General features: G+C 33.2%; 2 protein-coding genes and 1 long non-coding RNA gene across 3 annotated transcripts; 1 reads left to right on the top strand and 2 right to left on the bottom strand.

Annotated features, from left to right (window-relative positions):
* Positions 1-50,418: 50,418 nt before the first annotated feature.
* LOC126884977 (uncharacterized) lies at positions 50,419-58,241 on the bottom strand. Its single transcript, XM_050651361.1, has 2 exons — positions 58,050-58,241; positions 50,419-50,724 (listed from the first exon to the last, which is right to left on the bottom strand). Exons 1-2 carry the CDS (start codon positions 58,150-58,152, stop codon positions 50,507-50,509), a joined length of 321 nt encoding a protein of 106 aa, XP_050507318.1. The 5' UTR covers positions 58,153-58,241; the 3' UTR covers positions 50,419-50,506.
* On the top strand, positions 50,731-54,169 carry LOC126884978 (uncharacterized). The gene is made up of 2 exons (XR_007698218.1): positions 50,731-51,299; positions 52,237-54,169. It is a non-coding gene; the product is annotated as an uncharacterized LOC126884978 (long non-coding RNA).
* A 7,197-nt stretch (positions 58,242-65,438) lies between the features above and the next one.
* Positions 65,439-68,695, bottom strand: LOC126884972 (uncharacterized). Its single transcript, XM_050651357.1, has 2 exons — positions 68,400-68,695; positions 65,439-65,759 (listed from the first exon to the last, which is right to left on the bottom strand). The coding sequence occupies exons 1-2, from the start codon at positions 68,515-68,517 to the stop codon at positions 65,551-65,553; spliced, it is 327 nt and encodes a 108-aa protein (XP_050507314.1). The 5' UTR covers positions 68,518-68,695; the 3' UTR covers positions 65,439-65,550.
* Positions 68,696-72,089: the final 3,394 nt, after the last annotated feature.

Below are 72,089 nucleotides of genomic sequence, written 5' to 3'. Positions count from 1 at the left end.
GTAACGGTGGGATTCAGTCGAGATTTTAAATTTATACTAATATTGACCCTCCCTAAAGATTAGAAAAATAAAATTTGGTGCAGCTCCTAATGCAAGGTTAGGCCTGTTATTCGACTGGATTAAAATAAAATATAATATTTTTAACTTGTTAAACTAGATTACTGTCTTAACTGTCTTAAAATAGTTATTTATGTACCAAGAGCATGAAGTAGATGATTATGCCTGACGGCGATTATTTTACAAAACACCCTAATGGTGGTAATTGGATGGTATACACTATACACAATACACATCTATTAGGTAATGCCCGTTCCCACAGTGTCTACAAACGTTTATGCCAAACTAGTTTGTTATCGTATTCATAATATAAATTGATATTTTAAAAAAATCAAAATTTATCATAGTAATGTAGGCAGTGTCGTCGTTAAGTTAATGTCAAAGTTTTGAAATTCCCGATGAAAGCGCAAATTTAGAAGCGCCTGTCTTGTAGACTGGTGAGAGAGGTCACACAAGATTGAAAAACCTTCTTTCTCCATCAAACTACTGAACCATAAGTAACTGTCGGTGGTATCACTGATGTGCATCAGCAACAGATTGCTTTTGATTTCAATCCCCAGGTTTTAGCTACAACTTGTCTACAGTTGCAGGACAGCCGCTTAGCCTTATTTGCTATATTGTCAATGAGTGTTCCAATTGAGTTTATAATCCAGGTTTACCCTTATATATTTGACCTCGTTCGTTCTTTCCAGTACCTGTCCAAATAATCTCAGTTCACTTAGTCCAGAAAGCTTCCCCTTATTCCTCAATGCTGCCGATCTAGTGTTGGAAGATTTCACGGAGAGGTTCTCTTTTAGACACCAGTTCTCTATATAATGAAGGGAATATCGCATTTGATCCGCCACAGTGCTGGGAAAATTTCCCCTAGTCACCATTACAATATCGTCTGCGAAACCTTAGACCCAGATTGTATTGGGGGAGAGTTTGTAACTGTGACAGTAGTAAAGGGGTGCCCTCAAAGGGAGCACTATCGCCCCTGCTGTGGTCTCTAGTCGTGGATGACCTTCTTAGTAAGTTGCATGATTCTCGTTTTACAACTCAAGGTAACGCAGATGACCTAGTTGTTACAATTAGGGGCAAGCATGACCAGACAATATCTAGTCTCATGCAAACTGCTCTAAACGAAATCAAAAACTGGTGTTCGAAGGAGAGCTTAAATGTAAATACTAGCAAAACGACCCTGATACCGTTCACAAGGAGACGTACATACAATTTACCGGCTCCAATTATGAATGACATCACATTAGACTATTCCAGAGAAGTAAAATATCTGGGGGAAACCCTAGATCAAAAACTCACCTGGAATAGTCATATTGAAAAAATCTTATCCATATCCCTGAAAGACTTGGAGCCTAAAAGCGAAAATTACTCTCTGGATACATAAAACGATTATTAGGCCGATGGTCACATACACATCACTCGTATAGTGACCAAAAATACAACACACAACATCTAACGCCAAGCTGCAAAAAGTGCAGCGTCTAGCTTGTCTGGAAATCACAGGGGCAATGTCAACATACCCCACGGCAGCAATAGAGGCGATGCCGAACATTTCTCCCCTGCAATTCTGCATAAGGAGGGAGGCAGTAACCACCGCCTACCGCCTTAAAGCTGCGACAGACACAAATAATGAAACCTGGCGATCTAGTGGGCCATCATAAAATCTTGGAAGAAATTTCTTTGAATTCTAAGGATAAGCCGACAGGCGTCATGCCAGTCAAATTCGACTTCGAAACTACTATCTAAACAATAAACTACAACCATACTGGTCTAACACACCAGGACAAAGGTAAGCAAAAAGGCTCATAAAAGTGTGGCCTACTGCAACAAATTGCCTCCACTGGCCTTCTCACTGGTCACTTCCCTCACTGTCGTTTCTGTGACCACGAAAAAGAAACAGCAGAACACATACTATGCAATTGCGTAGCACTGTTTTGCAAACGACTAAAATTCCTAAAAGAGGTTACCACAACGCCCTCTGACATAGGAAACAAGTCACCTAGGGCGCTAGTCAATTTCATCAGAAGTATTGGCATCCTAGAGTTTAACTAGATTAAGGTATACACAAAAGATCTTTTTAGGTCGAAATGCGGAGAGGCTACACAGCCTTAACAACTTCACATAATATAACCTAATCTAATCCAGACGCAGATTTTTTGGGCGCTTTGTCACAGAATCAGGTCACTAACAACTATATTTCATCATGACTGTGAAAACATACCTCCTTGAGGGCGCCACTTAGTTGCCCTCAGATTTATTCCAGTGGGAGAATTTAACTTCTTTTGAAACGCATTAGTTACATAATCGCTTTAATGCTTTTAATACTCTGTTTTCTCCTGCCTTAACTGTCTCAATAACGATTTGGTCATCACCAACGGCTTTATTTCAAAGGAATGGTCAGTGAAAATGAACCTCTTGGTCTATCATCAAGAAAGACAGCCCTTTAAATCAGATATTATTGCTTAAAACTTAATGTTTTGAAGGGCAGTTGTGTGTAGTGTAGCCTGAGATGGGCAGCATCTACATAAACAGTTGTAAATTACATAGTATAAACTTAATGGATAAAATGATCTAAAGGTTTCGTCAACTAAATATTTGGTCACATTTTCAACTATTAGGCAACGTTGTAACCTTGTGTGTTGGCGAAAACAGATTTGAATAGATAATCTATAATGAAAATCGGATTTAGTAGTAAAAATTCGCTCCCTCGCGGCTGTCACAAATTCCAAGCTTGCTCCCTAACCAAAACTGAGACACGTTTCCGTAACTTTGCCAGGCACACTGAGTTCTTACTTCCCATTTAAAAGTTCGTTGCGGGTCGTCTCAGGTTCCTTATATGCAGAAACCTAATTTTTCCCTTCCTAGTTTTATTCCTAGTTAAATATACACAGTTTTTAATTGTAACAGAAGATTCGGTCTCTTTATTGTTGGCCGTCGAAGCTAACAGACCTCTCTCACTAATAACCACCAGCTAACACGAAAAAAGTACCGCAAATCTCCCTATAAAATCAACAGGCGTGCAAATATCTCTCTCTCCTTCTGTTTTGCATCTTGGTAAATGGAATCTCTGCTTTCTCCGCAAGGTGGCAATAGACTTGGTTAAAAGTACAACGAACTTCTCTCTGGGTTCACCTGTCGCTTAATAAACTCTTTTTTTAGTTCTGAACTAATTTAAAACTCAAAAATTAACACGTACACATGTATGCGCGAAAGAAGAGACAGTTCATTTCGGTTTTATCTGCAATCAACCACTTCGAATGAAGACTTGCTACGTGATAACCGAAACCTACTTATCAGATGACAGCGAATGTATGTGACAGTGATTTTGTTAAGATTTTGTGTAAATGTAAATATCCAATGCCATGAAGGGCACTAAGGATTATGAGAAAGAAGAAGAATAAATTATTGTAAATAAAAATTGTATATATAACATAATCACTTCTCTTAGTTCCTTTGAACCACATCCTATAATACGGTCCTAAAACTCTGAAATTATTTTAATAATTTCGCATAATACGTACATACAGTGATGAACGCGCTCATAACCGGTAGAATAACGCAAAAGATGGAAAACATATTTAGTTAAGAGATAAATAGGAATGAAACTAGTAGATGTGGGAAATTTAGCGATAAAAACCTATAAATTTATATTTTAGTTATTGTTTCCCACCTTTAGACGTATCGTACGTACTAGACGTATCAAAGCTCATAAATGAGGAAAACATTGGAATACTGGTCAACATTTTCAATGATGTTAATTCGTCTGGTGATATCCCTGAAAATTGGTTAAAGCCCGAATTCATAACTCTATCAAAAAAATAACGTCCAAAAAACTGTAGCGATTATAGAATGATAAGCCTTATAAGCCACACTTTGAAAACATTTCTACATATCATTCACAGTAAAATCAGAGATAAATGTGAAGAAGACCAGGATGAAGCACAACTTGGCATCAGAAATGGACATGGAACCCGGGACGCACTCTTTGCACTAAATGTATTATTGCAGAAATGCCGAGATCAAAGGAAATGCGTCTTTGCTGTAGTTATTGACTATGAAAAGGTCTTTGATCGTGTACAGCGTCACAAATTAATTAAATTATTAAAGGATAAAGGTGCTGATGATCAAGACGTACGAATCGTAGAAAAATTATACTGGCGTCAAACAGCGACAGCTTGCATAAATGGAAAATCAACAGAAATATGTAAAATTCAAAGATATGTCAGACAGGGTTGTTTACTGTCCCCACTGTTATTCAATTTATATCCAGATAGAATCCGCGAGCTGCTTGATAATATCAAATGTAGAAAGATGGCCTATTTTGGACACGTAGTAAGGGGAGAACTATATAATATTCTTCAACTCATTATGATGGATAAAATCGAAGGACGCAGAGGAATTGGTAGAAAGCAGGCCTCTTGGTTGAAGAATGTCAGGGAGTTGACAGGAATAAAGAAAGCAGAACAACTATTTAGAATAGCTCGAGTCAGAAACAGTTTCGCCATGTTAATCGCCAACGTCAAGGGGACTTGATAGGACACGTTAAGAAGAAGACGAGTTTGGCAACTGCCACTGTGACAGTGACATTTTTTCTCGCTAAACTTCCCACCTCCACTAGTTTCATTTATTTTTATCTCTCAACTTAATATGTTTTCCATCTTTTGCGTAATTCTGCCGGTTATTAGCGCGGTCATCACTCTATATGCCTTCTATTCATTATATACAGGGTGTTTCATTAATAATTGTCCATATAGAAACTGGAGAAACCTTAGCACAAAATACGAATATTTAACCTAAAGCACTTAAATAAAATGTGGTTCCTTACTGAGTTAAAGGGTGTTTTACCTAAATTTTTTTTTCTTAACATCCCATTTATTTAAAATCTGTAATAACGATTACAATAAGTAAATTGTTTAACAATTAAAAGAGACTTGCAGGAGACTGTCCAGTGACAATACAAAATCATAATTTTAGTACTTAACAAAATTATTTGTGACTAATAAATAAAACCCTATAAATAAAACTCTATAATAAATAAAATATTTTTGAAAATTTAAAATTTAAAATTTAAAATCTTGTTCGTAGATCGCTTGGAGTGTGGCGCTTTAGCCTTCTGTTTGCCTGGGGTCTCATTAGGTTCTTCGCTAGCCTGTTGGGGTGGTTTTGTAGTCGGATGTCGTATTTTTGGGCGTAACTGTCAATTTCTTCTTTGACAGTCTTCATTTGGAGATCACGATCACGAATATGTTTTCCATCTTTTGCGTAATTCTGCCGGTTATTAGCGCGGTCATCACTCTATATGCCTTCTATTAATTATATACAGGGTGTTTCATTAATAATTGTCCATATAGAAACTGGAGAAACCTTAGCACAAAATACGAATATTTAACCTAAAGCACTTAAATAAAATGTGGTTCCTTACTTAGTCCTGTCGCCAGGGGGGGTACAACGGCCTTCTTAATTCAGATGGACTTACCCAAGTTTTTTTTATGAATTTTGACCCGTAGAACACGAATTTTTTGGGTAACAGTTGATCCGGATGTCGATAAGATTGTTATAAACAAAGAAGTTGAGGAATTACATAACAGCGATTTCTCGCAAAACAAAACATTTTTTTGTATTTTTTGGGTCATTCAAAAATGTTCCTACAAGTTTTTTCGTAGGATGCATAGTTTTCGAGATAAACGCAGTTGAACTTTCAAAAAATGGAAAAATTGCAATTTTTGAACCCGAATAACGTTTGAATAAAAAATAAGATAGCAATTCTGCTTACCGCCTTTAAAAGTTTAAGTCAAATTATATCTGTTTTGAGTATTTGTATTGCTACAAATTTATTTTTTGATTGTTAAAAAAGCTATAAACACATACTGTTTCCCGTGCCTAATACATGCGTTTTATTGCATGCTACTTAGAAATAGCCCCGCTTACACTTTTACCTCCTCTACGTACTCGTTCGATTTTAAATGAGAAATCATTGAAACATCACTCAAGCACTAGGTGTTTATAGCTTTGTTTTAACAATAAAATAATACATTTTTGGCAATACAAATAATTAAAACCGATATAATTTGACTTGAACTTTCAAATGCGGTAAGCAGAATGGCTATTTTATTTTTTAATCAAAAGTTTTTCGGGTTCAAAAATTCCAATTTTTCGATTTTTTGAAAGTTCAACCTCGTTTATCTCGAAAACTATGCATCCTACGAAAAAATTTGTAGGAACATTTTTTGGTTAAAATGGCCCAAAAAATACAAAAAAATATTTTGTTTTGCGAGAAATCGCTGTTATGTGATTCCTCAACTTCTTGGTTTATAACAACCTTATCGACATCCGGATCAACTGTTACCCAAAAAATTCGTGTTCTACAGGTCAAAATACATAAAAAAAACTTGGGTAAGTCCATCTGAATACAGGAGGCCTTTGTACCCCCCCTGGCGACAGGACGAGTTAAAGTGTGTTTTACCTAAAAATTGAAAAACTATTTTTGTTCAGCATTTTAAAACTATTCGACATATCCTTTTCATACTTGGGAGAAAGTGCGAATACTATACACCCTACTAAATTATGATAAACAAACGTTTCTAGCTATTACCAGAGGCGTACGACTGGGGATAGTGAATGGTTGACCCTTCTCAAATTCTACGCCACTGGAGGAAATACTATTTTAGTGCCATTTTTAGATTCGCCAATACTTTCTACGTAAATAACATACTTCTCATTGGTAACGATAAAGTCATTAGTTTTCGAGATATTTGAAGTTAAATATGAAACGGCACAGTTATTTTGATTCATTTATGATATGATTATGATTAATATGATTAAAATTTAAAAATTATTTGTACCCAGTACTTTAAAACTATTTGGCGTATTCTTACCATACTTGGCAGAAAGTGTAGGTACTGTACACCCTAATAAATTAAGATAAATAAACATTTCTAACTACTACCAGAGGAGTACGTCAGGGGATAGTGTCTGGCTGATCCTTCCCAAATTCTACGCCACTGACAAAATTGCTATTTTAGTGTAATTTTTTAATTTTTCAATACTTTTTATGTAAATAATATACTCTATATTCATAACGATAAAATGATTAGTTTTCAAGATATTTGAAATTAAAAATGACGCGACACAATACATTAATAAAAATAATAACCGTGTCGTTTCATTTTTAACTTCAAAGATCCCGAAAACTAATGATTTTATCGTTACGAATGAAGAGTATATTATTTTCATATAAAGTATTGGAGAATCCTAAAATTGAACTAGAATAGCAATTCCGCCAATGGCGTAGAATTCGGAAATGGTCAACCATTCACTTTCCCCCGTCGTACGCCTCTGGTAATAGACAGAAACAATTGTTTAAGCTAATTTAGTAGTATGTACATTACCTATACTTCCTGCCAAGCATGAAAATGATACGTCGAATAGTTTTAAAACGCTGAGCAAAAATAATTATTAAATTTTTAGTTAAAACACCCTGTAACTCAGTAAGGAACCACATTATATTTAAGTGTTTTAGGCTAAATCTTCGTAATTTTTGCTAAGATGTCTCCAGTTACTGTATGGACAATTATTAATGAAACACCCTGTATATCAGCAATTATAAAAATTTGCAACAGAAAACATTATAAGTACTTTGTTACCTCGTATAAATTCAAATAGACAAATTGATCTTCGGGATTCGTCATTTAAATATTACTTTTTGCAATGATTAGGCAACGTTGTAAACTTGTGTGATCGCGAAAACAAATTTGAATAGATAATCTATTACGAAAATCGGATTTAGTAGTAAAAATCCGCTCCCTCGTGGCTGCCACAAATTCCGAGCCTGCTCCCTAACCAAAACCGAGACACTTTTCCGTAAATTTCCCAGGCACACTGAGTTCTTACTTCCCTAGTTTGAAATAATTTCGACCCATTTACAAGTTCGCTGCGGCTCGTGTCTCAGGGGCCTTATGTGCAGGGACATACTTTCCAAGAGTGACGATTTTTATCCGACTCTTATGGGTGCCAAGTCGAATAAATTAATTTTTCACGGGAAAATATGGAAATGTGAAAAGTGAGCGGGATATTTCGGACCGAAAATTTTTATGAATAGTGCCCCTGGTACATTTTAAGGAATCTCGTCTTGGTATTTACGCGGAATTTAATAAATGATCTTGACAGATGAAGCCAGTTATTGACGGTAAAAGACGAGTAGTTATGGAAAGGTGGCATAGAAAAATATGGCATAAGTATACAGGGTGTCCAGAAACTCTACCGACAAACGAAGACAGAAGATTCCTCAGATAATTTTAAGACAATTTAACCCAATTCACCTAGTCCGAAAATGCTTCCTAAGGGAGCTAGAGCTCTTTGAAGATGGCGCCATGAAATTAGTTTTTCTTAAATACCTCCAGAACGCTTCTATTTAGAAAAACGAAAAATGGTATGCATATTTACTTTTCAGAGATAAATCGACTCCATCTATTGCAAATTTCTATTACCGGTCATAGGCGTGCGTTTTGGGTAGAGCAACGGGTATTTTATCGCATAACTTTTTTCTCCTTAACTTTTATGCATTTTTGACACAGGATTATTAAATTGTGAGGTATTCTAGTACTAAAAGATGCTCTTGATTTAAGTCGGTAGGACACACCATTTTCTAGAAAAATCGATTTGAAAGTTTTTCGTTTTTGGAATTTGAAAAAAAATTGAAAGAACTTTTCAACAAAAAACGAAGTATTTTACCAACATAAAGTAAGAGTAACTTTTAGTACTCAAATACCTCTTAATTTAATAATCTAGTGTCAAAAATGCTCAAAAATTCAAGACAAAAAAGTTATGCTATAAAATAACTGTTGACCTACCCAAAACGGACGCCTATGACCAGCACTAGAAATTCGCAATTAATGAAATCGATTTATCTCTGGAATATAAATAAATGCACCAGTTTTCGTCTTTCTAAATAGTTTTTTTTTGAAATTTTTTTTTAATTCAAAAAGCGAAAAGTTTTCAAATCGATTTTTCTAGAAAACGGTGTATCCTACCGATTTAAAACAAGAGTACCTTTTAGTACTAAAATACTTTCCAATTTAATAATCCAGTATCAGAAATGCATAAAAGTTAAAGATAAAAAAGTTATGCGATAAAATAACTGTTGCCCTACCCAAAACGGACGCCTATGATCGGTACTAGAAATTTGCAATAAATGGATTAGATTTATACCTTGAAGATAAATACGGTTACCAATTTTTGTTCTTCTAAATAGAAGCGTTCTGGAGATATTTAAGAAAAACTAATTACAAGACGCCATCTTCAAAGAGCTCTAGCTCCCTTAGGAAGCATTTTCGGACTAAGTGAATTGGGTTAAATTATCTGAAGAATCTCCTGTCTTCGTTTGTCGGTAGAGTTTCTGGACACACTGTATAAACTCCTTTCAAAATTACCTATTTGAGAACTACCATAACGGACGAACTAGATCCAGACATATTATGAATAATTCAGGATAGCAATGACTAAAACTACTTTGACGAACATGAAGATATCTCTATACAAGAAAGATTGACAATTAACTCCATACACTAAGGGCCGGTTGTTCGAACGCTAATCAACAATGATCACTATGATTTAATTACTGTCACCAAAACTGTCAATGTCAACTTTTATTGGGTTGCTGAAAACATAATTGATTAAAATTATGAGATTAGTTAATCAATTAACATAACAATTATTAACATAATTGATTTAGTAATTTCATATTATGTTTTCAGCAACCCAAACAAAGTTGACATTGACAGTTGGGGACAGTAATTAAATATTTGATAATGATCATTGTTGATTAGCTTTCGAACAACCGGCCCTTAGGGCCGGTTGTTCGAACGCTAATCAACATTGATCACTATCAAATATTTAATTACTGTCACAACTGTCAATGTCAACTTTGGTTGGGTTGCTGAAAACATAGTTAATTATAATTATGAGATTAGTAATCAATTAACATAACAGTTATTAACATAATTGATTAACTAATTTCATAATTGTCATCAATAATTATGTTTTCGGCAACCCAACCAAAGTTGACATTGACAATTGTGACAGTAATTAAGTATTTGATAGTGATCAATGTTGATTAGCGTTCGAACAACCAGAATGAAAAATGGAATCAACTGATTATTATCAAATATTTAATTATTGTCACCAACTGTCAATGTCAACTTTTATTGGGCTGCCGAAAACATAATTAATCACAATTATGAGATTAATTGATTAGTTAATCAATTATGTTAATATTTGTTATGTTAATTAATAATTAATAAACCCAAAAGACTCCATCTTTAAACAAATAAATGTTTAAAAATAATAAAATCTTTGGATTTCTTGGTTCGGAAGCAGATTCTCTCTTATACCTATTCCCCATCCTTCTAAAAATTGCAAGGAAAAGGGTGATGAATGTAGAGACATGGGGAGTCTACATAGTTGCACTACACAACATATCAATTCACCGAGGTAAAGATCAACAAATCTGCTTCCTAGTACTCGATACGTGAGTAAAACCGTGGGTAGATATCTTAAATATAATGCCTTTTATCTAATAATTAACAATTAATTAATAAAAAATTACGTTAATTATCATAATGATAATTAACATATTTTGATTGCAATCAACTGATTGGCGTAGGAACAACGGATTTTGTTATTTGATGGTTGTTAATGGGACTTAATTATAATCAACTTCTTAATTAGCGTTCGAACAACCGGCCCTTAATGGAGAAAATAATTCAAAAATCGAGAGAGTACAATAAAGAAATGTACCTAATACTCATAGATTTTAAAAGCGCTTTAATAACAATCAATCTGACGAAAATGATAAAGGAGCTAGAGAATCTTGTAATCCCAGAAAAATTAACACATAATAAATAACCAATACAGAAGTAAAAACTTCGAGATGTATTCTGGTATAAAATCGTTTATTTAAAACTATAAAATGTCATGGATTGCAAAACGTTTTCGTTCTATACAGAACATCTTCAGTGCATCCTGCAGAGTAGTTTGAAGCTAGCACACTGTAAATAGTGTTAACCTCATTGTATATGGTTTACATAATATAATATATTAAAATTTAATGACTAAAAGTCGATGTTGATAGATAAAGTGGAACACATGCTAAAAGGGTGCCATGGTTCCCTGCTCGAAGATGCTAGATACTTGCCAATTCAATGGGCACAGACCAACATAATAAATATAATAACAGTGAGCGTAAAGGCAATTGATGGAAAAATACAGGACTAAAGAAACAAACGCTCATATGGTATTCATTAATCTTGAGAAAGCATATGATAGAGTTCCTCGAGAGATTATGTGGTGGGCACTCAATAAGAAAGGAGTCCCTGGTGAATATGTAAAGATTGTGAGGTATATGCATGAGGGAGTAACGACTAGTGTTAGGACAGGTGTGGGAGAGACTGATAAATTTCATGTGAAAGTGAACCAAGGCTCTGTGCTTAGTCCGTATTTATTTTCATTAGTTTTGGACCAGATAACAGCGAAACTACAGGGTAATATTCCATGGTGTTTAATCTATGCTGATGATGTCGTGTTAGTAGGAAATAGTCAAAACGACTTAGAACAAAAACTGGAACAGTGGAGGCAAACTCTGGAGGAAAAAAGTTTAAAACTTAGTAGGACAAAAGCAGAGTATTTGGAATGTTCATTTAAAGATGGAGTTACTACAATTAAAATGGTACCTTTGGATGGTGAACTGATTGTAAAAAGCAATAGTTTTAAGTACCTGGGATCGGTATTACAGAGTAATGGAGAAATAGATGGAGATGCATGCAGTAGAGTTAGGGCTGGATGGATGAAGTGGAAAGAGGCGAGTGGTGTGTTGTGTGACAGAAAAATTCCAATGAAGCTGAAGGAAAAATTCTATAAAACAACCATAAGGCGGGCTATGATATACGGAACTGAATGTTGGGCAGTGAAGAAGAAAGTGGAACAACGAATGCATGTGGCGGAAATGAGAACGTTTAGATGGATGAGTGGAGTGACAAAGAAGGATAAAATTAGAAATGAGTATATTAGGGGAAGTCTAGGTGTGGCACCAATTGATACCAAAATGAGAGAGCATAGGTTAACCTTCGGAGTACGGAGATTATTTGACTTACTTAGATTACGATGATGGGTCAAGCGTGACCCATTCTCATTTTATTTATAAGGATGTTTTAAATAGTCAGTATTATTAAACAGTATCTTTAATTCAACAAAAAACAAAGAAAATCCTAAATTATTGTATTTAAATTTTTTAAGATCGTTACTTATGGGCATATACTAGTTCGCTCCGGCGGCCAGATTTTAAGACCTTACAGAAAACGGGCATAGGTAAGTTTGCTCCGGCCATATATTTGAATACAGTGGAACCTCGATAAGTCGGATTAATCGAGACTGCGGCCGATCCGAGTTATCGAAAATCCGAGTTAACCGGAGAATATAGTAAAAATTAATAAAACACGGTATACTTACAGATAAACTCCATTATAATTGCAAAAACATGAAGTACATAAAATATGCACAATACATCTAAATTACGTACATTGTTTATTTCTTGGTAAAAAACTTGGTCAAAGTGAAAAAATGTTTGTTTTGTCTGATGAAAATCGGTTCGGGTTAGCCGGACTTCCGGTTATCGGAGGCCGACTTATCGGGGTTCCACTGTACGTATACCCGTAAACAGAGACGGCTGCGATTTACGTGTACCTACAAACATATTGAAAATATTCTTCGAAATCCGAAGACCGGGTCAGGACTGACCCGGCACCATAGATGTTACGTAGACGAAAAACTGTAATTTGCATGTTCACGAATTATATACGAAAAAATAGATTGAAACAAATAAGGAGAACTTCCCATCAATCGGATTTGTAAAAAAATTATTTCATAAAATATTAAGAAATAACTGAATTTCGGGTCACGCTTGACCCAGTCTTCGTACTCCGAAGGTTAAGATGGTTTGGTCATGTTCAACGTCGAGACGTTATTCACCCAATACGAAGAATAGCTGAAGTGCAGATTCCTGGAAGGATTAGGAGAGGAAGACCAAAGAAGACCTGTGGGGAGACGATGAGGCAGGACATGTAGGTAAAGGGGATTGACATTGATATGACCCAAGATAGAATTGTGTGGAAAAATGCAATTAGAGAAGCCGACCCCTCATAGGGATAAGGCAAAGAGAATGATGACGATGAGCCTAAAGAACACCACAGTAAAAACCAGTTTAACCTTCGGATGACCAAGCGGGGGAAATTGTGACCCCAGCGTATGTTTTTCTTTAATAAATTCAAAAGTATTTTCAATTTTTAACCCATTATTTTTTTATTTGACTTTAATATCATTCTAGATATCCTCATATTTTGAAATAAAACAATTCCCTATATTTTACGAATAAAAAATATATTCTGAAGTTGATGTTTAGTAAAATACCGTCTATAATGTGTAATTCCAAGTAGTTTTACGCTAATGACGTCGACTTTGCAAAGTAACAAGACACTTACTCAACATACACACTACACATGACACTAATACTCATGTTGTGACTGGCTGAATGACATAAAGTCCATGCCATAAAAAAATTTCATTTTTGACATTTTTGGCCTGGGGTCATTTTTTCCCCCTCTTGGTCATCCGTGTAACAAAAAAAGGTTGGTCATCGGAAGGTTAAACAGAACAACTTCTAAGGAGATCAATGTAACTAAAGGCGTGAAAAAAAGTGACTCTATCTCACCGACACTGTTTAACCTGATATCCGAAGTAACAATAAGGTGGACAAACTTTGCAAACAAAATAGTATAACGAGCGATCCAAAATTATTGGGAAAAATTACGTATGTCCTCTTTGAATCTGAATTTATATCATTGGTTTATCAATTAATTTTGATTAACATTATAAAACATAAAAATCAGTCAAAACCTTTAACACAGAACTTTAATCAAAAATAAAAAGAATTAACAAAATTATAAGTAACAATAATAAATAAAATCAAACAACCAACATCTCTACATAACCTAACTTTTCTTGAAGTTGACGTAAACTGGTAAATATATCTGAATTAAGAATGGACATGCACTGTATAGCTATCTCTGTCGTTCAGAGCCACCTATGGTGACAATAATTTTGGATCACACGTTATTATGCAACGATCATTTTATGATGGTCATTATAATGGTCAAAAAAATCGCGATTCTATTGGTTAAAAATCTGTATCCTAATGAAAATTTGTATCATAATGAAGTTCATTATGATACAGGTAGTGAAATCATAATAATTGATATATTATAGCATGAGAATAGAAAAACATTATTACAGATCAATTTCGTACCTCAGAGCAAAACTGTATTAACCCTTAAACGCCCAACCTTTTTTAGGTTCCAGGTACGCCCAAGGGTGGGTAAAAAATGTCCACCTCGAAAATGGCTAATATATTTTTATTGAGAGTTGTTGGAATGGATTAAACTTAAGATTCCTATGCTTAATAAACACAGCATCTTCTAAAATATTAATATAAACAATTTACAAACCTTACAACAAAATTACAATGTACATCATAATTAACATACTAGCAAAAGCAAGTAATTCAGATTTGTCGATTTTCTCCACATTCTTCCTTTCAACCTCCTCATTGGCCGATAATTATGTAGATTATGTAATTATACGTCGATAATTATATGTATTATCTTCCTACCAATGAGAAATTATTTAGAAACCTTTAGTAACAAGTTTTACCAAGGGTGTACTTTTTATGCCCACCCATATTTAACTCAAGATGCTACTTTTATTTTCAAAAATATCGGTAGAACCAAATTAAAATTCGATAGAGGGCTGTCTTTTTAACAATAAATAATTTTTAAAAAATTTTTAAACACGTAATAAATATGTTACAAGGGAATACGCATTGTGGACATTTTTTACCCACCCTTGGGCGTTTAAGGGTTAAGTCCAAAATTTTAGTTTTCTACTTTTTTGGCTCACTGGGATTAAAATTTTCCGCTCTATTCACTGGTGTTTCTTATTCGCTGTTTCGACTGAAATTTGCCAAAATAACCTTTTATGAACAGTATTAAGTCCACATTACACTTAGAGCAAAACAGTATATTCTGCAGTTCAAATGTATCAGATCCAAAATGGTGTATACCTTTCCCAGGGCAAAACCATATTATGTTAAAAAAAAAGTGTTATGTCCCACATAATGAAATTTAAGCCAAACCAAACAACTAAACCCAATTTTAATCTTTTAAAAATGGGGAAATCTGTGCTTGTCGAGGTGTGAATTACACAGTACAATAGACTACCTTAAGAGTCAGAATTCGGACGAAGCTATGGTTGTAAAGACCACATCACCGTCCTTGTTAGATATATCTTACTCTTTGTTAGAAAACCTTTGAAACTCCTGCTGAAGGTGACGTGTCTTAGCTGTGACCATGGGCACCAGGTGCTCTGGGATTATCTCTAACGTCATATTCGTGTTCCAAAAACCCCTAAAACCACTGCGTTAGCTGTTTGTATCAATTTATTGCCGATCTCGCTCGAAAGTCTATAAGACGTAACCCTAGAAATCAGGGGCTTCGGGTGTCGGTTCTGATGCTGTATTCGTGTCCAACGCATCCAAAACCCTCTAAGTAATCTGTTTATATCAATTTAATACTGATAACCTGGAACCTCCAATTGCTTATTTTGACATGTTTATGCACTTTTGTATGCACTTTATAAACTTTAAAATGAAATTATGCAATTTCGTAAATTTTTTATTAGTGGGCTTTTTTTCTGACATCATCATGAACACAATGCAAAAGTTGCAAGTCTCTAGGTGCTGTATTTATATCAGTATTTTATTTACATTGCTGTATTTAAATCGATTTATTTCGGTATTTTTAGTGCTAAATGCCCTGGACAACTAGTGGCTTAAGTATAGATAAACGATTTTGTATTAATAACATGCTCAAACTTTCAAAGATGCTCATTAGACTAAATCGTTTGAGATAAATAGTAGTACATTCTTTGACGGTTTTTGTTGTAAATTTTAAAGAACCGCTTAGATCGACATGAAATTTGGCGTAGTTAACATTAAAAAAAAGTGATATTGTGCCGATGTGTGCTTTTGCCCTGGGGCTGAGTTTCACCCCTTCTTGGTGGTGAAAATATATATGTTTAAAATAAATCCGGAATTCGATAAACTGGCTAATTCTAAGCACCTTTTTTTCTATACAGTTTTTTCACCAAGTCAATACTTTTTGGGTTATCTGCGAACGAGTGAATATGTTCCTTTTTCAACAAAACAAACAAGTTTTTAGACATTTTATCGCAAATAATTTAAAAATCAAGTATTTTGTCAAAAAATACATTGTTAAAAAAATATAGCCTAAAACAAAGTGAAAAAAATGGTGTATGCATGAAGTCTCTAGACCTAGTAGAAGCAGAGTTATAGCTAAAGAAAAATAGGTTCATATTCGTCAAATTCTAAATAGAATATTTTAACGTAAAATATCCAAAAAATGAAGCACTTCTTGCAAACCCATTACAACTTTCTTAAAGAGTTTAAAAATCTTTATTTCTGTTTTTTTTTTTTTTAAAGATTCTATTGTGACATGTAAGCAAGTTATGCTTAAAAGACGGTTGGTCTCTTTTGTTTTAGCAAAAAAGAAATCGGGAAAATTACCTTTCTATTATCAACTTAAACGAAATTAATCGTTTCCGCTTCACAAGTTGCTTTATTTATGTTGTGTTTATTATGATCTGTAAATTTCATCTGTTTACCGTGCTTATTTAAAAAAAAACAATTGGTTCTGAAGTAAATTTTTTAAAAATTTAATTTTGAAAAAAATGCTTTTTTTCAAAATAATTTTAAAATTATTAGAGGTACCAAAAATCTCAAACAATTAAAAAAGTCGGATTTGCTTTTCTGAATATCTTGTCATTTTTTATTTTCTGTAAGATAAAGATTGGTTAAGATCTGGAGTTTTTAAATTTGTATACATTTGTTATTAGTGACTGGTTGAAACTGAAACCCTTTCATCTAAAGCACTTTCAAAAACAAGAACCTTGAACCAATGAAACTTACAGATCGTATAAGCAATACATACACCAGTAAAGCAACTTATGAAACGGTAACGAATAAGTTCATTTGAGATGCTAATTAGGAGACGATTTTCCCGGATTATTTAACCAACAAAAAAGGGACCAACTTTATTTTAAGCGTAACTACTTTTGATGATAGAAATTTTTTTATAAAACAGAAATAAAGGTTTTCAAACACTTCAAAAAAGTTGTAATGTGTTTTTCCCAAAAAAGTGCTTAAGTTTTTGGTTATTTCACGTTAAAATATTCGATTTGAAATTGGACAAATATGAACCTATTTTTCATTAGCTATAAGTCTGCTTCTACTAGGTCTAAATATCTAATACATACACCATTTTTTTCACTTTATTACAGGCTATATTTCTGCTAAGAATATTTTTTTCGATAAAATACTTACTTTCTGAGTTATTTGCGAAAAACCCTCTAAAAGCGTGGTTATTTTGTTGAAAAATGAACATATTCACTCGCAAATAACGCAAAAAGTATTGACATGTCGAAAAATATCTATAGAACAAAAGTTCCTTAGAGTTAGTCAGTTTATCGAATTCCGCACTTATTTTGGACGTATATTTTTTCACCACCGGGAAGAGGTGAAACTCACCCCCAGGGCAAAAACAACAATATCACTTTTTTCTTTGACTTGTTAGCTATGTGTATGCCAAATTTCATGTCAATCCAAGCGGTTCTTTATTAACCCGGCATTGGTCGCTAGGTAGATTATTATGCGAGTGGTCGCCCGTGAGATTTTCTCTCACATATCCAAATTTTGTCTTCTTTTACAAAATAAAATTTTTAAAACAGCTTTTAAACTTTTTTTGTTAACTAATAATAGGAAAAAAATAATATAACATAATATAGATAATAATATAATAAAATAAAAAGAAATAATCGGAATTAAACAAATATTAATCAATCTCCGTATCTTGATAATTTACGGCACAGCACACAAATATAACAAGAATGCTCTGGAAAAATTGATTGATGACAATAATTACAATTTTTTTTACACTATTTCAGGTTTTAAGTGCCAAAATAAAATTAATTTTTATGTACAGTTCGTAACGCGGGTGGTCGCTTGATAAGAGAATGTCTCACTTGAAGCGCGCTGACTCAACAATTGGGTGATATTAGGTCAACTGAGTCACTATCTAAGCAGACGAGTCTATTAGATTGTCGAGGGAGGATAGTTAGGAGACTAGAAGGAACTACAGAGCGTATAATTTCCCAGAAAAAAAATTCTGTGCAATTTTCTGAAACCGTGAGAGAAAATCTCATATAGCGACCACTGGCGGGTTAAATAACCTACTATAGTGGCTATTTTTATCGCCGTCACACACATAATTGGTCGCCCTTCAGTAAAATCTCGCTGCTAAACTATATTAAACAGGTAACAGAAATATTAATCGTGATAAGAGGATAAGGCGTAGGATGAATATCTGTACTTTGTTCATCGTTCATTATTAAATTTTTCAGAATAATTGCATTAGCAGCTCCTTAGCGATGAACTTGTTGCGGAAATGTAATTAAGGGAGTATAATGGTAGATTAGGTACAAGCACAGGTCAGTGCTCGTTTTGTACGCAGAGAACTGTGGAACCATTAGTAAATTACTGCAAAGGATCTTACATGCCACAACTTCATTTTAGATATACAGTGCATTCAGAAAATATGGAAACGGTCTGCCAATATTCTTAACAGTCCGAGCCACTTTTCACAAGTTGAAGTTTTTCGCGAGCCGCAATAAAATACTTATTCAAAAAGTATCTATGTATAGAAGGTATTTAAAATTTTTTAACAGAACTTTTACTTACTGAAAACCGAAATACAATTACGAAATATTTAAACTTAATTACATTTTTGTTTTCCTTCTTTTGATAATTCTTTAGAATTTGGTGATTAATATGTGACTTCTCAGTAATTCTTTTAGATGCTGGTTAGGTAATATTGATCGGTGTTAGGATTTCACGAATTATAAAATGGAATAAAATGGTCCACAGAAGTACGTTGTTCCTAATATGGAAATAATTCAACAAGCATTATTTTTTAGGGTACGTTCTTGGATTCTAGTACAAATTTCCAAAATTCGGTATTCGGCGTCGACTTTTAGTTTTATTTTCGAGCTTGATCTTCTTGCGTCTCTATTAATTTTAATTCTCCAGATGTTGTTTGGGTCATATACTGGTAATAATAAAAAATTCACCTTATGAACTATTTTCATTTTAAAGGAATTCGGAAAAAAATGAAGAGACGATTTAACATATTTTAAGTCTTCAATCTATTTTGGAGTTCGGTCAATATTCCTTCCGGCTTTTTTATATACCTACTCGTTAAGTTTTTCTAATATAATATGGTAAATATTTTTTTCTAAGTCGAGTAAAATGACTTAAATGCAAAATGTGTACCTAATACAAATTACAAATTACATCTGTAGCGAAAGTTAAACAAGAATCAGTCTGGATTCGGTTGATTACCGACGTTTACATTGCGCCACTCTTATGTAATGTTCGTTAGCGCAGTTTTCGATGTGTCATATCATTATTATCTTGGATGGAAATGGATTTTGTTACAAAGTCGTTCATGTTTGTTGTCAGTAAATTAAAAGACATTTTGAAACACATATTATGGAACGATAATAATTTTTTTAAATCATATCTAATACAAAATTGAAAAATAACTCGGGTACAATCGAGAGCCACAAGTAATCCTTCAAAGAGCTGCATGTGGCTCGCGAGCCGCAGTTTGGCCACCCCTGGCTAGTATGTCATCAGTCATCACTTAGTTATTTTCAGAGTTAAAGCTCTGACAGGTCGAAATTCTAAAAATAATTAAGTCATGAGATGAGATAATAGACCTATTCCACACTTTTAAATGCACTGAAGAATAATTAAAACGGTTATGTCTTTACTATACTTTGTTTTTAAATCAGGAGGAGTAATTAAAATTTACCGCGCCGTAATGCTTGTGTGTAGTTGGTCTAACCTCAGACAAGTTTACTCCACTGTTCTAAAATTTTGACACTATTGAGATTTATGAAAGTATAACACTATTGGCATTCCATTATATTGGCGAATTTTTATATTTTTTGCGTTATTCCTTTATTTTTTAGGTTTTTAGTGCTTATGTAAAATTTGTTGGATTCCTTACGTAAAAATAAGTAACTTTTATTCAAGACATTTTTTCGAATTATGGATAGATGGCACTATAATCTAAAAAAACGATTGCTGGAAATGGAAAATTAAATTAAAGATGGAAAGTCCCCACTAAAATGGAAAACTTTACTTAAGTTTTTTTGGTTTTAGGTCCTACTTTTCACAACCCAATAGGTCCCCATAACGCTCGAGTGACTGCACATTTAGCATACTTTGTTTGCTCTACTACCATTGGTAAGCTTATTAGAAAAAATAATGTTTTTAGCTTCAATTCTGTAGTTATTTATTTCGTGGCCAATCATTTGAATTATCGGTGACCACTTTCATTAATAACAAATTAGTCGTGTGATATAATATGCATCAAAATGACAAATAGAAAGTCAGAATGATGATCAATTATTAAACTAAATAATTATGTACAGCAAAACGCCACGTAATGGATTTATTATTTGTGGGTAAATTTTAGTTCAATTCATAGAGGCCAGTTAATGAACGAGAAATATGTCGATACCGTGTAATTTTCATGATTTCACCGAATTGCATGAAATTTTAATTTAGGTTTCCCTTACCCTCTACTTAATTATTTAAATTTATCCCAGGGTTGATTCTGCATGAGATATGAAAGCTACCCCTTCTCGGCGGTGAAAAAATATACGTTCAAAATAAGTCTGAAAATGGATAAAGCGACTTCTAAGTAACCTTCGTTCTATAGAGTTGTTTCACTTCTAGAGTTATTTTCAAGTGAAAATGTTTATATTTCAACAATAAAAAACCACGTTTCAGACGATTTTTTGCAAATAATTCAAAAAGTAAATATTTTGTCAAAAATAATTCTTAATAAATTCTAGCTTATAAGAGAACAAAAAACGAACGGTATATTTATGAAGCATTACAAGCATCCAAAGTCACCGATGTGGTACAAAAATCACTAAAATTGAAATGGGAATACGCTGGACATGTAGCTAGGAGCGATCTTAACAAATGGCAGAGAACAATTCTAACCTGGAGACCATACGAACACAAAAGACCCAGAGGCAGGTCTCCTATGAGGTAGACAGATGATCTGAAACGAACTGCCGGGAAAAATTGGCTACAAGTAGCGTACAACAAAAAACAATGGAAAGGAAGACTTGAAGAGGCCTATGTTCAGATGTGGACGTGAATGGCTAGACGAAGAAGAAGAAGAAGAAGAAGAAGAAGCATCTGTAAATCATCACGAAAAGTATCTGTAATCTCCACAAATATATTATTGGCTCTTACTTATAACTGGGTTAGTTTTTAAGCTGTGAAATGGTTCAGAAACCATTTTGAACGTTTTTTTAAGGAAATAACATCATTTAAATTATTTTTTAACCTTTATTCTGAAGGGTTGTACGAGTAGTTAATTTAGTATGCAGATTTTGAACAATCATATCTTAACCGATTTCTGTCTTACAGAAAAACAAAAAAATACTAAAATACTCATAAAAGAAAAACCCACATTTTTACTCTGAGATTTTTCGTATAAATACAGTGAAACTTGGATAATTCGAATCTCAGGGGACCGTTAAAAAAATTCAAATTATCCAAAAATTCGAATTAAAAAATAAATCTACAGAAACAAGGATTATCTACAAAAACATCTGCAAATGATAAATATCTGTAGTTGATCAGTAAAAAACAGTAGGTTGATCATTTTTATCGCTTGGAGAGGTATTTGTTCCTATTCTTGCCCGAGTTTTGTCAACCTAAAAAAATTGGCTAACAAAATTCGACCAAAAATGCCAATTGAAACATTTTCAAGCTATAAACAAGACCGACTTTATTTTTTTCCAAAGAGATCCGAAATTTTTAGCTGCTTTTTAGAATTTAGCTTCTCAGTAATGACAAGAGATTCTAAGATATTCAGAAAAGATAGCAGAAAAGGTCGAATTATCCAAAATATAATTAAAATTATTCATGACTTTTTACCATTACTTATATAGAGAATGCTAGGGACCAGAATAAAAATTCGAATTAAAAAAGATTTCGATTAATTATTTACATGGGAAATAAGCCACAATTAAAATGAAAAAAATAATTTTATTAAAGTTTCGACGCCCAAATCGGGTGCCGTTGTCAAAATACAAAATATTACTAAAATAAACAAAAGAGTTGTTACTAAGCAAAAAAATTCTTCTAATAATTTATTTAATCTCACTCATTTATATTGGCAATTCAGACATATATTATACATTTTAAAGTAGAAGACTTTAAAATGATATTGCCAATATTTATGAGTTGCGTTCCTGGGACGACTTACTGAAAGATAGTTCATTCGATTACATGAAATCAACCCCAACTCAAGAATATCCGTCATAAAAAATTATAGCATGTGATCTGTCTTTAAAAAGACAACCAAATGCAACGACAGTAAAATTATCGCGTTAGAGACTTCATAGTAAATCACAAGGAAAAACCAGGAAAAAACCTGTGATACTATCCCGACATCGTAAGTATTTAGTCTTACATTAATTTACTCTCAAAAAATAATACCAAATTCTGACTTGTAACATGTTTAAATTATAAATAATATTAATAATACTAGATATATAAGTAATACTAAAATATAAAATATGTACTAGCTCGATATTATTGACTTACTAATCTTGGTATTTTCTTTCTATTGACTTCCTCTTTCAGTATGGGTAACCACATCCTACTGCATTCTACCGAGGAATTTGCGACACAATTGGTTTCATTTAGCATAATTAGAGCCGCTTCTTTGATTTTTCTTTTTTTACTATCTGATTCTTTCAGGACTATACTTGAATCTCTCCACTAAACTCTTATCTATGTTCATTATCCCATGCGTGTTGACATATTTGAGATCTCTCAAATTCTCTATTTTTAATATAAGATTGATGTTCACTTAATCTAAATATTCTAAATGATATTCTAAAAGAAGATTTCGAATTATGGAAGTTCGAATTAAGCAGGTTCCACTGTAGGAGGTTTTATTAAAAACGAAAATAGTTTTTATCTTTATAGGATCGATATCAATGGGCATTAGTTGTCTAGGCAACTAATGTTAATTTAAGCTAAATATAAAAAAGTTATTTTGAAAATAATATGGCATGTTTTTCAAAATTATTTTTTTTTTAGATAAAACCAAAAGTTTAATTTTTTCAAAAATATGCGCTTGGAACCGGTTAAACTTACAATTAATTATTTTGATTGGGAACTAAGCCACAATTAAATTAAAAAATCTAATGTTATTAATGTTTCGACGCCTAATCGGATGTCGTTGTCATACAAAATAATACAAAATATTACTAAATTAAACAAAAATGTTGTTGCTTAGTAAAAAATTCTCATTTATATATTTATATAGACTCATTTATATCGGCAATTCAGACTTAGTTATATTATACATTTTAAAGGAGAAGATTTTAAAGTTATATTGCCAATACTTATGAGTTGCGTTCCTGGGACGACTTTACTGAAAGATAGTTTATTCGATTACATGAAATCAACCCCAAACCAAGAATATCTGCCACAAAAAATCATAGCATGTGATCTGTCTTTAACAGACCACCAAATGCAACGGTGACATTAAAATTCTCGTGTTAGAGATTCCATAGTAAATCACGAGGGAAAACCAGGAAAAACCTCGTGATATTATATTATTAGCAATATCATTTTAAAGTCTTCTCCTTTTTAGAAGAATTATTAGAAGAATTTTTTACTAGGCAACCACATTTTTGTTTAATTTCGTAATATTTTTTATTTTGACAACGACATTGGGAGTCGAAACGTTAATAAAATTAGTTTTTTCAATTTAATTGTGGCTTATTTCCCATTTAAAATAGTTCATTATAAAAATGCCACAAGGAAATCGCTTCAGAACAACGTTAAACTTACAGATCATATAAAAAATAAATACTTATACCAAATTTACATTCAAGATGCAGTAGAAATAAACAAACCAAGACACGTTAAATGATACTAGGAGCACTCCCGAATCAAAATTTACAATGTATAAACTCTGGAAACCATGATTTGGGATTTACAATGTATTTTATTAGTAGCATTTAACGTATCTTGGTTTGTTTAATTCTACTGCATCTTACTGCTATTAAGCAAATTGAAAAACGGTATCGGTTTATTTCGTTTGAAGTACTAATTATTAGGGGGAGATTTTTACGGTTTTTTTGAAAAAAAAACGGGACACACTTTATATTGAACGTAACTCGCTTAATTTTGATGCTAGAAACTATTATAAAACCTAAAAATAAAGCTTTGTTAAACACTTAAAACAGTTTTAATTAGTTTTCCATAAAATGTGCTTTAGCTTTGCTTCTACTTGGTCCAAAAATTTCATAAATACAGTAGAACCTCGATTATCCGTCAGGGCACCGGACCAAGTGTATGACGGATAATCGAAAAGACGGTTAACATAACATTAAAAAAAATTTAAAAAATTCATAGTAAGCACAACTACTCTTAAATTTCATTTGTATGGTTTGTTTGACAATATAAGAGGGATGTGTGTTCGTACAATCAAATCAATTTAAAATATGTATTCTGAAATCCCTGTTTGTTTTACTGTTGCTTCACATTTTGCGACGGATAAATTTCTTAATCGGCATAAGATCATGCAATCTACTTTATTGGCTTCTTCTTGTTGAGAATATCACTCGATGAATTATTGCATATGCGATGCAGCTTCTCTAGATTATTTACACAACAATAGGATCATCAATATAGCGACAGTCAAATTCCAAGTCTGTGTCAGCTTCTGAATCTGTTTGGTCCGGCATTGTTGCCATTTCAACGATCTCTTTTTCTGTCAGCTATGGATACCCGTTTGTGTCATTATCACAAATCAAATTAAATTTTTTTTTTATTTTTTTAAATCAAAATTTTTGCTTATGTAGTCAATACAACTTCTGTATGTACCCTGACGGTTAACGGAGGTGACGGTTAATGGAGAGACGGATAATCGAGGTTCCACTGTACACCATTTTTTTTCGTTCTTTTAGGATACATTTTTGCTACGAACTTTTTCGACAAAATGCTTACTTTTTGAGTTATTTGCGAAAAAAGTCTAAAAACGTGGTTTTTTCATAAAAAATAAACATTTTCACCAGCAAATAACTTAAAGAATATTGACTTAGTGAAAACACTCTATGAGACATGCTTAAGATTTAATGAGTTCATCCATCCCCGGACTTATTTTGAACTTTGAACGTATGTTCCTTCACTCCCGAGAATGGGTGGCTCTCACACATAAAGAGAAAGCAACCCTGGGCTCAAGTTCAATAATGAAAAAGAAAATAAGAAGAAACTAAATCCAAATTTTCAAGAAAATTCATCATGACGAAGAAAATTACACACTGAAGCGGTCAATTACTGAGCTAATGCATTTATTATTATTTGTGGATACATTTTGTACACATTAACTCGTTATAAATATATTATTCAAACTCTATATTATAGAGTTTGAATAATGTATTTATAACGAGTTATTTTTAAAATAAATAACGTAGTACGAAAATAATTATGTAATATGTACAAATGGAATAATAAATATTGTTGTTGTATAGCTGTGAATCCAATTTTATTGCCTTATAGTTTAAAAGCTGGGAGCGGATTTTGTGCGTGATAAGTAATATGGAAAAACTATACGGGGATATGTTGAATTAGTTGTGTACATGACTTTCACCAACGGCCGGAAACCAGAGTTGAAGCCGAGGGTAGTTATAAGGGGTCAAAGTCGCGGATTTTATTATCTCTTTTATGACGCTCATGATCGAGATAGTGCACCAAAATTTGGGAATAAGTAGGTCATGACGTACCTAAGTAAAATCTTTAGGGTCTCAACGCTGCGTGGCCGACAAAGGGGTGGGGGTAGGGGTGAATATAAAAAATATAAGAGGTTATTTGCGACGTTCGCGATTGAGATAGTGCACCAAAATTTGGGTATAAGTAGACCATGGCAATAAATAATTAAAATCCCCAGAGCCGGAAACCAGAGTGGGGAAGGAAGGTAGTTATAAGCGGTCAAATTTCCGTTTTTTATTATTTTTTTTTTGTGACGCTCATGATCGAGATAGCGCGCCAAAATTTGGGAATAAGTAGGTTATGACGTAACTAAGTAAAATTTTCAGAAGTGAAATGCTGCGTGGCCGACAAAGGGGTGGGGCAGGGGTGAATATAAAAAAATGTAAGGGGTCTTTTGCGACGTTCGTGATTGAGATAGTGCACCAAAATTTGGGAATAAGTAGACCATGACATAAGTAAGTAACATCCCCAGAGGCGGAAGAGGGGCGGATGAGGGTAGTTATAAGGGGTGAAAGTCGCGGTTTTTATTATTTTTTTTGTGGCGCTCATGATAGAGATAGTGCACCAAAATTTGGGAGTAAGTAGGTTATGACGTAACTAAGTAAAATCTTCAGGGGCGGAACGCTGCTTGGGGTACAAAGGGGTGGTAGGCAGGGGTGAGTATAAAAATATATGGGGGTTTTTTTGCCGTTCATGATCGAGATAGTGCACCAAAATTTGGGAATAAGTAGATCATGACATTTCTAAGTAAAATCTCCAGGGGCGGAACGCTGCGCTGGGACAAATGTTGTGCCAGGTCACAAAAAAATAATACAAAATGCGACTTTGACCCCTTAAAACTACCCTCATCCCCAACTCTGGTTTCCGGCTCTGGAAATTTTACTTAGCTAAGTCATGGTCTACTTATTCCCAAATTTTGGTGCACTATCTCAATCTAGCACGTGGCAAAAAACCCCTTATATTTTTTATATTCACACCTACCTCCACCCTTTTATCGGCCGCGCAGCGTTCCACTTCTGGAGATTTTATTTAGTTACCTCATGACTTACTTATTCCCAAATTTTGGTGCACTCTCTCGGTCATGAGCGTCACAAAAAAAATAATAAAACGGCGATTTTGACCCCTTATAACTACCCTCATGCCCAACTCTGGCTTCCGGCTCTGAGGATTTTACTTAGTTATGTCATGGTCTACTTATTCCCAAATTTTGGTACACTCTCTCAATTACGAACGTCGCAAAAAAACCCTTATATTTTTTGTATTCACCCCTGCCCCACCCCTTTGTCGGCCACGCAGCGTGCCACCCCTGGAGATTTTACTTAGTTACGTCATGACCTACTTATTCCCAAATTTTGGTACACTCTCTCTATTATGAGCGTCACAAAAAAACAAATAAAAACGGAGACATTGACCCCTTATAACTACCCTCATCCCTAACTCTAGTTTCCGGCTCTGGGGATTTTACTTAGTAATGTCATGATCTACTTATTCCCAAATTTTGGTCCACTATCTCGATCACGAACGTCGCAAAAAACCCTTTATATTTTTTATATTCGCCCCTACCCCCACCCCTTTGTCGGCGACGCAGCGTTCCGCCCCTAGAGATTTTACTTAGTTACGTCATGACCTACTTATTCCCAAATTTTGGTGCACTATCTCGATAATGAGCGTCATAAAAAAAATAATAAAATCCGCGATTTCGACCCCTTATAACTACCCTCGGCCCCAACTCTGGTTTCCGGTCGTTGGTGAAAGTCATGTCCACAACTAATTCAACATATCCCCGTATAGTTTTTCCATATTACTTATCACGCACAAAATCGATTTCTATCTCTCCGACTATTAATTACTTTCAACGAAAACATTTCGTTTATAAATTCGCAAAGTGTGCGTATTATTGCGTTGCCGCAATACTTATAGCAGATTGATCGATGGATTCTTATGTAGTTTTGTCTTCTGAATCCAAATCTGAAAACCGCATTTCGATATCTCTAACCGTCTTCGAGATAATCGACCTCAAATTCTAAAATGTGACGTCAAAATCCTTTTATTTTCTGCCGACACACTAAACGTCAGCTGGAATCGTTTATAGTAAGTAGGCTAGTTTTACCCGTGTTGAGCTGCCCCCCCCCCCCCCACTTGCAAAAATTAAAAAACAAATAGCCCTGATTTATGAGCTATTTATGAGCTCTCATATTCCGCAAACTAAAAATTTTGAGCTCGTTCCACTGAGCAGGAATTTAATACCCTAGTGGGGGGGGGGGCTGAGTCAGCCCCCCCCACTACTTAAAAATAGGAATATTGAATCGGTTTTTGCGGCAGAATTACGAGCTATTTATGAGCTCTTGAAATTATATAGTTTCGATTTTTGAGCTCATCCCCTTCACCCCCAAACAACCCTTTAATTGATTTAACTTAAGAGAAAGATGCTGAGAAAACTTAAAATATATCGTATTGCGGATATAATTCCTATAGCTTATATACTCTAAGAATAAACTATTAAATCAAGGGCATTTTGATTATTGAGCTACAACCCCTTCGCAAGAAAACCACCCTATCTTCCCGGCTTAATAGAAAGTTGTACTTAAAATGCGTTAAACTAATTATTTGGCGACTACATATCATATAATAATTTATAAGCTTCCAAATTACGCGCATTTAGATCAGTAAATTGCAATTTATTTTGTATAGTGCAGTCACTGAAGGTAAAAATCAACGATTACCTTCAAGTTCGGTGAACCTTCATCGATTTTCACGAAAATTGGTCAGTGGTTAGAGGATACGTCAAGAAACAAAGGTGACATGGTACCACCTTGCGCCTTTACCCTGAGGGTGGATACCGCCCCTTCTCGGGGGTGAAAATTATTTTATAAAAAATAATTGCACAAATCAATAAAAGAACAAATTAAAAGCAAAATTTATTATATAAAGTTAATAAAATAAGTCAATACTTTTTAAGTTATTAAAGATCAAAGATTTTAATTATTTGTGAAAAAAATGCATGTTTTGAAGAGGTTTTTTGTAAATCACTGAAAAACTGTAAGTTTTTACAAAAAAGGTAATAGTAGTTTAATTTGTACAGCTTATATTCTAAGAATAAACTCTTAAATCACGCACCTTTCGATTATATAGCTACAACCCCTTCGCAAGAAAACGACCCCATTTTCCCGGCTTAAGAGAGAGTTGTTCTTAAAATAATTTAAATTGATTATTTGGCGACTACATATCGTTTAATAATTTATTAGCTTGCAAAATATACGCATCTCAATTATTGAATTGCCATTTTCTTTCTATAGTGCAGTCACTGAAGGTAAAAATCAACTATTACATTCGATTTCGGTAAATCTCCATTTATTTTCACGAATTGACAATAACAACTTGGGGTTTTAGCCTGGGGTATATGTCACCCCTTCTCGGAAGTGAAAATTACTTTATTAAAAATAACCCCACAAATCGAGAGAGGGACAAATTTTAAGCAAAATTTGTTATTTAATGTGATTAAAATAAATCAATACTTTTTGAGTTATTAAAGATCAAATATTTTAATTTTTGGAAAGAAAATGCATGCTTTAGAGCAATTTTTCATAAATGACTCAAAAACTGTAAGTTTTTACAAACAAGTTTTCATCACTAAAATTGAAGCTAATAAAAAATATAATAAATTGCTTACTTGAAAAACCTTTAATGTTAATTTAAAGTAAGTTATTGGTAATTAAATGTATATTTTTTTCCGCGACTGTTCAAATCTAAGGGTTCAAGCTTAAATAACGGGAAAAAGATGCATTTTATAACACTTAGGTACTAAATACTTGTCAAAGTACTTAGAAATACCCATCAAAAATAAGATCCAGAAAAAGTTGATAGTATCAAAATCCGCTCACGAATTTTCGTGAAAATGAATGGAGATTTACCGAAATCGAAGGTCATAGTTGATTTTTATCTTCAGTGACTGCACTATAGAAAGAAAATGGCAATTCAATAACTGAGATGTGTATATTTTGCGAGCTCATAAATTATTAAACAATATATAGTCGACAAATAATTAATTTAAATTATTTTAAGTACAACCCTCTCTTAAGCCGGGAATATGGGATGGTTTTCTTGCGAAGGGGTTGTAGTTCAATAATCGAAAGGCGCGTGATTTTAGAGTTTATTCTTAGAATATAAGCTATACGAATTAAACTACTATTAACCTTTTTGTAAAAACTTACAGTTTTTCTGTGATTTACAAAAAACCTTTTCAAAACATGCATTTTTTTCACAAATAATTAAAATCTTCGATCTTTAATAACTTAAAAAGTATTGACTTATTTTATTAACTTTATATAATAAATTTTGCTTTTAATTTGTTCTTTTATTGATTTGTACAATTACTTTTTATAAAATAATTTTCACCCCCGAGAAGGGGCGGTATCCACCCTCAGGGTAAAGGCGCAAGGTGGTACCATGTCACCTTTGTTTCTTGACGTATCCTCTAACCACTGACCAATTTTCGTGAAAATCGATGAAGGTTCACCGAACTTGAAGGTAATCGTTGATTTTTACCTTCAGTGACTGCACTATACAAAATAAATTGCAATTTACTGATCTAAGTGCGCGTAATTTGGAAGCTTATAAATTATTAAATGATATGTAGTCGCCAAATAATTAGTTTAACGCATTTTAAGTACAACTTTCTCTTAAGCCGAGAAGATAGGGTGGTTTTCTTGCGAAGGGGTTGTAGCTCAATAATCGAAATGCCCTTGATTTAATAGTTTATTCTTAGAGTATATAAGCTATAGGAATTATATCCGTAATACGATATATTTTAAGTTTTCTCAGCATCTTTCTCTTAAGTTAAATCAATTAAAGGGTTGTTTGGGGGTGAAGGGGATGAGCTCAAAAATCGAAACTATATAATTTCAAGAGCTCATAAATAGCTCGTAATTCTGCCGCAAAAACCGATTCAATATTCCTATTTTTAAGTAGTGGGGGGGGGCTGACTCAGCCCCCCCCCACTGGGGTATTAAATTCCTGCTCAGTGGAACGAGCTCAAAATTTTTAGCTTGCGGAATATGAGAGCTCATAAATAGCTCATAAATCAGGGCTATTTGTTTTTTAATTTTTGCAAGTGGGGGGGGGCAGCTCAACACGGGTGCTAGTTTTTTTAATCTGAATTTTTTAAGCAAAGCATAGGTTATTTACATTTGAGTTTAAAATTTCGTGAATGTCAAACTAAATTTTAAATTAGGTATTAATAAAATATCAATGACATTTGATAGTGAATTAATTATTTTATAAAATAAATAAGATGTTCTAAAATACAATTTGAGTATATTTTTAAAGCAATAATTTACTAATAAGTTTACAAAGGTTTATACGAGTGTACAGCCTCCCCTTTAATGGGACTACCTAATGATAAATGGACTGTTCCATTTGTTATGAAATGAAAATTGTTATTATAGTCGGTTCGCTAATCTCAGACACAACTGGCTAGTGATTTTGGTAGGTAATTTTTTTGTTTTTTGTCAATTTTGCCGAAATATGACAAAGTTACTAATTATTTAGTAATTAATAAATATTTAGTAATTATTTTTTTGTCGAATTTGTAAAATTATGACTCAGATGGGAAGGGCATGTGATACGCAGTAACGACAATCGCCTTATAAGCAATGTGTTCTGGGAAGGGCCAGATGGAAGAACGTCTGTAGGGCGGCCTAGAAAAAGGTGGAAAGATGCAGTCAAAGAAGATTTAGAGAAAATGGGGGTGCGACAATGGGAATTAGTGGCACACAACCGACAAACATCAAAGGCAATAGTAAATGCGGCAAAGACTCACGAAGAGTTGTAGTGCCGTTGATGATGATGATGATGATTTCCATTCAGGGCAACAAGACAAACCAAATCGTCCTGATAGGATACAACTAGATTGAAAGAGTAAAGAAATCCATGCACCTGAAAACGGGAATAAGAATACTTACCTTCCTCAGTATACGTATAGAAATATTCTGGTTCAGGTATATCACGTTGCAGAAAGCTGGAATAGCTTGGAAATGTGGAGAAAACACGGAACTTTGTGGCTCATAAACCAAGGAGAAATAGAGAATCAGATATGAAAAAGATACAATAATTAATAATATTGTACCCACGTATAAGGATAGTGCAAAGAATCTGAGGCAATATAATGGTTCGATATGTGCTTAAAAAAATTAAAGAAAAAATGAAAGGTAAAAATACGACATAGATAGGGTAAATTGATAGGGTAAGAATTTAAAGGGTGAAACTTTAAATGATGAAATATAGAAAAAAAAAAAGAATGTGTGTCCTTTGTACGCACGTAAGAAGTTATACTTCTATTATATGATTTCAACGAAATCAATACACTTTAAACAGTTTCTCTACTACTTTCCAAAAATTTTTATTAAAAAAATACCAAAAAATAAAAGAATAAAACACACACAAACACATTGAAAAATTCCACAAATGATTTCTGAACAATAATTGTAGCCAAAAATTTTAATTAAATACGTATTTTCGGAAAAAAATTATATAATAATATACTTACAATCATAAAATCTATAAAAAAAATAAAAAAAATGATACTACTTGCATTGGGCTTGAACCTACTTCCCGTGTATCCCGCCGTACGAGAGTCGAAGCGATTTCCAACTGCACCACCTTCGCGTATACGTCATGTGGGAATATACACAAATTGAACAACTTTTTGACATTTTGTTTATATGAATTTTTATTAGTTTGATTTTTGTCGAATTAAAATACAACAATATATAGAGTAAGAAAACGATACATTAGCTGAAAATTTGTAGAAAGTTTTTTCGTAATCATATTATGTAAATTAAAACATTGCCTACTAGGGGTATAGCATAGCAAGTACTAGGTCAGTACATTATTTTTTTTTACATTTTCCAAATAGATATGAAGATAATTTTTTATTGGAATACAACTGAAACATTTAGAAATACGTACCTGTGGCTTTTCAAAACTATTTAAGAAGTCACTATAATTTTAAATTTGATTTTATTTCTGTCCTCACAACAATAAAAACTAATATATTATACAACATTTTTGTTTACCGATAACCTCCATATTGAACAATTATTGACAGATCATTTCAACACCCAATCAGAGCCCGTATAAAGACTAATATCAAACTGTCGGTGTGCGCATGCGCGCAGATCAATATAAATTCACCCTCAATCTCAATCGCGCCTAAAGAAGTATAACTTCAAAAATCAGAGATGTAGGGGAAATGCAGCAACATATATTTATAATATTATGAATTCTACCTCATGAATATTGTTTTAGGAATAATAAATTTAGACAAGGCGGAAACGGCGGGTTCGTTGGGAAAAATATTCCCATGAGATATTTTTGCATAATCACATTCGTGAGACATCCCAGAATAAGGTTCAAGAAGTCGCCCACGAGAAAAGTGGGCCAATTTTTTTTTAACAATTTTTTTTTAATCAAATTGCAAAAATCAATATTTTTGGCCCTGACTAATTTTTTTAGATTTTTTGGACCATTCTGGACAAAAAAGGTCTCTTATAATTTTTCTCTAAAGTTGATCCTTTTCGAGTTATAAGCAAGTTAAAATTTGAAAAACGCGAAAATGGCCATTTTTAAGACTTAATAACTCGGTCAAAAATTATTATTTTGAAAGTCAGAAAGTGACTAAATCAAAGTTTAAAGTCGCCGCTACATGATCCTGAAGAAATCTGTGTCATTAATTTACTATTAAGCTGTTATTTTTAATTAATAACAATGAGTGGTTAGATCGTATTGACGCTGCTGTAAATGTGAGTGCGAGTAAGATGCACAATTGGACTGCTGGAATGGCTTCTCTCTCGCACTCAGCATTTACAGCCCCCCACACGTGCATAGCGCTTATTATTATTACTTAAAAATAACAGCTTAGTAATAAAATAATGACAAAAATTTCTTCAGGATCTTGTAGGGGGGGCTTTAAACTTTGATTTAGTCATATATTGACTTTCATATTAATAACTTTTAACCGAGTTATTAAGCCTTGAAAATCGCCATTTTTCGTTTTTTTCAATTTTAAATTGCTTATAAGTCGAAAACGATCAACTTCAGAGAAAAATTATAAGAGACCTTTTTTGTCCAGAATGGTCCAAAAAATTAAAGAAAAAATTGTTCAGGCCAAAAATATTGATTCTTGCAATTTGCAAACCAGATATAAATATTGTTATAGAAGAAATAAATAATAATAATATTATTATCTCAGCCCTGAATGAAAAATTAAAACGAATTAATAAATAAACACCTGCTGTTACTAAAGTAGAAGAATGAACTAAGGAAGAAACAGGAGTAGGAGCAGCTATTGCTGCAGGTAATCAAGAAGAAAAAGGAATTTGAGCACTTTTAGTTATAGCAGCTAAAATTACTAACCAAGTAATTAATTGTATAATAAAATCATTTTTTATTACACCTAAATAAAAAATAAAATTTCAACTACCAAAATTTACTACTACATAAAAAAAAATTGTTAAAAAAAAATTGGCCCACTTTTCACATGGGCGACTTCTTGAACCTTATTCTGGGATGTCTCACGAATGTGATTATGCAAAAAAATCTCATGGGAATATTTTTCCCTTCGAAACCGCCGTTTTCGCCTTGTCTAATTAACAAAATCAATATTGAAATATTTTATGTATATATATTTCAAAACCTTTATTAAAAAAGTAGCTGAATAATCTGTAGACCATGAGAGTAATCATTAAAAAAGTTGGACTCCAATTTTACTAGTATATAAGAATAGTGTTAAGTTTTTCTTATTCTCTGTTTGTAATCCATGTCTGTTTAAAAACGATAAATAACTTTAAATTGCCCTGCAAAGAATCTTACCAGAGCAGCAACCAAACAACACGATAAATCTCAAAACTCTTACCTTACGCCTTGCCAGAGGCAGACAGACTTCATATAACTTTTGCAGCTCTTGAACTTACCTGGAAACAGAAAGTATTTAAATTAGATCCAGATATACTTGAATGTAATACATAAATTATTGTCAAGTTGCACGTTTAAGACCCCCCTACTTCTGCCATCCCAGATAAAAAACGGAATAACTTTTTGCAAACGGCAACATCACCATGAAATCATGAAATATTCATTGGGAGTTGTTTTTGTTGGTTCGAATAGTTCCGCGAAAAATAGCGTAGATTGCGTAATTTTTTTGTACGTAAATATGCTTTAAAGCCAGCTGACAATTTATATAACAGACTGCAAAAATGAACTGGGAAAATATCGTAACAAAAAATTAAATAATAATTAACATACTTCAAAAAAATGTTGCCTGCAGATCAGTTATTAGAAATTATTTAGAGTAAATTTTTTTATTATCCATAAGGAAAGAATTTTCCTGTAGCTGGTTGTAGGACTATGTACATTAAGTCACAGAACGGTTTCGATATAAAAATATCATCATCAGTGCAACTACAAGTTAATCACATGCCGAGCACCAAAAATACCCAGGTATTTTATAATTACTCTATTTGTAAGACATAAAAAATAATTACATAGTAATTGTATAATTCTCTTTAAAAGTGGTAATAAATAGCTTAGAAATATACTCGACATTCCATTTTACTACTCTCAAAACAATGATCCGTTTACGTGTGTATTTTCTGCGAATAAATTGTGTATTTTCAATGTCAGGCATGTTAATTTAATGAAACTTTGAAGAAGCTTATCAAAAGTACACCTTTATATTTTTATGTTTCCGTATAAATAAGTAACAAGTAAAGTCAATGAATAATGTGTGTGTTTATGTTTTATTGGCACTGGTTTAAGCAACCAACTGGCCAGAGCAATGAATAATAAAAACAGTAAAATTACCTACAGCACATGAGCTGAAAAATGGATTTAGTTTTGAAAAAGTTTTTGTTTGGCTTATAACTTATTTGTGGTAAGTTTCAAATTTTCAAAGGGAAAAGTTTACTAAAAATTAATAGTTTTATGAGTTAACGCTTTGTGGATTAAGATACAATAAAATACTACATATTTGTTTACTTATTTACTTTTATTTATTTATAGTATAATACAAATTTTGATGACCTGGCCCCTTGTGATTAATCCGGGTCGTTTCCTGAAGGGATTACAGTAGTTTCCTTTTACATAATTTTTATTTTAACAATTTTCTATTTATTTAACTAATAATTAGCAATGGCCCTAATAGACGGAGAGGCAGCGCTGAAAAATCTCTTTGAATTTACTAAAGCTAAATTTTTTACAGTTGATTACTGTGATTGTGTAGAGAAACATACTGCGGTCGGTCAAGCGAAACGTAGAACAGGGGTTACTGAGAGGGTATCAAAGTTGCTTTCCTACGAAGGTTATAAAATGTATTTACTAAGGCTGAAGATCATTACACACATTCTAAATTAAATATAAATAAAAGTTATTATAGTCGGTCAGCTGTATGACGGGACAGAGCCGGTCGGTCGGCCCCAATAATCGATTAAAAAATGAAGCATTTTGGCTCGCAATTTTTTCGTCCAGCATGGATTTACTTGAAATTTTCAAAGAAGGTAGGGAATAGTCAAGAATCATTTTCTATACCATGCCGCTAGCATACGCTAAAACCTTGGGGGGGGGGGGTTGCCACCCCATCTCGGGGGTGGGAATTTTTTATTACATTTTAACCATGTTATTCGATGGAAAAACTGATTATAAGAAAAAAATATTTTTACATTTTCTTCGTAAAATTAATATTTTTCGAGTTATTCGCGCTTGAAAATAACAGTTTTTCGACGAAAAAATCGACTTTTTTATAGGGTTTGTTGAGAATATCTCGAAAAATGTGCATTTAATCAAAAAAACTGTGGATATAAAAATTGTATCTTTTAGTAACACAAACTAAATTATTTTCCAATAATATCTTTAGGACAAATACAAACCGAGATACGGCATGGTATATGTTACCTTTTTTCGTCAAATGCATAATTTGAAATATTCAAAGCCAAATAATGGGAAAAATTTGCATTTTTCGAGAAAAACTCAAATAATTTTTTTCAAGCGTACAACTAGACCTTTCAAAAAAAATAATAAAAAGTTTCTAGCATGAAAATTAAGCGACTTAATAAAATCAACCAGTCCATTTCAAGAAGGGCACTTTTTTTGTTCTAGCACGACGAATTTTGTTCTCTATAATGTCGCTATTATCTTCCATATTTATAATACCGACGTCTTGTAGTACTCCTGAAGCGACTGCAGCACCAGCTCGATCAGAAATACCAAAACGATCGAGTGTTCTTGCAAGCACAGGTAATTGTAACACATTATAGGAAGCTAATGATTTTTGCTGCACCGTAGAAGTTTCTGCAGAACTGATCGATTCATGTGTAAGTGTTTCCGTCGCTATTCTTTTCTGCCCAGATCGATTTTTCGGTAAGTGAACAACATTCTCATTTAATTGTTTTTGAATTTGCAATAAATTTCTCTCCTCTCGGTTCTGTAACTCTTGGACATTGTTATATCTATGGCACCAATTACCATTGGTCTTTGAGTTCTTTGGTCTTCTAAAAATGATCGATCGGCTGCTGGCACTTTAAATACTTTATCGCAAGAACAATTATTTAAATCTAGACATCTACAAGCAGCCACATCAAATAGTACTGTGGATTGTGTTCTGAAATCATTTAGCTGTTTTTTATAACTTGAAACACCACTGCGTTGTTTATAAGGTTTTAGTAAATTTCTAATTTTTAGACGATAACTTGTTATTCGCTTTATAATACTGCACTGCTGAACGGTTGGAATTGAAGCACGACTCCAAATTTCCTGAATTTTCTTTGCTACAATTTGACTTGTCTCAGTTGCGGTTTGTTGTGGATTTGTTGCAATCCGTTTTAATTCATGTTCAACATAGTTGAAGTAAGTGTTCATATCTTCATATGTTGGTAAAACTGTTTCGTTTATATTATTGGACGCTCCAAATATAGGACACTTTAACTCACTTCTGGTGTTACGCGCCATTTTATCGGTAAACATAAACATATAAACAAACTTATATTACGACGTAAAAGATCAAGAGATACGACGACTAATACGACTGTATTTCGTGGTTGTTAGTCGAAAACTGATTCATTCCCAAATGAAAGAATACCTCTTTGTCTCAAATCGATAAAACATTACGATCGATCCGAAAACATCGGACAGCCAAGTCAGTGGCGTCGCTTCACGTAATGATCGCCTAATTTAGTTTTAACATAATGTCCTTGTGGCAGTTGAAATATTAAAAATATACAAAACTTTATTGTAAAAAACTTTTAGTTTTAATTATTTAACAATGTGGCAAAATGCAAAATTTACTATTTTTAATATAAAAATTTAGATTTTTGACATTTATGTGGCGGTTCAAAATAATTTTTTTTTTATTAATATTTAATATCAAAAATTTTGTTTTTATACACTTCAACTTTTTTTCAAATGCATTTTACCATTTTAGTTATTTCGAAAAATCGGCCCACTCTACTCTATATTGCTATGTGTTCCTATCAATCAAAGTTATCTACTACGTACTTTGGACCATAATTCAAAGTAAGGTGCATAAAAGTGTAGGTCCAAGAAGAAGAATTCCTGGATTCATATCAACCTAAGAAAATGATTTAACTTGTCCAAAACCAGATCTTTTATATCTTCTTCTTCTTCTTCTTCCTCTTTATAAGCAATTTTGCTTGTTCATTGGCGGATTGATACCTCTATGGTTGGTTGTCACTCCATCTTTTGCGCGGTCGGCCGATATTTCTTCTGCCGATTGGTGGTTTATATCGTGCTATTTTGACCACACGTGTCTCCCCCATTCTGTTTATGTGGTTGTTCCATTCTTTTTTCTATTTAGTGTCCATTAGTTTATATACTGTACGTTATATTGCCTTCTAATATCTTCGCTCCTCTTTCAATCTCTCAGTGTATTTCCTGTAATTCTTCCCAGTACTCTCATCTCTACCGTTTCCAGTAGTCTTTGTGTTGTGGCTGTATCGGGTCTTGTTTCTGATGCATATGTCATTATTGGTCTTACACTGGCTTTATAAATTCTTGACTACATCTCAGTGTTAATATGTCGGTTTCGCCATATAGTGTTATTAAGGCACCCTGCCAATATATTTGCTTTTTGTACTTGATTTCTCACTTCTTTGTCTAGGTTTCCGTAACTTGACAATGTAATTTCAGGTTATTTTACTTCAACTACTTGTTTAATACTGATACCATCAGTTTATATTTTGCATCTGATTGGTTCTTTACTGATTACTATTGTTTTGGTTTTCTGAGACGAAATTGTCATATTGAATTCTTTTGCTCTTATGTTAAACCTGTGGACTAATCTTTGCAGACTATCTTCATCTTGGACTATCAATATTGCGTCGTCTGAGTAGCAGAGTATTTTTACTTCTTTGTTTCCCATTCTATAACCTCTTCCTTTGTTGACTTTTTTGATGATTTCATCCATGATTAAATTGAAAACCATAGGACTCAATGAGTCTCCCTGTCTTTTTCCGCTGCCTATATCTATAGGTTCTGTAAGTTGCCCATCTATTCTGACTTCCATTTTGTTGTTTTGGTAGATGTTCTTAATAGTTTTTATGATATCTAGAGGGACTTCTCTATTATACAGAAGGTGGATTACATCTTTGAGTCTTACTCTGTCAAATGCTTTCTTTAAGTCAATCAGACATAGAAATGCTGGTCTATTATACTCTAGTGATTTCTCAGTAATTTGCTTTATGGCGAATATTGCATCTCTACACGATCTTTCAGTACGGAAACCCTGGTGTTCATCTGCTAAACTTATCCTCTGATTCATTACGTCTTTTAAGATTTTAGTTGTAAGTTTTAGGGAAGTATTTAACGAGTTGATACCTCTGTAGTTTTCTGGCTGCTTTTTATCTCCTTTTTTGAATAGTAGGGTTAGTTCGCTCGTTCTCCACTCTTTCGGTATTTTATTGTGTTTTATGATTTTGTTAATTAATGTTGTTAATTGTTCTCTCATTGCTGCTCCACAATATTTCAGTAATTCGTTTGGTATTCCATACTTACCTGTAGCTTTCTTGTTCTTCAGCTTTTCGAGTGTTTTTCGTACTTCTTGTGCACTTATATTAACATCTTAATTTGTGGTAATTTCTGGTGTTTCCGGTTTTAGCATCATTTGTTCTTCCTCTGCATAGAGCTTTTTTAGGTGGTCAATCCATGTATCCTTTTCTATGTGTTTTGGTTCTATTAGTTCCATTACCTCCGTTCTTTGACCTCTTATAAACCTCCATATTTCCAAAAAACTAAAGAAAATGGTTATTCATTTTTGATTCGCCACATTTCCTTTTGGATACCATTAAAATCATGTTCCATTTCTTTCGAAAGACGTTACCGGTGATCATTTTTTATTCTTTTTACTACTGAATGTGTTTCGTTTCTTATAGTCTTAAATTATGGTATGCCTCTTGTGTTTTAGTTGACATGTATTTTTGGTAAGCTTTTTTCTTCTCTTTACATTTTTCCTTCACTTCTGTACAAAACCATGGAGTTCTTCGTCTTGGAAGCGATTTATTTTTATTAATGTTTCTTTCACCAAGAACTTTCTTGGCTGAGGCTAAGATGTTAGACTTAATTTTTGCCCAGCTTTCTTCGACTCCGTCACTTTCTGTAATATACATGTTGCTGCTTTTTTCCGCTGGTCTTTTTTGGAATAGGCATCTTGTGGAGTCGTCCTGTAAGCTTTCGACTTTAATCTTGGTGGTGTATCCTGCTGTTTTGTTATTACATATATGTGTTTTCATTCTGATTTTGCACAATACCAATTTATGCTCACTTCCTATTTCTGCTGATGTTAGTGCTCTTACATCCAAGATTAAAGACGGATGTAACTCTCTATTCGACAGAATATAGTCTATCATAGATATTTGTCCTCTAGTGTTTTCAAAAGTGTATTTGTATTGTTCTTTGTGAGGGAAAAATTTATTGTTAATTCGTATTTCATTTATGCTGCACAAGTCCGTCAGCAGGTCTCCGTTTTCATTTCTGATATTCTCATTATATCGCTGTTTTATTCCCGGAACTGTGTCATTGCCAACATGGACATTAAAGCCATTATTTGGGATCTCGTTTATTACAGTCTGAAGGTGTTCATAGAAGTTTTCTCTTATGGTGGCATCCCTGTTGTTCTCAGGTGCATAGAGCGCTATCACGTTCAGAGGTTTGACATCCAGTTTGACTTTTACACTAACTATTCTTTCGGAGATATATCAGCACTCTTGTACGTGGTGTACAAATTTTCTGTGAACTAGCAGTGCGAGTCCTTCCTTGGCTCTTTTATCCTTTGCAACACCACTGTAAATCATCAGATAGTCATCCAGCATAATTTGACCCTTTCCTTTTTTCTTGGTCTCTTGTAGTGCACATATGTGTATATTCTTTTCTACAAGCTCTTTTGTGATTTCCTGCTCTCCTGTGTTTAGAGACTTTACATTCCAAGTACCGGTGCGAAGTATATTTTTCTTTTTCCATAAATTCGTTGTTCTTTTTCTTGCATTGGTCGTCGTAATGAAACCATTCCTGTTCCGAGGCATAATCCTGTTTCTATGGGCTATGGTTTTAACGTCTATCAGTATAGTGCTAACCTGGCTGTAGACCCCCTCCTACTTTATCCAGGCTTGGAACCGGCAACAGTTCTGTGAGCTGCTCCATCACACCAAACGAAACTGCAGGAGGAGTTACCTTTTATGTCCGTAGTAAGAATCCCTAATGTCAAAATATTTTTGATCTGATATGACATGAAAATGTTTGTGAAAATATTGACAAACAATTTTTTCAATAAAAATATAAAACACTGATAAATATTAGGTAATGTTTTATATACCTACGGTAACAGCGAACATCTGAAAAAACAAAAATGATTTTTATTCGCTACCTATTTTAAGAACGTAATACAAAGATACACCTTATTTTTAAATTTTCATCAAAATAAATGAAAGAAAGCGTGCTACACAAGAAAGCCCTGGATTCATTATTCCGGTTAAAAATTACCTTTATTTCGAAACAGGTAACACAATACTGTATGAGGCAACCTCCATTCTACATTATTAAGACGTGCATTAACATGAAAAAGTGCAGAGTAATGAAAACGAACCTTTCCATCCACCTAAAATCGAGCACTCGAGTAAGGGCCGCGTTTAATGGTTTTTAGGGTAATTTCTTTTGTCACTGGCAGCCTGTCTGAGCGCCTTATCTGATTACTCGCTTGATTCACTGAAGTTAGTCACACTATTTTGTCGATATATATTACAAGAAAGCATTGATGGCGTGAGCGCTTTTTTGGAATATGCCTCCATTAACCGATGAATGCTATTTTTTATTGGATTAGCGAGACGAGTTTTACCGAAGAATGTGTGAGTTATTAATTTGACAGCTTTATGGAAATAAAAAACGACTATAGAATGTAAGTTATTTTCATCAGCTGTCTGGATGAAGAGATGAAAAATTTTGAAACTTTTTTATTACATTTTTGGATATAAAAAGAGAAAGAGGAAATAGAACTGAAATAAAAGAAAATATACTGAAAGTTTTACATTACATTATAATATCTGACTCATTAGGTACACTAAAAGCTTTACAGCAATTGTATTCATCAAATAAAATTATAACGCTAATAAGAAATGAACTCATACTGCTATCAACAAAAAACATAGAAATAACTGGTACAACCCAGACGATAGCAGCTAAAACGTGTTTAAAATCGAAGTCTGAAAATTAATTCAAAACCAGTGTAATATTAACAAATATTTCATTAAGCAGTTATTAAATGGTGTAATATCACACAATAAACACAACAGAGACAGTAAGTCACTTTAATGTTAACAGTTTTTATTATTATTATCGAATATATTCATATCGGAATATACCTAATCAGATAACCTACAAAAGCTAAAACAAGTAGTAAAATTGTTTATTGTGGACTACTGAAGTTGTTTGCCAGGACCGTATGCTGATTAAACATGATTCTGATTCTGACTAAAAATGAATAGTTGCTGAGTGCGAGAGAGATGCCACTCCGGCAGTCCAATTGTGCATCTTACTTGCACTCACATTTACGGCCGCCTACCACGTGCATGGCGCTCACTATTATTACTTAAAAATAACAGCTTAGCAATAAAAGAATGACAAAAATTTCTTCGGGATCTTGTAGGGGGCAATTAAACTTTGATTTAGTCACTTTCTGACTTTCATAATAATAACTTTTAACCGAGTTATTAAGCCTTGAAAATCGCCATTTTTCGTCTTTTTCAATTTTAAATTGAATGGTCCAAAAAACCTACAAAAAAATTGTCGAGACAAAAAAATTGATTTTTGCAATTTGATTAAAAAAAATTGATAAAAAAATTTGGCCCACTTTTCACGTGGGCGACTTCTTGAACCTTATTCTGGGATGTCTCACGAACGTAATTATGCAAAAAAATCTCATGGGAATATTTTTTCCAACGAACCCGCCGTTTTCGCATTGTCAAATTTTTTTTTTTTTTGTTTTTTTTTTGGATTGAGGCGGAACTCTCTTAGCAGACTAGGGAAGGTGTCCCTAGTACTGTTGGACTCGGACAAGAGAGGAGAACACGCTGGGCCCCACAGACCAGAGTATGGTTCATGCGCCCCGCGTGCCCCCCATAACCAGCCGCCTACCAACTAAAACCACCCCCTCTTCCGACCCCGAACATCCCTGGACGTGTTAATTAGTGAACGATACATAGGGATATTCCGCGCGGTCTGTAAGTCCTTGTCTAACTGGGATTTGGTCTGGACTTAACGATTTGCCTTTTTTGCTTTCTTTTAATGCAATTTGAATTTCCTCTTCTAATATCATCCCATACAATTTTCTATGTCTACTTCCATAGGTTCTATTCTAATGGCTTTGAAGAATTTATTGATGTGTGCTATCCATCTCTTGTCCATTTTTCGTTAGTATTATTTAACACATATGTTTTCGATTTGAAGCATTCAGTAATCCGTCGATCGGACTCAGCGGGACAAGCGGTTGGCCCCACATTCCTTCACTATGCTGAATGTGAGTTCAATCGACAGCCCAGTCAACCAAAGCAAAAAGGCTAACGTGTTAGTATAAAATTCATAATATTCTGATGCTTATACTGGAATATGCGGGCGTATGATCGGCCTATGTGGGAACAGTACGGCAAGGGATAAGGGTTTGCGGCTCAGTAGTACTCCCCCTTAGATCCCTAACCGAAGGGTGTGACGCCTAAATACCGGTGTATTATAATAGGTTTGTTCTAGAAAACAGTCAAACTAGTCAGAAACCGTCAGAAAACAGTTGGTCAGTGAGAGAACATAATACAGTCACCAGTGCTATCCCCTCTACTTGCGCTGGTCCGCTATTCGCTGATGGTTTCAAACCGTTTGAAACTAATGCTAGAACAAACCTAATATATCATTCAGTATTCTCGTTTTTTTTTATATTGTGTTAGGTTAATTCTTTAATTTTTTATATGTGTTAAAATTCTGTCCTCCTAGCCATTCTTTTTTCGCCAGATAAGTTTTGTATTTTATGCCTTTTATGTTTTTTATGATTTTTTTTTGTCTTCTTTCTTTGAAAAAATCTAAAATTTCCTCTCTCATCCATTATTTATTTGTGGATCTGGTTGTGTCAAAATTTGTTTTTTTTTCTTTCTGCGTGTATTAGTAGCAATTTTTACCTGTTTCAATTTTTTAACAATTTGTTCCTTAATATTAATTAATCGATTCTTTTTAGATATCGTAGGTAAAATAAATAGTTATATTCCTAACTGGTGCGGAAAGTGATACTTTCACGCACGAGACTGCCGTTGACCCGAACGACGCGATAGCGGAGGAGTTTGGGCAAGCAGTTGAGTGCGGTAAAGACACTTTCCGCATGAGTTAGGAACAATATTTTTCTAGAGCCGTACGTTTGGTAAAAAGCCACAAAAAATAGTTACATCAATTTTTATTTAGAAGTGAAAATACACAAATTAACTTTTTGACAAGGTTGTCAAAACCAAACTTTTAATATAATGGGTTACTACGACGATGATATTGGTTTCCATGACGACGATTCAAAACCATTGTAGTTGGCTACTGATCTGACTTTTAAATATTATGTCAAAATAATTTTATTTCATCGAATTGTCAGTAGTAATTGCACAAGAGCTCTAAAATTATCGAATTTTTCCCGAGTGACACTTTGACAGTTTTAATTTCACGGCTCGAAGGAAAGTAAAAATATGTCAAAGTGTCACGAGGGCAAAAATTCGATAATAATTTTAGAGATCGAGTGCAATTTGTTGCGATTATTTCATGAATAAAACTGTTCAAAACCAAAATTGTATTGTAATTTATTTATGTAAGTACAAATTAGTACAATTAAACACACAGTTGATATAAATATTTGACGGTTGAAACTCATCACTTTTATAACTTTTGAAACATTAATTGTCACTAATGTCACTGAATGTATTTTTTCATAGCAACGAAGGGCATCTGACGTAATATACTTGACGACGGGATATTATCAAAAATTATCAGTTTATTTTTTATTTATGTAGCTTTCTTTTGGTCAGAATCTCCTATGAATGAAATAATCGCGTTAATTTCATTAAAACATGAACACAATAAGATAAATTTGAAATAAATGAGTAAATAATATCTAAATATTAGTTTATTCATGTAATATAATATACTATAATGCCATATTACAAGGTATTTTACTTTTCCGCACGGTGCCGTGCAGAAAAATTTACTTTTAGGAAAAGAAATGCGTGCGTGAAAGTGGCTCTTTTAGCACGGCCGTAGAAAAAAATTTGATTTTCAAATAAGAAAACAAAGTATTTTGTTCATTTATTGAATCAAAAGAATTTTAGAGGCCAAATAGCCAAATATACCGTAAAAAGTATAAAAAACAATACATTTTACCAATAAGATTTATTTTATTTAAGTCGAAACTTCAAAGGATGCCCCAACAGACTCCCCTTGTTGTACGATAATACTCATCATAAGCTTTGAAATTATTCTTGGTGGCTACGCAATTATAATTATAAATAGTCCATTCTTTCACGGTTTTTGCTCTAAATTTTAAAGGACCACTTGGATTGACATGAAATTTGGCATACGTATAGCTTACACATCAAAGAAAAAAAGTGATATTGTGCCGATGTGTGCTTTTGCCATGGGGGTGACTTTTACCCCCATTGGGGGTGAAAAAATATATGTCCAAAATAAGTCAGGAAATGGGTAAACTGACTAATTTTAAGTAACTTTTATATAATTAATTTTATATAACTTTCATTATTATACAACATAAGCAAATCAATCTAAAAACAAAATGTTGAGAAAGCATGAGGCTATAGTAAGGTTTTAATTTAAGTATTCTACAAATGCTAGAGTATTCCACAGGGTGATGCAAACTTTAAGAAAAAAACACAGTTTGATTCGTACACCCGGTATACAATGAAAAACCTGTTTGGCAACAATATTATTATAACGATATTATCAAGGATATAACGATATGATCGTTATAACGATATTATCAAGGCTATAACATATTAAAAAGTCATTTTTAGTGGCCAATACTGACATATTTTACTGTACATATTACGAAAAAGGATGAAATGTGAGATTCTAAATCAGATAAATCAGACAACAGGTTTAGGAGATATAAGACATCAGAAACTGCCCATTTTTTAGGTGGCCGGTTAATTTTGGCCCAGAGTGTATATCGGCCAATAGTTCTTTCATTTTTAGTGGCCGATACTGACAAATTTTACTGTACATATTACGAAAAAGGATGAAATGTGAGATTCTATCTAACGGCGCGACTACTCGCGGGTTAAAGCTAATTGGCTCTCCCCAAAGCCATAAACTCCACAAAAATAAGAAGAAGAAAAAAAATTCCTACGCATTACTACACCCCTCCTTGAGGCACTTACGAAATTTTTTCAAAATTGCAAAATTTTTCATCAAGTTATCGCGAAAAAGGATAAAAATTGAGATTCTATCTCACCGCGCGACTACTCGCGGGTGAATCCCCTTTACCAACATGTCCTGTCTAATCTCCCCCAGGTCTTCTTTGGTGTTCCTCTCCTACTCTTTCCAGGAATCTGCACTTAAGCATGGTTCGTATTGGGTGATTAACGTCTCGACGCTGAACATGACCAAACCATCTTAACCTATGCTCTCTCATTTTGGCATCAATTGGTGCCACACCTAGATTTTACCTAATATGCTCACTTTTAATTTTATCCTCTTTGTCACTCTACTCATCCATCTAAGCATTCTCATTTCCGCACATGCCTTCGTTGTTCCTCTTTCTTTTTCAACGTTGTTCCCAACATTCAGTTCCGTATATCAGAGCCGGTTTTATGACTGTTTTATAAGATTTTCCCTTCAGCTTCATTGGAATTTTTTAATCACGCAGCACACCACTCGCTTCCTTCTACTCCATCCATCCAGCCCTAATTCTACTGCATGTATCTTTATCTATTATTTCTCCATTAGTCTGTAATACCGATCATAGGTACTTAAAACTCTTGCTTTTCCCAAACATTTCACCATCCATAGATACCATTTTATTTGTAGTAACTACATCTTTAAATGAACATTCTTTGAAATGAATCTTTTCCCTCCAGGGATTGTCTTCACTCTTCCAGTTTTTGTTCTAAGTCTCTTTCACTATTTCATATTAACACTTCTTCTTCAAGTGTCGTCTTCGTTCCGAAGGTTGACGATCATCAGGGCTATACGTATTTTCGAAACTGCTGAGCGAAACAATTCGTTGTTGCTACAGTTATACCAATTCCGTAGATTCTTTAGCCAGGAGTTTCGTCTTCTTCCTATGGACCTTTTTCCTGCTCTCTTCCCCTGCATAATTATTCGAAGCAGTTCATATCTTTCGCCTCTTGTAATGTGTCCCAAGTACTGCAGTTTTCGTTTTTTGATCGTAAATATGACTTCCTTTTCTTTATTCATTCTTCTCAAGACTTCGACCTCTGTGACTCTCTCCGTCCAAGATATTCTCAAGATTCTGCGATACATCCACAGTTTAAATGCCTCTAATTTTTTGGTATCAATCTTTTTCAGCATCCATGACTCCATTCCATAGAACATCACAGAAAGTAAGTAACAACTCATCAGGCGAAGTTTCATTTCAAGGCTCAAATCTCTTCCACAGAACACTCTCTTCCTTTTAGTGAATATGGATCTGGCTTTTTCTATTCTTATTTTGATTTCTGCTGAGATATTGTTGTTTTCATTTATAAAAGTGCCTAAATATTTGTATTTGCTAACTCGATCGATAAATTCATTGTGTAAATATAAATTTTGGACATTTCGTGTTGATTTCGATATTACCATAAATTTAGTTTACTTTATGTTCAAAGATAGTCCATATTCTTCGCTGCAGTCTTCTATCTTATTCACCAATGTCTGTAGCTCTTCAAGTGTTTCTGCGATCAGAAGGGTGTCGTCGGCAAATCTCAGATTGTTTAATTTAACACCATTTATTTTAATACCTATGGATTGCTTAGAGAGTGTTCTATTCATTACGTCTTCGAAATAGAGATTAAACAGAGTGGGTGACAGTCTGCACCCTTGTCTCACACCTCGCTTTATTTCAATTTCTTCAGTGGTATTATTCTCTACTCTCACTACTGCTTTCTGATTGTAGTACATATTTGCTATTAGTCGGATATCTCGTCTATCTAAATTCTTTTCTGCCAGGAGTCTGATTAGATGATCATGCCGAACTTTATCAAAGGCCTTGTTATAATCTATAAAACACATAAATACATCTTGATTTATGTCAAGACATCTTTGAGACATAACGTTCAGTGCAAACAACGCCTCTCTTGTTCCGAGCCCATTTCGGACTCCAAACTGGGTATCATTGATATCCATTTCCAGTTTTCTGTGTACTCTAGTGCGTAAAATTTTCGGGAATATTTTCAGTACATGCCTCATCAAACTGATTGTACGGTAATCACTACATTGTTTGGCATTCAACATTTTTGGTATAATAACAAAGGTGGATAAAAGCTATTTTTGTGGTATTTTTCCGGCTGTATAAATGATATTGAAAAGTTCAACTAAAATGTGGATTGAGCCTTCTTCTATCAGTTTAGGGATTTCCGTTAGTATTTCATCTGGACCTGGGGCTTTACCGTTTTTAATTCTTTTTTGTGCGTACATTACTTCCTCTTCCGTTATTTCTGGACCTTCGTCTCCTTGTATGTTACTTAGTTCAGATTGTTTTCTATCATGTGCAAAGAGTTCTTCAATATAGTTTTTGCATGCCTTCAACTGTTCTTCTAGTTATGTTATTATGTTTCCGTTGACATTATACAGGGTATTTGGCTGCTTACGTTTTTGTGTACCTACAAGTTCTTTCACTTTTTTATGTACATTAAAAATATCATGTTTTGCCTGCAATTGCTCTATTTCTTCACATTTTTTTTATAAAAATCTTCCTTTGCTATTCTAATTTGTTTTTTGATTTCTTTCTGTATTTGTCTATACCTTTGTTCGTTTTTTCCTTTCATTATTTTCCGACTGTCCATGAGAAGAAGGATTTTATTAGCCATCCATATTTGCTTTATTTTTGGTTTTTCTTTAGTCAGAATTTTCTTCGCAGGTTTTGTTATCGCCATTTTTACGTTTTGCCATTTTTTATCTATGTTGTCCGTTGGTTGAGATGTTTCTTTTTCATGAAGTATTTTCAAATTATTATTAATACATCTTTTCAGCTCCTCCTTTATCTCCAGGTTACATAAATGACTAACGTCTGTCTGGTTTGCTCTTCTTTTCTGTTCCAATCTTTTTAATTTAATACTCATTTGCGCTATTAGAGGGTTATGGAATGAATAGACATCTGCGCCTGGGTAAGCCTTAACGGATTTTAAAGGGTTGCTATATCGTTCGTTTATCGGTAAAAAATCAATCTGGTTTCGAATTATTCTTTGGCCATTGTCCTGGGGTGATTTCCACGTATTAACACTACATCATCATTATAATATATTAAGCACCATGGTATTCATAATATAGTATATTCCTCCGTCATCCATTCTTTCTTTTGATATGTGGTTTCAGAATTTTTCTTGACTTTTATCTATTTCTGTCTTTATTAATTACCATGTGTTATCCGTGTCAATATTTTACACAATTTGTTCCATAGCATTCAATCATCGGTATTTTCGAATCACCCTCTATATGAATTTGTAATTTTAAATGTTGCAGGTAAAATAACAAGGTTTATGTTTAAATAACAAAACAAAATGTTTTGTTTAATTCTTTAATAGACAGGAGATATAATCCTTTATAAAAAGTATAAAGCAGAATACATTATACCAATATAATTTATTTTATCTACGCTGAAGCATCATGGGACCTCAGTATTATACAGTGTGTATATGTTACACTAACACACTTCTCAAAACTTTTAAAATTATTCTTGGTGGCTTCGCAACTAGTATAAAAAAGGTCTTCTATACAATCATTAGCTTTAACATCAAATCTCCAAACATCAATGGCACTGGAAGTCCCGTTGTGGTGACAATTAGTTGTCATGTGAAATAACTTACAATCTGTAACAAGTAGGAAAATAAAGTCCTGAAACTACTTTCTTAGTAGGCCTGGATCCCGCGTACCAAAAGAAAGTTTAATAACAGCAACCTGAAAATTTGTCAGTAGCTTAACGGTGTCTATTCGGACAAACATTCATGTACGGGAACACTGGAACAGGGGAAGTTTTATTTGTGGAACAGGTGAAGTTTTTTTGTGGAACAGGTTACAGGTTACATGTATTTTGTCAGACAGAACTTCCAATTGAATAGTTACCCTTTCATTAAACTCTCATGCAAAACTCAGACTGCTATTTATCATCAACATAATTTCGGACATTCTAAATGTTCTACGTGTCGGACTTAATAAAATGCCCAACATATTTGTCGGACAAATAATATTTTTTCATATATTATATAATGTTTGCTCTAGAATGAACTGAAAAACAACCCGCTAGTTTTCACAATCATGAACTTGTCAGGATGACAAGTTTCACAATTAAAATCACGTGCCAAAATTAAAATTTCCCCTGTTCCAGTATTTCCATACATCAAATTTTGTCCGACTAGACACCAGCTTAACAAATTTTTAACTTGCTGTTAACCCTCCGTTACTCGCACACGGTGTGGGAGACCGGGCCTGTAAATAAATTCCTGTAACTCTGCTTGTAGTGGGGATTTTGAATGGCTACTTCGTATACTTCTTCAGTGGTCAATCAACTGTGGGTAAAGTCAGTTCGCAGTGTAAAAAATAGTACTGTCCTTTTGTTATTACGCAACACGGTCCCGTACACCGTGTGCGAGTATTTGTGCACCGATTTTTGTGTTTGGATCACACATCGATATTTTTAATTAGTAAGGTAATTTAAGATCTTTTCCTTATTTTCAATGTTTATAGATTAGTTTATTTATATTTATATATATAAATATAAATATATAACTTACCCAGAACCATCAGAATGAGGTTTAGGGAGATATGTGGTTTACCAACAGAACAAGTACCAGTCGTAACACCAGGAACTTCAGATCGCTGTGCTGTTTGTGATTGGAAGAAAAATAGAAAAACAAAGTTTTACTGCCAAATATGCTCAAAATATCTGTGTTTGGAACACCATTGTTCCAATGAATGTGACACCATTGTGTATTTCATGTTTTAAAAACGTTAATTAATTTTTATAACTTTTTTTGTTACTACAGTTACTCTTTATTTTTAATTTTTTTGTGTATTGAATTAAGATCTAAAGTTCTTAGTAAACAAATTTAACCATATTCAATTTTTTTTCACTTCCAAAGTTTTTGTATATACATATAAATGGATAACAATGAAAATTATTAAATTTTTGATTAAAGTAATATAATGTGAACACAAACGCATATCTACAAAATTATATGATCATATATTCATTAAATAATTTAATCGTACACAATTTTGCAAAAAAAATAATTTTAAAACACTGCTGACCCATATTTTTGGACCCGGTCTCCTGCACCGTGCGCGAGTATCCGATCACAAAAAGTTGGCGCGAGTAACGAAAGGTTAATAAACTTCTTTGATACGCGGGATCCAGACCTATAGAGTACTTTAGTCTAATGTAAAAAATATTGTGTTTATTACCAAAGAACGGCAGTTCTCCACGCAACCGTGCTACACTATATATACACGAAATTTTCGATTTTTCTAAATCTGACGAAATTGAAAATTGTACCAACTCCCATCTTAAAGTTCAGGAAAAGACTCACCCATGCATATATCAACCATCCATTCTGGTCCAAGGGTGTGGATTTTACGGCCCTTCCTATTTAGGTCCTGTTTTTCGTTCTCGTCCCCAAAACTCCCAAGAATTTCGAAAATTTAAATACGACCTTTGCGGCTTCTAATAGTACTGATCGTTACCTTTCCAATGCATGTCTAATTTTGAAAGTCGGTTGTGTAATACCATTCAAAAGTTACCGAGCTCAGAAATATGACTCAATTTCTATTTAAAAAAGGGAAAATGTTTGTGGATATGTATGTATGTATGCATGTGGAAAAGTTAAACCGATCTGAATTTTTTTTCTGTGTTTGAAGAGGGATCAGGGCCGATTCAGAACCGGTGTAGTTTGTGACTTTTGACTACCCATAAGCCAGCTATAGGACTTGGTAGGTACAAAACAGCATATTTTTTGGGGTATATATCTTCGGTTCAAGAAGAGACACGAGAACCGCATATACACCAAATCAATAGTGTTGAGTTAAGCTTTCAAATGGTGTTTAAGCCCTCAGGATCAGACATACACACGGCTCAGTGTCTCCGAAAAACTGAAAAACTAAAATTTGAAAATTTTGGATTTTCGACAATTACTCAAAATTGCAACCTAGGAATTGCGCTAATAACTGAGATTTTGTAGAAGGACTCTAGCTAGACGAATCTGACGGTGTATACCTTATATCTAGGAAAATTCGAATTTTTAAGTTATAGGCTTCATAAATATTATCAAATATATTTCTTATGGGAAAAACGGTTTTTCAAGCTCAATACTTCCTGTAATAGCTTCAGTTATCATGCTTGACCTTAGATGCATCAGATACTACTTACGTCAATAAGTTTCAAACTCATGTTTAGTGATCAAAATCGGTTAAGCCGTTTAGAAGTTGTGAAGCTACAAACGTATAATAAAATTAACGATTACTCCCGAAATGGTTTATGTAGTTGTAGTGGTTCCGACGCTAAATTTGATCTGGCAACGAGCAATCCGAGTTCATTAACCGGCCATCCCAATAAATTTTTTCAATCTATTTCGAATAGAAAAAAATCTGGTGTACATTCGATGGACACTATATCATTTTGGAGATAACGCGACAAAGGCGACCATTTATAAAGCTTAACTTGTAATCGAGAAAAATTGCATTCAACTTCATACATTTAATTTATCAAAAAAACTTTGAAAAACTCCTAATATAAGAATAAAAAACAGCTAAACGCCGTAAAAATGAGTGGCGCACATACAATATTCCACCTACAAAATATCTGATATGAATATTACGTGGCGCAAAAATGTATTTTCATTATGATGCAAAATAAAATTTTAGTTTTATTTTAAAAGATTTTCCATAATATTTGCTAAATTAGAAGTAAACGCGCCACAAAAGGGTTTCAAAATTCAAACTGTATCAAAGTTACTCTTTTGTGGCGCGCTTTACTTCAAATTTAGCAAATATTATGGAAAAATCTTTTAAATTTAAACTAGGATTTTGTTTTGCATCAAAATGAAAATACATTTTCGCGCAACGTAATATTCATATCACATCTTTTGTAGCTGGAATATTGTATGCGTCACTCATTTTTACGGCGTTTAGCGGTTTTTTATTCTTGTATGGGATTAATCCCCAATTATTGGTGTAATGAAAATTACATTTTAAAATAATTAAATTAAAGAAAATAGAACTTAAAAGTTCAAAATCGGTATACTTTAAAAAATGTATTTTCTCGGGTTCCCATAGAGCAATTTTCTTCATTTTTTTTTAATCCTAAGTAACTCACCTAGAGCCCCTTAAGTAACTAACGCATCACTAAATGCCAAAAACGCTTTAGTTTTGTTGCCTTCTTCTTCTTCGTTTTATTCTTCTTCTTCAACGTATGTTCGTCCAGTGCTGGACATAGGCCTCTTGCATTTGATTCCATCGATTTCTACTCTTGACAATTATTCTCATCTATTGCTTGCCCGTGACTTGTTTGATATCATTGTCTACCTCTTCCTCGGTCTGCCTACTCCTCGCTCTTGGTCTCTTGGTCTTCAGTTTGTTAACTTTCAATAAAATGGACTCCAGATGCAATAAAATGGATGTCAAAAAAAACTCTTTATGATTGTTTGAAAAAAAAAACAAAGCAAAAATAGCTGTACGTCTTCACTGAAATGTCATAAGCTACTCCCCAAATACCTTTTAAAACCTTCAATTACTTGTATTAAATTTTTTTCATGTTACTGCCCTATTGACCGGCGTAGGATGTTTTAAAGAAAATATCACAATGGAATATTAAAATGGAAGACGATATGAAGGCGGAAAGAAGGAAGGCCCAGAACGAGATTGTTGGATGACGTGGAAGACGACCTACAAACCATGAACATAAGACAATGGAGAAGAGGGCACAAGAGAGATCCGAATGAAAGGACATAGCCAGGCAGGCAAAGACTCATACTGGGTTATGATGTCATTAGAAGAAGAAGAAGAAAAAGAAGAAGAAGAAGAAGAAAAAGAAGAAGAAGAAGAAGAAGAAGAAATTGAAAAAATATATAATACAGAAATGGCTGTGGTAAACAAAATAAAACAGACTAGAATATCGCCGGTCCTGGACAAGAATGACGTAACTGCAAAAAGCCAAATTTCTCAGGAGAGCAAAAAAACGATTTTGAAATATTTAAAATAGGGATTAAATTGAGGAGTAATCGTCCAGGAGCATCGGTATGGCGTTTATTCTTACAATCCTGGCTTTTATTTTTATCCCTATTGGTTTGATCTGAATTTAATCCCCCTATTTTCAACCGTTTTTACAGTTGTGTAATCATCTAAAAATGTTTAAATATTTAAAATAGTTATTAAATTAAAAGTAACCGTCAGGAGCATCGCTGGCGTTTATTATTTAAATGATGGCTTTTAGATTCATCCATATTCTTTCGAATTTCATTTTCTTAATTTAGTTCCCCCTTTCAACCCCTTTATCTACAGTTGCGTCATTCGTAATCTTAAAATTTTTCTGTACAAAAAACATTTTTAAATATTTAGTATGCCGTTTATTCTTATAGCGATTGCTTTTATTTTCATGCCTATTGGTCCGAATTTCATTATCTTAATTTAGTTCCCCCATTTCCAACCCTATTTACAGTAGCGTTATTATTCATCTAAAACAAGGTCTAATATGGTGCTTATTTCAATAACGACGCAACTACCCTATAGTGGCTCAGCACACAGTTACAGTTCTGGTACTTTTGTATCATCTGTATACAGTATTTTAGAAGTCAATTAGCGCAATATACAGGAATTGACAAAATTTGCAGTTACGTCACTCTTATTCCGGACCGGCGATATGGAAGCTGGAGATGAACAAGTTTGACCTTTATGCAAAATTTATCGTAAACCAAAAGAGAATAAACTAAGTTTTCAATCTAATAATACATAAAATGATATTAAAATATCATTCTACCTCCCATTAGATTCAAAAGAGTGGGAACCTTCTCTGGTAACAACCTCCGAGGTTTTTAAAAATTATAAGCCATACGGATGTCAAGAATGTAGGAAGATGAGGGAATTTTACAATTTGTAATTCACGTCCCATCTGCTCAGCTTGGTAAAAGCTCCAAGGAGAAGGTTTCCTACTTACTCCAAATAGAGTAAATAAATTAAACATTAAAAATGTATAATCATTTTCAATTTCGTTGAAACGTGAAAACGCAGCAGCATTATATTCTAGTTCAATCAGAGAGTACAGCAAGCCTGTATACCGGTTGCATCTAAACATTCCGTATATGTATTTGGTACGTAGGGGTTTTCTATTGGTTCTTTGCAACGTTTTGCAGCACGCGGTCATATTTCAACCAATAGGAGGCGAGGTTCCAAACGCATATACGGAATGTTATTCGGTGCCAAATTCATATACGGAATGTTAAATATTCGTACACCGAAAAAGATCAATTTTTATTAGAATCTGTGAAAAGGAGATTGATTTTAAAATACTTGTTTCTGTATTATTAAATAAAAATAAAACAATTATAGTATTTGGAATGTTATTTGGTTCAAAATGCATATACGGTATGTTAAATATTCGTAAAACAAAAAGACGACTTTTATTAAATCCAGTTAAGATGAGACTGGTGTTTAATAGTATATTATGCAACGAGCATTTAATGATGGTCATTATGAAGCGAGTATAAGGGATACGAAACGAGCCGCCTAGCGGCGAACTCGAGCTGCATAATGATAATTAAATGCAGTTGTATACACGATTTTTTCTATGATCATTCATAAAAAAAATATATTCGAATTTATTAATTTCGTATCGCAAACAAATTAAGTAGTTTGTAAGACTGACAGTTTGTTTACATACTGAGAACTATCAAAGCGTATGTGTTTGACTCGCCACTATATGGAAGCAAGTCTTGCTTCTATACAGCCATGATGTGAACTAGTCAAATTGAGCTCATTGGTACCTCGGGCGAAAAACATTGGATATTTTATACATCCATGTTATAAATCATATCTTTTTCATATGTTCCTATGACGGATCAATTATAAAGGGTTTATACCTAAATATTTTTTACTTTGTTGGTTAGCATGTTAGATTCTAAGATTGCACTGATGATGATCGGTCAGCCGAATGAAAACTAGTTATGTCTTTGATGTAACCCTGTGTAGGGATTTTAACTAATATACCTTTTATAAAGAAAGTATTAAACATACTAAACAACACGTGCAAGTCATTAAAAATTCTGAGAAAGCGAAAGCTTAGTCGAATAAAGATATATATTTCTCAAATCTATACCATCCCATTTATGAATTTCGCACTAAATAACATTCCATATAGGTAATTATAAATCATTGTTTTATTTTTCTTTAATAATACATTAACAAAATAGGTATTTTAAAATCAGTCTTCTTTAACTGATTAATAAAAAGTCCTATTCCTTTTTAAACATTTAAAAATTTAAAATACTATAATTTTTTTATTTTTATTTACTAATACAGTAACAAGTATTTTAAAATTAATCTTCTTTTAACAGAATCTAACAAAAGCTTATCTTTTTCGATGTACGAATATTTTTAACATTCCGTATATGAATTTGGCACCGAATAACATTCCGTATATGCGTTTGGAACCTCGCCGCCTATTGGTTAAAATATGACCGCGTGCTTATCTTTTTCGATGTACGAATATTTTTAACATTCCGTATATGAATTTGGCACCGAATAACATTCCGTATATGCGTTTGGAACCTCGCCGCCTATTGGTTAAAATATGACCGCGTGCTGCAAAGAACCAATAGAAAACTCCTAGGTTCCAAATACATATACGGAATGTTTAGATGGATACCGGTTTGGGGACTTTTTTGCCCCTCGTCACTGCACGCGTTGGACTATCCTAGATCAGTCAGAGAGACGTGCATATTTATGTGTCTACCAACGAGTTGCAAAAAATTCCCGAAACCGGTATAGACGCTTGCTGCACTCACTGAATAAACTAGAATATAATGCTGCTGCGTTTCCGGGTTGCAACGAAATTGAAAGGGTTTATACATTTTTAATGTTCAAAAGAAAATAATTATAATTTTAAAAAAATATAATAAAACCTAAAACTGTTTTAAATAAAAAAATATACCCTCTGGTAGGAAGCCATCATCCTTCAGTACTACATTTCCTTTGATTAACGGTAATACAGCACTCACAAAAACAACAGAAAACAAAAAGAACATAATTTTCATATTGTTTTTAAGGTATTATAGTAATAAAGTAAATAGTATAAATTTTCAAAACTAAAAGTAAGTTTCTGCTTAGAGTAAGAAACTCAGTAAAAATCAGGTATATATACCTTTCTAGTTCGTAAATTTCATAAATTAAAACAATAATTAATTAAGATAAGAATTATTAATATTGATCTGGTTACAACAGAAAAAAATAAAAATGTAGATGTGGGTGGGAGCGAGTAAATTTATAAAAAAATTGCATTACGTAAAAAATCGTAAAAATTAATACATTCTTCATTTGTAAGCTATTTGAATACCAATTTTATTTTTATTTTATTTAAAAATTCTTCTTCTTCTTTTTTAAGTGGCTTGTCCTCCCAAAACATTGGCGATCAGTCGCATGATTTTTAATTTGCCATCAACTGACCTAAATACTAGGCTTTTCAATAAGTTTTGGAGTTCGATTAGACAAACACAATTTTATGGTTTAAAATACACTTTATTGTTCAGTATAGTCGCTCTGAACATCAATAAACTTATTCAAATGAAATTACAATTTATGATTTCATCATTGAAGTGAAAATCTGTAAGTGCGGCAAAATATGCTTCCACAGCTGTTATGACCTCATCATTAATTTGATAAAAACTCTTTTCACGCATACTTTTTTAGGTATTAAACAGAGCACTACAAGTCACTAGGAACCAAATCTGATCATACAGTGCTTGCTCCAAAAATCCGACCCTCAATTCATGGATTTTAGCCAGTGTTAATATACTCGCTAACGAAACGACTGACTGGATCGCCTAATTGAATTTTGCCAGGAGCATAATGTTATAGCCGCCAATACATTCTTTAAATTACCTAAGCGACGCCTTTATACATGAAAATCTCAACACAAAGACAACAAAATCGTCAGAAATCAAATTGACTACATCCTAATAAAGCACAGATATCGAAACTCAATTCAGTCGGTAAAGGCATATCCAGGAGCGGATGTATCTTCTGATCACAGTATTCTTATTGCTAGGTTTCAACTTCAACTAAAGAAGACGTAAAAAAGCCACAACAACAATAAACTTAACATACAGAAACTAAATTCAGAAGAAACAAAAGAAAATCTGAAACACGAAATCAACAAAAATCTAGACAGAAACCCAGGAAATAATTGCAACGTAAAACAGCATTGGCAATTCTTCAAAACCTCTATATTAGAGCCAAGTAAGACAGTACTTAAAACAACCAAATGTAATAAAGAAGAATGGATGACGGAGGAAATTGTAGAGTTGATGAATGAAAGAAGAAAAAAAACCATCAATAAGACCCGCTATAAACAGATCCAAAACCAAATAAGAAGAAAAATTAGGGAGGCTAACGAAACCTACTTCTCTGAAAAATGTAAAGGAATTGAAGAATTGCAAAGCCGATATGATAGCATCAACCTACATAAAAAAGTCAAAGAACTAGCCGGAATAGGAAATAGAAGAACCTCAAATATATTGCTCGACAAAAATGGAAATATTATAATGGAGACAGAACGAAAACTACGACGATGAAAAGGGTACATCGAGGAACTATTTCATGACCAGAGGGAAGCTACTAAATCAGAGGTTAGTCAGGCAATAGACCCTATGAAAACCAATAAATCTGCTGGTCCAGGTGAATTACCTAGCGAGATGATAAAGTTGGTCAACGAGAAAAACCTGGAAATAATACTGGAACTGTTCAACGCTATCTATACTACGGGAATCATCCCTAGAGAAATGTTGACATCAGCATTTGTGTGTTTGCCAAAGAAAATGAATGCCAAAGAATGCAGTGACTACCGAACCATAAGCTTAATGTCACATACCTTGAAAATTCTGCTGAAAATTTTCCACGCCAGAATACACTCTAAACTGGAGCTGAATATTAGTAACACTCAATATGGATTCCGCAATGGTATGGGTACCAGAGACGCAATATTCTCCTTCAACTTGCTGACACAGAGATGTTTGGATGTTAACCGTTCTCTTACCGTCTGTTTTATAGATTACAATAAAGCGTTTGATAAAGAAAAGATGATCGACTCGTGGAAATTCTGATAACTAAAAACTTAGATGAAAGAGATTTAAGACTAATAACACACCCCTACTACAATCAGCGAGCAATAGTAAGAATTGAAAAATAAACATCTGAATAAATGGAAATAAAGAGAGGAGTCAGGCAAGGCTGCATACTATCATCACCTCTATTATTTAACGCTTATTCTGAAGAGGTAATGCGAGAAACTCTGGAAGATTAAACAGTCGGCATAAGAGTAAATGGAGTCTTAGTTAACAACATCAGATATGCAGATGATACAGTAATAATAGCCGATAGTTTACAAGACCTGCAAAGACTCATGAGTAAAATAGTAAGGTGTAGTAGGGAGTACGGACTCCCTCTTAATATGAAAAAGACGAAGTTTATGAAAATTAGTAAAAACAACCATAATACTAACGAAATCTTAATAGTAGAGGGCCAACAGATCGAAAGAGTAAAAAAGTACACTTACCTAGGAACACTTATAACAGAAGATATTGACTACACTGCAGAAATCAAAGTCAGAATCGAAAAAGCACGTTCTAATTTTATGAAAATGAAAAAGGTCCTATGTAGCAAAGATTTAACATTAGCTCTTAAAGTACGCCTAACAAAATGTTACGTATACAGTGTGCTATACTATGGAGTGGAATCATGGACGTTAAATGTAGAGACAATATAAGAATTATGAGGGTTTCCTGGGTAGATAGAGTTACAAACACGAAGTACTGAGAATAATAGGTAAAGAGAAGGAAGTTGAACTTACAATTAAATAAAGAAAACTACAGTATCTCGGACATGTGATGCGGGGCGAGAAATATAGCATCCTGCGACTCATAATGCAAGGAAATATAGATGGCAGAAGAAGCATCGGAAGAAGACGAATTTCATGGTTGAATAACCTGAAAGGATGGTTTGGATGCATTTCAAAACAATTATTTAGAGCTACTGCCTCAAGAATTAAAATATCTATGATGATTGCCAACCTCCGTATCGGAGATGGCACCTAAAGAAGAAGAAGAATATACTCACATGATACGGTGCATTATCCTGATGAAAAATGATATTTGTCATCTGTAAACTTGTTTTTTTTTTCACGAATATTTCCTTCAGATGATCTAAAAGGTTACAACAGTATTCATAATTTATTGTTTTATAAGTTTCCAGATAATCAACACATAAAATTCATCTCGCATCTCAAAAGACTGATGCTAACATTTTCTTGGCCAATTTCTGGACCCGAACTTGTATTGGAGCCAAATAAAGAGGTTCACACCACTCTTTAGCCTTTTGTTTTGGTTCAGAATCATTAAAATTTATCTACCAGTATTTATACTAACTTATTGGTATATTGATGCATATTTATGTTATTATTGGTCTTACACAGGCTTTATAAATTCTTAACTTCATCTGTGTTAATATGTCGATTTCGCCATATAGTGTTATTAAGGCATCCTGTCAGTCTATTTGTTTTTTGCACTTAATTTCTCGTTTCTTTGTCCAGGTCTCCGTAATTTGACAATATAATTCCAAGGTATTTTACTTCCATTACTTGTTCAATATTGATACCATCAATTTCTGTTTTACATTTGATTGGTTCTTTGCCGATTACTATTGTTTTAGTTTTCTGAAACAAAATTGTCATATTGAATTCTTTTGCGTCTCTCTTCTTCTTCTTCTTCTTCTTTTTGTATAGACATGACTCTGTCTGTTTTTTTAATGTGTCTCTTGTAAGTTGTCGTTCCATCGTTTTTGTGGTCTTCCCACTGATCGTCTTCCTATTGGGGAACCATCTCTCTCTGTCCTGACTACCCTATTTGTTGTCATTCGGCTTATGTGGTCATTCCATTCTATTCTTCTGTTTCTTACCCAGTTAGTAATGTTATCCACCTTGCAACTTCGTCGTATATCTATACTTCTAGCTTTGTCCCATAGAGCCTTACCATCGATTTTTCGAACTGTTTTCATCTCCGCTGTTTCGGGCAATCTTTTTGTCCTCTCTGCGTCGAATCGTGTTTCTGCCACGTATGTCATTATTGGTCTGATGAGTGTTTTGTAAACTCTGTCTTTCATTTTTTATCAGATATTTTTATTTCTCCATGTTGTGTCATTCAGGAAACCTGCGGCTCTGTTTGCTCTATTCACTTGATCTTCCACTTCTGTTTCGGGCCTTCAGTAGCTAGACAGTGTGATGCATAGGTACTTAAACTCCATCAGTTGTTCTATTATCTGACCTTCCAGCTCCAATTTACATCTTATTGTATCTGCTGTTATAACCGTGCCTTTCGTCTTTTTTGAGGAAATTATCATTTTAACTATTTAATGGGAAATAAGCCACAATATTATTAAAAAGTGATTTTTATTAACGTTTCGACGCCCAAATCGGGTGCCGTTGTCAAAATACAAAATACTACTAACATAAACAAAAATGTTGTTGCTTACTAAAAAAATTCTTCTAATAATTTATTTAATTTGACTCATTTATATCGGCAATTCAGATACATATGATATATTTTAAAGTAGAAGACTTTAAAATGATGTTGCCAATATTTATGAGTTGCGTTCCTGGGACGACTTTACTGAAAGATAGTTCATTCGATTACTTGAAATCAACCCCAACTCAAGAATATCCGTCATACAAAAATCATAGCATGTGATCTGTCTTTAAAAAGACAACCACATGCAACGGTGACATTAAAATTCTCGCGTTGGAGATCTCATAGTAAATCACGAGGGAAAACCAGGAAAAAACCTCGTGATACTCTCCCGACATCGTAAGTATTTGGTCTTACATTTAATTTACTCTCAAAATTAATACCAAATTCTGACTTTACTATAATTTTGTTTAAATTATAAATAATATCAATAATACATGGATATATAAGTAATACTAAAATATAAAATATGTACTAACTCCACTATTGACTTACTAATTGTGGTATTTTCTTTCTATTGACTTCCTCTTTCAGTGTGGGTATCCACATCCTACTGCATTCCACCGAGGAATTTGCGACAGAATTGGTTTCGTTTAGCATAATTAGAGCCGCTTCTTTGATTTTTCTCTTTTTACTATCTGTTTCTTTCAGGACTATACTTGAATCTCTCCACTGAACTATATGTTCATTATCCCATGCGTGTTGACATATTTGAGATCTATCAAATTCTCTATTTTTAATATAAGATTGATGTTCACTTATTCTAACGTTTAATGGTCTTGATGTTTCACCTATATAAAACTGTTCGCATTCACAAGGTATTTTATAAATACAATTCTTTGTCCTTTCTTGTTCATTGTTAGGTTTAGTTTTAGATAGAATAGATCTCAATGTGTTGGTTGTTTTGAATGTTGTTGAAATGTTGAATTTATTTCCTATTATTTTAAGTTTTAAATTAGATAAATTATTAGAAGAATTTTTTTACTAAGCAACAACATTTTTGTTTATGTTAGTGATATTTTGTATTTTAACAACGGCACCCGATTTGGGCGTCGAAACGTTAACCCGGCACCTGCCACGTGGCTTTGCAAGGCATCAACTGCCACGTGGGGTGCTCACAGCACCCCTTAAAAATTTTCTGTGATCTACTTGTTTATAAACAAAATAATGTGTTGAGTTACACAAGAATATAAAAAAAAAACATGTTTTATTAACTTATTAGCTACTAATATATTATAAAAGTTAAAAAATAAAATTAAAAAGGTGTTATAAGCAAATTAGCAAGTACCAACCCATAATAAATGAAGTGATGTAAGATATCTAAGAAAATTAAAATTTATTGAGTATAGAGAATATATTAATAATTTAGATCAGTTATTACAATAAAAAAAATGTAAATCTGACCTGTTTATCAAAAACATAAAAAAATTTTACTGCCAGATGATGACACCCCAATTCGAATTTAGAGCTACAATTTCAGAATGACACTAAATATCCACTTCAAACACAAACAGATCTATGCTATATAATATTATTGAAAGCTACTATGACGCACAGGACGGTTAACAAATTTGAAATACCAAATATTTGATGAAAATGTGTTATGGGGTGCTGGTAGCACCCCACGTGGCAGGTGCCGGGTTAATAAAAATAATTTTTTAATAATATTGTGGCTTATTTCCCATTAAATAGTTAAAATTGTAAAAATGCCACAAGAAAATAGGTAGCTTCAGAAATTATCATGTTACATTTTCTGGCAATTATGTTGAATTGGTGCAGCATACACGTTGTAAATCATCTTCACTTTGAGAGATTAGTATTGCATCGTCCGCATAGCAGATTATTTTAAGTTGTTTTTCTCCCATTTAGTATTCTTTTTTAGTTCTTAATTTTTTTATTATTTCGTCCATGATGAGGTTGAACAATAAAGGATTCAAGGAATCCCCCTGTCTTACCCCATTGCATCAATTCTCTTGCTCTTATGGTAAAATCTGTGGACTAATCTTTGCAGACTATCTTCATCTCGTCAATATTGCGTCGTCTGCGTGGGAAAGTATTTTCATTTTTTGTTTCCCATTTTATATCCTCTTCCTTTGTTGACGTTTTTGATGATTTTATCCATGACCAAATTGAAGAGCATAGAACTCAGTGAGTCTCCCTGTACAATTCCGCTGCTTATATCTATAGGTTTTGTGAGTTGTTCATCTATTCTGACTTCCATTTTGTTATTTTGGTAGACGTTTTCAGTAGTTTTTATGATATAAAAAGGTAATTTCTTTTATACAGAATATGGATTACATCTTTGGGTCTTACTCTGTCAAATTCTGTCTTCAAGTCAATTAGACATAGAAATTCTGGTTTATTATACTCCATTCCAAAAAAAGATCCGTTTTCTAACTTTATTTGAGTTTCAAATTCTCGATCAATTTTGTTGCCAATGGTAATTTTTGTTCCTATAGATATTTAAATTCCTTAACCACTTCGAAGATATGATCATTTATAGTAATAATATTTTGCCTTATTGTCCTTCGTTCCTAGATTTAGACGACCGTGTATTTTGTTTTGTATTCATTTATTTTTAAATTGATACTTAATACAGATTCTTTAAAGCTCAAATTTGAATCATATATCTATACCCTATAAAACATCCTGATTTGTTCCATTTTGAAGTCTATAATAAGGGTAAAATAACAAAAGCCTCCTCAGATATGTTTTTCTGATTTTTTTAAAGATGGAGTAGGTTATCAATTAAATTTAAATTAAAATTAAACTATAAGTAGGTACTAAGTTGAAATAATGAAACCAAAGAAGTTGAATAATTTGTATTTAGGAAAGGTTTCCGTAATGGATGTCAAAAAGTCAAACACAAGGTAAAATGTGGACAGAGCAGTACATTATACATGTAGAACTTATGTTATTTCAGTAAAAAAGGCTCCTAAGTTTTCTACATATTATTCCTGCAAGTTTTGAACAGGCTTCATGAGTCGGAAAGTTATTATGGGTGGGAGTACAACTTGAACGAGCACTTGCTCTTACGCAACTACGTAAAAATATGTCCCATTTCCAAACAGGATAGGTATCTCGACCATTACCGCTGCAAGGGTCACTGTCGGCATGTAGAAGACAATCTTTAACAAAAAATAAAAAAAAATTCATTAGATTAAATTTTAGATACTAAATATCAGCTGTTTTGTATATAAATCTTTTCGTTTCAGTGCTCGACTTTTGATTATTACTGCCCAATAATGTTTGCAAAAACACCAGCAATATTGTCCCAAGTGAGTGAAAGCATATACCGTTGTCTACTCTAACTGCTATAAAGAAATTATTTTAATAATTTTTGTTTTGCATGATTGTAAAAATAATCATTTTATTTTTCGAAATCAGCATATAACCGTTAAACGCCTGTAGATCTATTTTTTTTTTATTTTTCGTATTTTATCAAAAACTATATCTTTTTTTTAGATAGTTCTGTAAAGTGTGCCATATTCCAAACCCTGAAAAACTGGTTCTTAGGAGTTTTAAATTTTTTTTTATCTTATTATGATTTAAATTTAGGACATTCAAAAATGAGCGAAACAATTTAAAACTTTCCAAAATCAGTTTTTAGGGTTTTTGAAAGCGGAATACCTTACAGAAAAATCTGAAAAAAAAATTAGAAATGCAGTTTTTGATAAAATACCCAAAATAAAAAAATCTGCTTACATCTTCAAAAACAGTTAAACGATTTTTTCAAAAAAAGATATTTTGAGGTTATGTACACTCCTGCGGGTCTAAATAAAATAGACAATTTTTGTAAAAGCCTGAAATACGCTTGTGATATTTTTTTAATTTTTAGATTGATTTCATCCCACCTTAAAAATATAAAACCAAAAAAAAATATATGTTATTTTGATAGGGCACTAGAATTGCTGGAAAATATAGCGCTAGGCTTATTTTCTAATCGCATTGCACATATAAAAAAATTAAAAAAAATTATTCGGGTTGCATGGATCTCAAAAAATATAATTATATCCGCAAAAACTCTACAAAATCCTTCAAATCATGTATTTTTTGGAGTGCTTGAACCTGCTTTGAATAATTTTTGAATATATTAAAACACTAAATTATTTCAAATTATACGATCATCATCAAGTGCGTTACAAATTTTTGTCAGTCTTTTCTGCGTTTATTATTGTTTTCTATGTTCCTGTCTTGACCCTTCTTCAAATTCTATATACCCTATAAAAGAAATTAAGATTTGGGTAAAATCAAAAAACCTTCTAAAAACAAGTTTTTCTGACTTTTGAATGTGGAGCAGGTTATCAGTTAAATCGAAATTCAAATCAAATTGACGGGTTTAAATTGAAATATTGAAACAAAACAATTTGATTAATTTGTATTCAGAAAAGATTTCTATATAGTCTGGGCTGATTATCGGAGAATAGGCCATTTTGGGGAAAAGTTATTTACCAGCAATTTTATTGCTGGAATCGAATCTCATGATTGTATATATTAATAATATAGATATGCAAAGTCCGCAGATAGTGTGCTACTTTGCTATTCAATTTCCATAGACTTCTAAAATTATAATATATACGGAAAGGGCTTTTACGTTACCAAGTTATTTGATTATTGATTAACAACTAATTACCTAAAAGTTTAGATGAAAATTAAAGATTTTGTTGGAAAAACCCACCTTTTCCGGGGAAAGTTTTCGTCGAAGTAAATCGAAAAAAAAATACGTCTCTATGCAGAATTTAATTGCAGTGAATTTTTATTTGGGTGTTTTTGGTCTAAAGTTAAAATCTTTGGAGTTATAGAGCAAAAATTAAAAAAAAAACACGGTTTTCGGGCGCCATTTTGTTTATAAAAAAAGTAGCACACTATCTGCGGACTTTGCATATCTATATTATTAATTCATACAATAATAATATTCGATTCCAGCAATAAAATTGCTGGTAAATAACTTTTCCTTGTAATTTGCTAATTAGCCCAGAGTAATAATGGAAGTCAAAAAGTCAAATATAATGTAAAATGTAGACAAAGCAATACACGATACTTTTAGAAGTTATTTTATTTTCGTACAAGTGCAACCCATGGACATATTACTCCTGCAACACGGTTACACTTTTCATGGGTCGGAAAATTATTATGGGTGGGGGTACAACGAAAACGAGCATCTGCGCTTACGCAACGACGTTTATATATGTCCCATTTCCAAACAGGATAGGTATCTGGATCATTACCTCTGCAAGGGTCACTATCGGCGTATAAAAGACAATCTTTAACAAATAAAAAATATTTCATTATGGGAATATAGGTACATTTTAGATATTAAATGTAAGCTATTTTTTGTCTATAAAACTTTTCTTTCAGTGCTTGTCTTTAATTATTACCAGCAATTCATCATCAGCAGGGCTTTTAAGAACAACTTTTTATTATAGGAATATTCTTAAGCGAAGTTCATATTTTTTGACATAATGTCTCCTATAAAATTGACAAAATTTGATAACTGATGGTTGCACCTTAGATTATTTTATATTTTATACCATGCACAGCATTTTATGAACAATAAGTTTTTTTTCGCAAAATTGAGAACAAAAAATTCCCAATAGATTTTAAATTAAAAAGTAACAAGGTTTTAGCTCAGGCATTTATACAAAATTGGTATTAAACCAAAACTAATAATTTTGGTTTAGTACAAATGTAACCTAATGTTTAATGTTTTAATGTAACCTACATAGGTAGAAAAACTAACAAATGTTTTAAATAATAAAAAAAATTACCCGACAGTCTAAAGGGTCTGTTTGGTCTGTCCACACTGGCTAGGACGGCCAAATCATCTTGAGATCCGAATCTGGCATTCACAGCGGCAACCAAAAATAATAATACAATAAATTTCATAATTGAATTTTTGAAGTAGACACTAAAATAAAGTTTATAAGTGTATATTTAGGTATATATACCTTTCTAGTTAATAAGTTTCTTAAATTAAAAAGTTTAATTTAGATAAGAATGGCGAATATTAAAACAAAAACAATGAAAAATAAGATGTGGGAGTGAGTAAATTTACGCAAAAATAATTTCACGAATAAAATTAATCCATGCTACATTAGTAAGTAATTTTACGATTTTTTATTTATTTTATAATGGTTTGTTAATAATATATAAATAAATATTTTTATTACCATTTATATGTGCAAAATTTTTAATTTGCCACAACTTTTGTTGGGGGCGGGTCCACGGATTTTTACCAAATTTTAGTATATTATTGTACCTTGAAAAAGTAACCCACTGCTATTATTTAGCCGTCTAGGTGACGATGATCCTGAAATATGCCCCTCGAAAGGGTCAAATATAGCCTGAAGATATATTATGCTCCATCTAAATATCTACACTAAAGTGTGGGCCAAAGAATAGATTCCACCTCGATCAGTGGCGGCTCGTATAACTTTAGGAAGGTAGTGCCAGAATCCGAGCAGCTGCCTACATTTTTTGTGGCGGTTTTACGATATGGTCAAAAAGGATATAAAATATAAATAGAGTATCACAATAAGCTGAATTTAATTGGGTTTTTATATTTAACTTACCAAGCATTGAAAAGCTAAAAACGTTATTCATGTGCACTTTAGATTTTTCATGGGATTTCAATTTCTCCCATATATGTACAAGATCATCGGTGCCTTTGTTTGACCAAGTCTCGTCACCTCCAAACAAAACGCATACAAAACAGAGGAGTTTATTAGTTTGTTCGCAACCACACAACCAGCTATTTTTATCATAAATAATTTTATTAAACTTACGACAGCGAAGTTTTTGTCCATTTCCACTTTGTTTTTCAATTTTTAAATCGGGTAAAGGCCGACCGAGTTCTTTAATTTGTAGTTTTTTTTCTAACGAAAAACCACCAAAAGAGTTTTTTAATATACTAATTTGATTCATTGTCAATAAATAAATTAAACGTAGAAAATAATCAAAATATTATTTTTATACCTACGACACCCACGATCACAACGCACTAACTAATAATTACAAATTAAAAAATATAGTAGAGTATAAACACAAATATACAATACAGTAGTAGACAATAAACACAATAGCGTAAAGCGAACGCGTAAAGAAACTAGAAATATGTAGATCTAAAACATTGTATCTTAAGATCCACTAACTTCCTTTTCGAGATTTCGAGCCTGGCACGGAGACTCCAATTTAAACGTATGTTAAAAGTGCAATACCGCTCTCTCTCTCTGTCACTTACACAGGATGCTCATACAATCTTTCTCTTTTCTCACGAGCCACTATGCCGTTCGGCACTGAGATTTTTATGATTTTCATCCTTTATCCGGTCAGCTGTGGGTGGCCAGAGTCGGTAGATTTGCATTGCGCTACACAGTTGCCAGATTTGATATAATTTATAAAAATAAAGAGAAATATTCACAAAAAAAATAAACAGGCATTAAAATGTTTTTAAGATAAAAAATATGTTTCTGCATAGTTAGCAAGGTACCTCGTACCATATGTACCCCACGGGCCGCCACTGACCTCGATATTTGGCAGTATTTACCAGATGTTAAGGAAATAATGAAACAGGTCGATTTTTGCTCTAAGAGGGACACATTTTTACGGTACATACATTTGTCATTTGTCAACCTCCTCCCTTTCACTTACCCCACCCCTTATCTTTAAATAGGGAATAGGGGTCGTGCGCTACCTCATTTGAAAGGTTATTTAATTCTCTATTCAGTAATATTAACAGTTACATAATTATTTATGCAGGGTGTCCAAGAAAAATTGTTTTGAATTATATTAACTGACACAAAAAGAAGAATGTATGCAATTTATTTAAATCAAAATACATTCTACTACTGACAGAAAACAGAGAAAAATGTTTATTTGACAAATAAATATTGTTTTTCGGTTAAATTCAATATTCAACCTATCAAGAGACAGATGGTTGGCAACTTGAACATATTGAAATTAAGCGAAAAGCAAGGTTTATTTATCAAAAAATATTTTTTTCTGTTTTTGACAGCAATAGAATGTATTTTGAATTAAATAAATTACATACCTTCTTCTGTTAGTGTCAACTAATTTAATTAAAATATTTCTTCTTGGACGCCCTCTATAAATAATGATGTTAATGTTTATATTACTAAATAGAGAATTGATCAACCTTTTAAATGAGCTAGCACACAACCACTATTCCATATTTAAAAATAAGGGGTGGGGGAAGTGTAAGGGAGGAGGTTGACAAATAAAAAATGTATGTACCGTAAAAATATGTCCCCCTTAAATCAAAAATCGACCTGTTTCTTCATCTAATAAATCTAATAATTACTGCCCAATATCGAGGTGGACTGTTTTCTTTGGTCCACTCTGTATATCTCTGAGCCCAAATGATCGATTTTATTGCAAAAGGTAATATTTTTCTTATTATAATGTCAACTTATGTATCGAATATGTGCATCTCTTATTATATAAATACAGATCTAAAAGTTATCTTCTTCTTTTTTAGGTGCCGTGTCTGTATTCAGACGTTGGCCGTCATCATGATTACAATTTTTTGAAATCTCTCTCTATCTTCTGCTGCGCGAAATAATTCTTCAACTGTGCAGCCACACCATTGTCTAATATTACGCAGCTATGAAAGTTTCTTTCGACCAATCCATCTCTTTCCCTCCATTTTTCCTTGTACTATAAGGCGAAGGAAATGGTATTTAGGCCCTCTAATTATATGGCCGAAGTATTCTGTTTTTCTCCTCTTTATGATGCTTATGAGCAGACGTTCTGAATTCAGCATTTGAAGAACATCTTCATTGGAAGTGTGCGAAACCCACGATATCTTTAGGATTCGTCGATAGCGAACCAATTCGAATGCTTCTATTTTGTTTAGCATTGTGGTTTTTAACGTCCATGTCTCACAACCATACAATAGGATAGACCACACATAACATTTCAGCAACTTCTTTCGAATATTCATCGACAGGTTTCTGTTACATAAAACTGGTTTCCAGGTCATAAAAGCCTTTCCTGGTATTTCGATCCTAGTTATTATCTATTCATCAGAATCACAATTTACATTTAACCAGCTGCCAAGGTACTTGAAATGATTTACCCGTTCTAACTCCTCTCCATCAAGAGAAAGCTGACATTGATCTATATTAATCTTTCCAACTGCCATCCACTTTGTCTTTGAAATGTTGATTTTAAGGCCTCTCCGATAACTTGCTTCACTGACTAGATTTAGTAGTGTCTGAAGATATTGTAAATTTTCAGCAAGAATGGCTGTATCATCAGCGTATCTAATATTGTTGATACTTGTCGCCTAGCCTTACTCCCTCTTGTCTGTCATCCAACGCCTTCATAAAGATTTCTTCAGAGTACAGATTAAAAAGGGTGGGTGATAAAATACAACCTTGTCGTACTCCACGTTTTATCGGCAGTTTTTCAGTACGACTGTCTCCAATTTGGATAGA

This window comes from Diabrotica virgifera, chromosome 5 (assembly GCF_917563875.1).
Source record: "Diabrotica virgifera virgifera chromosome 5, PGI_DIABVI_V3a".
Classification (NCBI taxonomy): domain Eukaryota; kingdom Metazoa; phylum Arthropoda; class Insecta; order Coleoptera; family Chrysomelidae; genus Diabrotica; species Diabrotica virgifera.
The sequence above is the reverse complement of the archived record's forward strand: the minus strand, read 5'-3'. Positions and strand labels throughout refer to the sequence as shown.

What these genes read in the sequence shown, in the direction of transcription:
- LOC126884977 (XM_050651361.1), bottom strand. Translation starts at nt 58,152, where the DNA reads ATGAAAATTATGTTCTTTTTGTTTTCTGTTGTTTTTGTGAGTGCTGTA. An exon ending in TGATGGCTTCCTACCAGAGG is followed by an intron (nt 50,725 to 58,049) that starts GTATATTTTTTT and finishes TACTTGTTACAG; the next exon opens with ATTGTAAGTTATTTCACATG.
- LOC126884972 (XM_050651357.1), bottom strand. Translation starts at nt 68,517, where the DNA reads ATGAAATTTATTGTATTATTATTTTTGGTTGCCGCTGTGAATGCCAGA. An exon ending in CAGACCCTTTAGACTGTCGG is followed by an intron (nt 65,760 to 68,399) that starts GTAATTTTTTTT and finishes TTTTTGTTAAAG; the next exon opens with ATTGTCTTCTACATGCCGAC.